At 39.1% G+C, this 71,208-nt stretch overlaps 4 protein-coding genes and 1 non-coding gene across 10 annotated transcripts; 1 reads left to right on the top strand and 4 right to left on the bottom strand.

The window, feature by feature from the left end:
- Positions 1 to 8,328: 8,328 nt before the first annotated feature.
- UBP25 (ubiquitin-specific protease 25) lies at positions 8,329 to 15,036 on the bottom strand. Of its 3 annotated transcripts, none has more exons than XM_078582033.1 (9): positions 14,444 to 15,036; positions 13,433 to 13,749; positions 13,278 to 13,357; positions 13,090 to 13,165; positions 12,863 to 12,955; positions 11,183 to 11,269; positions 9,837 to 10,237; positions 8,643 to 8,768; positions 8,329 to 8,570 (listed from the first exon to the last, which is right to left on the bottom strand). In XM_078582033.1, exons 1-9 carry the CDS (start codon positions 14,613 to 14,615, stop codon positions 8,447 to 8,449), a joined length of 1,476 nt encoding a protein of 491 aa, XP_078438159.1. In that variant the 5' UTR covers positions 14,616 to 15,036; the 3' UTR covers positions 8,329 to 8,446. The 3 variants fall into 3 exon arrangements, with proteins under 3 accessions (XP_078438159.1, XP_078438160.1, XP_078438158.1); XM_078582034.1 differs by having other exon boundaries at positions 13,278 to 13,412; positions 13,496 to 13,749; positions 14,444 to 14,582; XM_078582032.1 differs by having other exon boundaries at positions 13,278 to 13,749.
- A 9,292-nt stretch (positions 15,037 to 24,328) lies between these two features.
- Positions 24,329 to 24,426, top strand: LOC144708978 (small nucleolar RNA R30/Z108). Its single transcript, XR_013582925.1, has one exon. It is a non-coding gene; the product is annotated as a small nucleolar RNA R30/Z108 (small nucleolar RNA).
- A 6,731-nt stretch (positions 24,427 to 31,157) lies between these two features.
- On the bottom strand, positions 31,158 to 38,690 carry LOC144708796 (B3 domain-containing protein Os11g0197600-like). Of its 2 annotated transcripts, none has more exons than XM_078582231.1 (4): positions 38,583 to 38,690; positions 35,546 to 35,879; positions 35,290 to 35,450; positions 31,158 to 31,589 (listed from the first exon to the last, which is right to left on the bottom strand). In XM_078582231.1, the coding sequence occupies exons 1-4, from the start codon at positions 38,640 to 38,642 to the stop codon at positions 31,317 to 31,319; spliced, it is 828 nt and encodes a 275-aa protein (XP_078438357.1). In that variant the 5' UTR covers positions 38,643 to 38,690; the 3' UTR covers positions 31,158 to 31,316. The 2 variants fall into 2 exon arrangements, with proteins under 2 accessions (XP_078438357.1, XP_078438358.1); XM_078582232.1 differs by lacking the exon at positions 38,583 to 38,690 and adding an exon at positions 37,132 to 38,497.
- A 3,591-nt stretch (positions 38,691 to 42,281) lies between these two features.
- On the bottom strand, positions 42,282 to 44,237 carry LOC144708264 (putative transcriptional regulator tpeD). The gene is made up of 3 exons (XM_078581516.1): positions 44,001 to 44,237; positions 42,548 to 43,930; positions 42,282 to 42,465 (listed from the first exon to the last, which is right to left on the bottom strand). The coding sequence occupies exons 1-2, from the start codon at positions 44,235 to 44,237 to the stop codon at positions 43,142 to 43,144; spliced, it is 1,026 nt and encodes a 341-aa protein (XP_078437642.1). The 3' UTR covers positions 42,282 to 42,465; positions 42,548 to 43,141.
- A 9,703-nt stretch (positions 44,238 to 53,940) lies between these two features.
- Positions 53,941 to 65,913, bottom strand: LOC144708473 (thiosulfate/3-mercaptopyruvate sulfurtransferase 2-like). 3 transcript variants are annotated; one of them, XM_078581832.1, is made up of 13 exons: positions 65,715 to 65,913; positions 65,351 to 65,536; positions 64,331 to 64,390; positions 59,632 to 59,694; positions 59,157 to 59,281; positions 58,040 to 58,205; positions 57,552 to 57,611; positions 56,734 to 56,792; positions 56,253 to 56,334; positions 55,366 to 55,429; positions 55,219 to 55,286; positions 54,258 to 54,399; positions 53,941 to 54,192 (listed from the first exon to the last, which is right to left on the bottom strand). In XM_078581832.1, exons 1-12 carry the CDS (start codon positions 65,820 to 65,822, stop codon positions 54,304 to 54,306), a joined length of 1,137 nt encoding a protein of 378 aa, XP_078437958.1. In that variant the 5' UTR covers positions 65,823 to 65,913; the 3' UTR covers positions 53,941 to 54,192; positions 54,258 to 54,303. The 3 variants fall into 3 exon arrangements, with proteins under 3 accessions (XP_078437958.1, XP_078437957.1, XP_078437956.1); XM_078581831.1 differs by having other exon boundaries at positions 53,941 to 54,175; XM_078581830.1 differs by having other exon boundaries at positions 54,177 to 54,399.
- Positions 65,914 to 71,208: the final 5,295 nt, after the last annotated feature.

Genomic DNA, 71,208 nt, shown 5'->3' with positions numbered 1-71,208 from the left:
AGGACGACAACTATGTTTTGGAGGCACTTGCAGAAGAGTCATAACGAACTGCACGATCAGCTGAAAGGTAAACAAGTCCCAAGGACAGAGGATGAATCAAGTTCTGGTGGTCAACAATCTACTTTTGGAATGTTGGGTTCGCCAATAGGGCAGAATACCTTCTTACTAGTTATCACATTTGAGGGAACAAAGGAGATGCTCACTGGATTTATATGTATCACTAACCAAGCGTGGACGATCGTTGAGGACAAAAGTTTCAGAGAAGTATTATTTTATTGTGCAAAACATAAGATTAGAATACCATGCTCAACAACCATTCGTGAATACGCGAAGGTCTTCTTCCGACAAGAGAAGCAAAAGCTGGTACACTCTCTATCAAATGTTAGAGGTGTTTGCCTAACAACAGATGCATGAACAAGTGAAAATATAATTCCCTTATTGGGAATCACTGTACATTGGGTCACAGACGACTGGAAACTTGAAGAATGTGTCTTGGCGGTAAAGAAAATTGATGGACCACATAGTGGGAGTTACCTTGCACAACTTCTGCTAGAGGTGTTGGTCGACTTTGGCCTGGGGAGGAAAGTAATTGCTATTACGACAGATAACGCAAGTAACAATAGATCGATGATTACATCGTTGACAAATGTAGTAAGAAAAGTGAACCCCAACTTCGATCAAACTCGGCACATGCCTTGTATTACATGTGTCATAATATTGCAATGCAAGATGAGTTGAATGCATTGGGAATTCCACTGCCACTTACACTCAACGAGGCAGCGGTGCTAATGGATGGGGAGTTCGAAGAAGCACGAAGACGATGGGTTGGGCGATCTACCTCGTTGGGAGACTTGGTTACAAGAGTGAGTCAAATTGTTGCAGCAATTCGTTCATTGGATGACAGACGGAGGAGCTATGTCCAATGGTATACGCAATTAAAGATGTCTAAAAGTAAAAAATTAGTGTTGGATATGAAGACTATATGGGACTCCACACATGAAATGTTGCAGGTAGCATATCAGAAGAGAAAAATGTTGCACAAGATGGGTCTTTTTTAGCAGGAGAGCACGGCAGAGAAAAATTTTGTGATTGATGACCATGAGTGGCAAATGGTGGCACATTTTGCTCCAATTTTAAAGCCTTTCCACGAAGCACCAGATACTGTTTGCAGCTCTAAACATGTGACAGCGGCAACAGTTTTATCATCACTCTAAGTCCTTGATGAACACCTTCGTGAACAGATTGATGCCATAGACCACGGACGCCTTTTTCCCAAAAAGTGTTTTCCTCACAGTGGAACTACGAGCCACCATCCAAATCACATGTAGAACCATGAGACCAAAACTGTCTAAGTACGAGGCTCGCATTCGAGGAAATATTGTGTTCTCTGTTGCGTCACTTGTAGATCCACATATTAAATAAGACTCCATCACTCTAGAGGATCGTGACACCTTGGTGGCATGTATACAAAGACTACTGAATGACATCGGTGAGGAGGAAGTCCCAAATTTGAGGGATGACCACAACATAGGAGGTGACGGCAGGAGTCAACAACAATGTATGGGTGATGACGAGGAAGTCAAGATGGATAAGAGCTACATACCATCCATGAAGACAAGGCTTGCACAAGTGTTCCCACTATAAGATTATGTCACCCCATTAGTGAACGACGAATTATAGAGTTACCACAAATGTCCTATGTGTCGATTGATGCTCTCTTATAGTGGCAAGGCAACGGATGCAAGAGATTCCCATAGCTTTCTATTTTGGCACATCTTCATGTTTGTGCGTTCAAATGCACCAGTTGAATGCTTCTTCGTTGGTCGTGGAATTTGCACGTAGAAACATTCAAGGCTTTTAGTGGAGAACATGTCAATACTGATGACACTAAAATGTTGGTTGAGGCAACATCATCCAGAAAGAAACATAGCAGAGTCATTGCCTGAGATTGAAGAAGTTGAAGTAGTGGAAGGGGATTCTGACGAAGAAACTGCAGAGGAAGGATGGTAGCCTGAAATCTCTAGGTATATCTCATTTTTATTATGCATTTTTTATTTCTGCATTGTACAATAATGCACATATTGATTATTTACTTTCTATTGTCTTACCATGTACCGCAGGGGTTAGTAGTGGAATAAATACCATCAAAAGGTGCTTTAAATTTTTTTGGTATATATGACATTTGGATGTCTTCGGTTTAAACTAAAAATTTTTATTTTGAACTCCTTGGAACATTATTTCTCTCATACATTGTATGTAAATTTTGGAAAAACAGGTACCATGGATTATGTTGCACCCAGTTTTCGAGGCTCGCTCAATGTTGATGGCCTCATGGGGACAGAAGAGGAAGCAGGAGCCCAATCAAGGTGCATACCACAGCGTAGTGTACGACTTCTCCTATGGAGATGAGCAAAGAAACCCCAAGACTCTACTGTTCTCATCGTCAACTCAGAGTCCGAATCTGGCAGTGATGATAGCGCCAAAGCCATGAACGATTCCGCCAAAGGGGATGCAGAGCCATTCTGTGCAGTCCAAATTGCACTAATTGGGGTAAGTACCAAGTGCATCCTTACAGTGATCATTTCCCTCACTCCACCAGACTTCATATTTGATCCCCACACCTCCGCAAGGCGTGGCAGAGAAGTAGACAGCACTCAATGGAGTGACAACATATTTTGGGAGCATCACAACTTCACTCCAGCAATGGTTGCTTCTTTCCAATTTAATGTCAATCACGTTGCCTCTCCAGAACTTGTCGAACTAACCCGCAGGGGCGGCAACGGATGGCTCATCAAGTTCCACTTTTTTATGTTTGTGAGACTCCGTTGACAGAGCAATCTATTTACTTTTTGGATTGCACTGTCCTTTAAAATTTAGCCAGTGAATATATGTTTCATATTTTGTACTCAATGAATCTTTGTAATGATTGAATCATTAAGTATAGAGTAATGCTTGTAGAGTTTAGATTAAACTATATGTCTACATATTACATAAATACTGTTTATGTAAAAATTATTACATAAATATTACATAAACTATATGTCTACATATTAAAAAATTTCCCACCTATCGATTACTTCCAAGAAAGATAACTACAAGTCATTTAATGATTTCACATCTACTAATTATTTTCATGAAAAAATCATACAGTGACTAATGCCAACGAAAAATACCTACTGATAAAAATTATTAAACCATACACTAGCTATGAAGTATTTCAAACCTATTGATCATTTCCATAAAATAGATTACTGACACCAAAGTTCAATTACATTATTAATATTCAGTTAGACCACCAAATTTAAAGTAACAGTTTTATCTCAAATTTGGTGTCACCTTAAATTTGGCAATCTAATTTAAAATCTAATATTAAGATAGACCACCAAATTTAAAGTGATATTCAGTTAAACCAAATTAAATGTACGTTTAAATACCTAATTATTTCCATTTTCCTTAAAATATGTCTACAAAATTACATCTCGTTCGTGGTTGTTCGTGAACGAACACGAACTAACCGAACACAAACGCGAACACGATTTTTCACTTGTTTGTTCGTCAACGAACAGTGTTCGTTCAACGACGAACAGCGAACTTCCCATCCCTAAAGGCAGGAGAGAAGAGAGGGAGAGAGAGAGAATAAGACATGAGAGAAGAAAGGGAGAAAGAGAGAGAGAGAGAGAGAGAATAAGACAGGAGAGAAGAGAGGGAGAAAGCAAGAGAGAGAGAGAATAAGACAGGAGAGAAGAGAGGGAGAGAAAACTAAGACAGTAGAAAAGAGAGGGAGAGAGAACTAAGACAGATGAGAAGAGAGAGAGAGAGAGAGAGAGAGAACTAAGGCAGAAGTGAAGAGTGAAGAGAGAGAGAGAGATAGAATAAGAGAGGAGAGAAGAGAGGGAGAAAGAGAGAGAGAGAGAGAGAGAGAGAGAGAATAAGGCAGGAGAGAAGAGAGGGAAGAAAACTAAGACAGTAGCGAAGGGAGGGAGAGAGAACTAAGATGAGAAGAGAGAGAGAGAGAGAACTAAGGCAGAAGTGAAGAGTGAAGAGAGAGATAGAATAAGACAGGAGAGAAGAGAGGGAGAAAGAGAGAGAGAGAGAGAGAGAGAGAGAGAATAATACAGGAGAGAAGAGAGGGAGAAAGAGAGAGAGAGAGAGAGAGAGAGAGAGAGAGAATAGGACAGGAGAGAAGAGAGGGAGAAAGAGAGAGAGAGAATAAGACAGGAGAGAAGAGAGGGAGAAATAGAGAGAGAGAGAGAGAGAATAAGACAGGAGAGAAGAGAGGGAGAAATAGGGATCGGGGATTCGGACAGATCATTCGAATGTTCGATCAGATCGGGCATTCGAACAATTGAATCCGAACACCAATCTGTACAGTTCAGATCCAATCCGAACACGATCTGCGGGTCTGTTCGGATCAGATTGTTTGAACAAGATGGCTGTTCGGATCGATGTTCGAATACGATCTGATTCGAACACATTGTTTGAATCGGATCGAATTGAATGTTCGAATCTATCGGCGCCAGCGGTGCCCAGCAACGGCCAGCGCGACCCAGCGGCTGCCCAGCGCCGCCCAGCAACCGTCAGCGGCAGCCAGAGAGAAAGTCGCCAGCAGTCGCTGGCACCGCTGGCCATTTGTTCGAACTTGTTCGAACAAGTTCGAACAAATGGCAATCCAACACGAACGATCAAAATTGTTCGTTCGAAATTTTCGATTGAACACGACCAAAGGGTCTGTTCGATCAAAAGATTTGAACAGATTGTTCAAATAGGCATTTGTTCGTTCGAATCTTTCGATCAAGATTTGAACGATCCAATACAATCCGATCCTCGATGCCTAGGGAGAGAGAGAGAGAGAGAGAGAGAGAGAGAGAGAATAAGACAGGAGAGAAGACAGGGAAAGAGAACTAAGACAGAAGAGAAGAGAGACGAGAGAGAGAGAGAATAAGACAAGAGAGAAGAGAGGGAGAAAGAGAGAGAGAGAGAGAGGCAATAAGACAGGGAGAGAGAACTAAGACAGAAGAGGAGACGAGAGAGAGATAGGGAGAGAGAGAGAGAGAGAATAAGTCAGGAGAGAAAACAGGGAGAGAGAACTAAGACAGAAGAGAAAGAGAGACGAAAGAGAGGGAGAGAATAAGACAGGAGAGAAGAGAGGGAGAAAGAGAAAGAGAGACAATAAGACAGGAGAGAAGACAGGGAGAGAGAACTAAGACAGAAGAGGAGAGAGAGAGAGAGAGAGAGAGAGAGAGAAATAAGATAGAAAAGAAGAGAGGAGAGAAGAGAAAAGACAGGAGAGAAGAGAGAAGAGAGAGAAAGAGAGAGAAAGAGAGAAATATGGCAGAAGAGAAGAGAGGAGAGAAGAGAGAAGAGAGAGAAATAAGGCAGAAGAGGAGAGGACAAAAGAGAGAAAGAGAGCTAAGACAGAAGAGAAGAGAAGAGAGAAAAGAGAAAGAGAGAACTAAGACAGAAGAGAAGAGAAGAGAGAAAAGAGAAAGAGAGAACTAAGACAGAAGAGAAGAGAAAAGAGAGAGAGAGAGAGAAGAGAGAGGATTAAGACAGAAGAAAAGAGAGAAAAAAAGGAGAGAACTAAGACAGAAGAGAAGAGAGAGAGAGAGAGAACGAGAGAGCTAAGACAGAAGAGAAGAGAGAAGAGAGAGAGAGAGGACGAGAGAGCTAAGACGGAAGAGAAGAGAGAAGAGAGAGTGAGGGAACGAGAGAGCTAAGACAAAAGAGAAGAGAGAAGAGAGAGAAATAAGACAGAAGAGAAGAACGAGAGAGCTAAGACAAAAGAGAAGAGAGAAGAGAGAGAAATAAGACAGAAGAGAAGAACGAGAGAGCTAAGACAGAAGAGAAGAGGGAAGAGAGAGAATGAGAGAGCTAAGACAAAAGAGAAGAGGGGAGAGGAGAGAGAAAGAGCGAGCTAAGATAAAAGAGAAGAGAGAGAGAAAGAGAGAGCTAAGGCAGACGAGAAGAGAGAAAGAGAGAGCTAAGACAAAAGAGAAGAGAGAAAGAGAGAGCTAAGACAGAAGAGAAGAGAGAGGAGAGAGAGCAAAGAGGGAACGAGTACAGAGAGAGGGAAATAGGAGGGAAGAGAAAGCAAGCATGGAAGGAGCGAGAAGAGTCAGTCCATTCAACATAGAGGAGAGTGAGAGAGAGAGAGAAGGAGAATGAGAAAGGGAGGGGAGAGAGGGAGAGAGGGGGGAAGACCCAGAATGGGTGGAGAGAAAGAGAGAGAGAAGAAGAAGGAGAAAGGGAGGAGAGAGAGAGAGGGAAAGACTCAGAATGGGAGGAGAGAAAGAGAGAGAGAGAGAGAGAGAGAGAGAGAGGACAATGAGAATGGGAGGAGAGAGAGAGAGAGGGAAAGACTCAGAATGGGAGGAGAGAAAGAGAGAGAGAGAGAGAGAGAGAGAGAGAGAGAGAGGAGAATGAGAAAGGGAGGAGAGAGAGAGGGAAAGACTCAGAATGGGAGGAGAGAAAGAGAGAGAAAGAGAGAGAGGATAATGAGAATGGGAGGAGAGAGAGAGGATAATGAGAATGGGAGGAGAGAGAGAGAGGGAAAGACTCAGAATGGGAGGAGAGAAAGAGAGAGAGAGAGAGAGAGAGAGAGAGAGAGAGAGAGGAAAATGAGAGTGGGAGGAGAGAGAGAGAGAGGGAAAGACTCAGAAGGGGAGGAGAGAAAGAGAGAGAGAGAGAGAGAGAGAGAAGAGAAAGAGAGAGGGGGGAGAGAGAGAGGGAAAGACTCAGAATGGGAGGAGAGAAAGAGAGAGAAAGAGAGAGAGGATAATGAGAATGGGAGGAGAGAGAGAGGATAATGAGAATGGGAGGAGAGAGAGGGAGGGGAAGACGCAGGAGGGGGGGAGAGAGAGAGAGAGAGAGAGAGAGAGAGAGAGAGAGGGCAAGGAGAAAGGGGGGGGAGAGAGAGAGAGAGAGAGACACAGAGGGGGGGGGGAGAGAGAGAGAGAGAGAGAGAGAGAGAGAGAGGAGAATGAGAAAGGGAGAGAGAGAGGAAGACTCACTCAGAATGGGAGGAGAGAAAGAGAGGGAAAGGGAGAGCGGGAAAGGAGGATCGGTGGAGAGAGAGCGGGTGCTGAGCAGGGGAGGGGAGAGAGAGAGGGAAAGACTCAGAATGGGAGGAGAGAAAGAGAGAGAGAGAGAGAGAGAGAGAGAGAGGAGAATGAGAAAGGGAGGAGAGAGAGAGGGAAAGACTCAGAATGGGAGGAGAGAAAGAGAGAGAAAGAGAGAGAGGATAATGAGAATGGGAGGAGAGAGAGAGAGGGAAAGACTCAGAATGGGAGGAGAGAAAGAGAGAGAGAGAGAGAGAGGGGAAGAGGGAGAGGGGGAGGAGAGAGAGAGAGAGAGAGAGAGAGAGAGAGAGAGAGAGAGGGAAAGAGTCAGAATGGGAGGAGAGAAAGAGAGAGAGAGAGAGAGAGAGAGAGGAGAATGAGAAAGGGAAGAGAGAGAGGGAAAGACTCAGAATGGGAGGAGAGAAAGAGAGAGAGAGAGAGAGAGAGAGAGAGAGAGAAAAGAAGAGGGGAGCGATAGAGAAGAGAAGAGAGAGAGAGAGAGAAGAGGAGGGAGGAGTAAGCGAGAGAGAGAGGAGGAAGAACGAGAGAGAGACGGATGGAAGTGAGAGAGAGAGAGAGAGGAAGGGACAGAGGAGGGAGAACAGGAGAGAGACGGACGGAAATGAGAGAGAGAGAGGAAGAGAGAAGGGAGAGGGGCAATAGAGAGAGAGAAGGGAGGGAAGGAAGAGAGCAAAGGAAGTAAGAGAGAGAGAGAGAGAGAGTGAAAGGGAGGGAGAGAGAGAGGTAGAGACAGGAGTGAGAGAGAGAGAGAGAGGGAGAGGGAGCGAGTGTGCTATGCAGAGTGAGAGAGAGCTATGCAGAGAAAGAGAGATGTGCAGAGAGAGAAAGAACTATGCAGAGAAAGAGAGAGATGTGCAGAGAGAGAAAGAGCTATGCAGAGAAAGAGAGAGATGTGCAGAGAGAGAAAGAGCTATGCAGAGAAAGAGAGAGAAAGAGCTATGCAGGGGAGAGAAAGCCATGCAGAAAGAGAGAGAGAGAGAGAGAGAGCTATGCAGAGAGAGAGAGAGAGAGATGTGCAGAGAGAGATAGAGAGAGAGCTATGCAGAAAGAGTGAGAGTGAGAGAGAGTGCTGTGCAGATAAAGAGAGAGCTACGCAGATAATGAGAGCTTTGCAGAGAGAGAGAGCTATGCAGATAATGAGAGCTTTGCAGAGAGAGAGAGAGCTTTATGAGAGAGAGGGAGAGAGAGCTTCTAAGAGAGAGGAAGAGCTTAGAAGACAGAGAGAGAGAGAGAGCTTTGCAAGATTAAATGGCCGTTAAACAAAAATGAAAACAGCGCTCATCTATATCTCTCTAGACTTCCCACAAAAATTACCTCCTCTATTGCAGACGAAAGAGGACACAAGAGAGAAGCTCTCCGTCCCTCGCCTAGCGCTCTTCTAGCGTCACCTTCCCCAGCCTGAGCAGCTTCAGCTCCTCAATCAAACTCTGCCGCACGGATATCGGAATTCTCGCCGTGAACACCTTCCTCGCTTCCTCCACCAGCAATTTCCTGTGTCAATCAAATCTCGTTAGGAAGACGGCGATCTCGATCTTGATCTCAACGATGATCGTTTCCAATTACTTAAGCTCAATTCGGTCGCCTCGATCCGCCGACTCCATGCAGATCCGCTTCCGATCTCGCATGAATTCTTGCACTTCATCCGCCCACCCGCACGATCGCAGTTTCCTCGACACCTCGGCAGCGATCCTACACCAACATGAGATCGATCGATCGATCAATCAATTAATCTACCTTCAAGAACAGCAGGTGGGAAAAATGTCGAACACGTCCGGATGACGATGACTATGTCAACAGCAGCATCTTTGTCAAACGTCCAGTGATTTTTGCTTGAAACATAAACCTCCAGTTATTTAAATTTCCATCATCGTCAGCGAAGAACGATGATGTTGATAGCTGTCTATTTTAAACCAGAATCTAGCAAAAGAGACGTAGAAAAAAGATCGTTTCCAACTCTGGAGATTGTCATTTCCAACGTTGGTCAAAGACGTCGACGTTGTAGTGTCTGTTGACAGTGCCTAACTCTGCAGGAAGATTTTCAGCCTGTCACGATGATGATGACAAGGTCAACATCGGCGTTGTCCAGAGTTGAATTTTTCTGTCATCGTCGTTGTCAACCAGGATCAATGTTGATACAGTTGATAACTATGAACCAAAATTTACCAAAAATGTATCTTCACGTTGACGGAGATTTGACATCATCTGTCAGCGATTCAACATCCAAATTTGTTGACATCTTCGTCATATCCTCTACGGTTAGGTGATATTGGCATTGATAACGATAATTGACGATGTCACGGGCACCTCATCGTCACATATCCAGAAATTTGAAAGTTTTCCACCGTCATCATCGTCGTCGATCAGAATCAATGACATTGAAGCAGCTGAAATTATAAACTAAAATTTGCTGACTACTTTACTATGGTAGATGGTTGGCGTCTATCATAGACACCAACCATCAACTGACTGTCTGACAGCCAAATTCGTCAACACCGTCATTTTCTACTTGAGTCGTTGAGATTGACATTGATTCAGCGATTATGACGTTGACGATATCGTCATCATTGATTTGAATCAGCGGTGGCATTGAGGATATCATTTTAACCAAAATTCAACAAAAACGTCAAATTTATGATGACGATGGTTAACATCTACCATCAATCATGTCAACCTTTTGTCATTTTCGAAGTATCGATGACATTGACAACCGGAAATCAACATTGAGATGATCACAGAAGAAAGAAAGAAAGAACATACGCTTCCTTGTAGTTCTCCAGTCCGGCCTCTGCCTTCCTTTTGCAGCTATCCCCGACTGAAGAACTTGATTGAGGTCGATCATCTCTTTTTGCCTCTTCTTCGGAGTTGACAGCCCTCATTTGTGGCTTCAATGACAAATTATTGTCCTTAGTAGTCTTTGATGAAGCCTTTTCATGGCAATGGCCTCCGCCGTTCTCTGATGGTTTTGGGGTGATCTCAGGCTTTGGTTTATGATCCGATGGCACAGAAGTTCTTTTACGACGGTTTTCTTCGAGGCGGGTTTTCGGCTTTTGGTTGCTTCTCATGTAAAAGAGGATATAAACCTTCTCAGATAGAACAGTTTGTGCAGTGGAAAGGGAGACACAGGCATCGTTGCAGCAGTACCAGCGACCGGTGTGGTCCTGTCAAGGAAAATTCAATTCATGCAATATTTCTCAGAAGACAAGAAGACCAAGTAGAAGTTCTTTCATGAAGAAGGAAACGTTTCTTTTAAGAAGAGTAATAAAAAGAAGTCTAATAAGACGATGAAGAAGATATTTTCTGAAGAAGATTTTTTCAGAAGACGAAGCTTCATTTCTGAAGAATAAAGTTTTTCTCAAGAAGTCGGGAGTTTTCTTTAAATCTTCTTCAAAGGAGTTATCAATGCAACGAAATGATCAAACAAGGCAATGCGCGTGCGACTGGCGGTGCACGTGCAGATTGAAATGAATAAGGAGGAGGCATTTCCGGTATTAAGAAATCAGCAGGCTATTTGAAAAAGGGAGCGGAGCGCAAGAGATTCTTCCAGATTTTAACTTATGGGAGTGAGATCTGATCCGGCTTCACTCCGCATCTCAATTGAAGGCAGGCAGATGCAGCCAATCTCTTGGCGCCCATCGATTTCTGATTTTCTCTGGGCAGTAAAATTTCTGGTTTTCCTCATTCTCTACAGTAGAGTATTTTAACCAGAATTTATGATCAATATTCAATTACAGAGAATCTGAGTCTCTTCGACTGCATCCATTCTTGATGAAATGTTGTTTAGATCCACAACAGGTCGCAATCCGAAATTTTCTTCTGAATAAGATTTTTCTGAAAAGTTCTTTTCTGAAGAAGTTTTTCCCTGAAGATGAAGAAGAAGAAGAAGAATGCGACTTTATATAAATTTATTCTCAAAAGATTTCTTTCTGAAGAAGAAGGAGATGAAGAAGAAAATGTTTTTCATGAAGAAGATACTTTTTGAAAGATTCGAATTTTTCTAAAAGAAGAAGAGAAAATATCTTTTCTGCAGGGTAAAAAAATATTGGTAGTTTTTTTCTGAAGAAGAATATGTTTTTTTCCTGAAATGAGGAAAAAGAAGAACACACCTTTATGTAAGCATAGTAGTGACCCGAGTCTGAAGAGTACCCAGAGTGTACAATACTGCCAAATAGATCATATTCCGGATGCGGATCCTGGGTCATTAAAAGTAACATCAGAAAAACATCATTTTTTTAAAAGGAATCAGAAAAAACATTATCGAACCTCATGTACACAGACTAGTTACATTCATTTCTTTAATCATCACTATCTTGTATGAACACTCACAATCTAGCAACCACCTCTTCTCAAATGACTGATAAAAATCAAATAAAATACATCAATGTTTTCAATCATCATTATCATACATGAGAATATCGGAGACCACCAACCACTCCGTAAGTTCATTTGATTTAATCCACTTTCAGCATTCTCAAACAATTATAAATCTCCTACCGCTGCTTTGCATCAAAGTTAAATTCATCCCACTATGATACAATTGTATATTTGGTTATTTGAAGCCCGTCGGGGGAAGTTCATAATTCCGCTACAGGATGGATTGTTAGTCAACCCAAGGTATGTACAGGAAGAGTTCCCACGCCAATTCCAGCAGGTAAGGAACCCTCAAACATGGGTTAGAGAATGTTGGGATGTCACATGGAACCCAATTTTGGAGAGCCGTCTTTCAGACCAGAGGGTGGAAGACCTGCTGAACATGCAGCAGGCTTTTTTTTTTACTAAAACATGCAGCAGGCTTTGTTAGAACTACGGTCTTCGAGCAGGAGAAGGGATGGCTGGATGGGTAGAGGCACAGTCTTCTCAGTTCAGGATGCATAAAAGAAGATCCACGAGGCCTCAATGGGCGAGGAGTCTACCATCCTTACTGTCCAACTTCTTTGAAAGCAAAAGGTTCATTTAAAGATGAGATTTTTGGATGGCTACTCTTGAGGAGGAGAGTTAAGATCCGAGTTGTACGGAAGCATATGCTCCTGGATACATCGGCAGTGTGCCCATGTGCACCCAGGGAGAAGAGAATTTTTCTTACCTTTTTTTTTAGTGCTCATTCGCCCAGGTGATGTGGAGTCCACAGGAGCTCACGGGGTTGGGTTTGATGTCACTTCTGACAAGCCTGTTGGAGCTTGATCCTGGGCGGCACATAAAGGGGATGTATGGAGCGGAGAAGGCTCCACGCCGTATTATGAGAAATATGGCAGCACCACAATGAAGTTGTTTTTAAGGCAAGGGCTGTATCGACGCTCAGCGACCTACATGATGTGGAGATTCTTATCCCATACCGGTTTCTGACGGAGTGCAGGTTGGAGAGAGGATCATGTCAGTCTGCCATTTATTTCACAGAATATATATCATTTAAATTGGATCGATCACCATTCGCAGGTGATCTCCCCTCTTTCTTCAAATAAAATAATAATATTTTTGAACCGAGGACAGCATTTATCTCGGCCTTGGACATTTCCATGGAGCAGCATTCATTCTTTTAAGTTTTAAGACAAATGACACTTATTTCGAGCTACTCTCGCTTCTGTTTGGTTCATGCTACACTTATTTAATTTGGGTTGACACTTGTTTCAACTACATCCATCAGTCCATCTTTTCACCAGAGCAAGTTCGAGTTTTCATCAGCATACAAGAGAATAAACGAAACAAAATGATCAGGGGAAAACTAAGTGAACACCTTGAAAATCAACAAAATTTACGGGTAAATAGAGAATAAAAAATGCAGATCATACCTGGCTTGCTTTGCACATAAAGCTTGAAAGCACCAACCCTTCTTCAAACGTGATGTCCTTGTTTATCTTCGCCCCATAAATTCCTTCGAACCTCTGAGATGAAAATTCATATCAGAATTTAATGACATTCAATGTCACTTATTCTAAATTTAGGCCAAAAAGTACGAGCCATAATCCAAAATTTAATTTTTATAGGAAAAATTGTCAGAATATGCACGGATAAAAACCTTGAGCTGGATAACAAGCACGTTGGGAGCCTCAAGTACAGAAATCTGTTTTCTGGCTTCAGAGAGTTTCTTACAGCTGAAAAAGGATCAAGTAAACCAGAAATTGGGATCAATTAAGAACAAATTGTGGAGAAATTATAGCATTAGATGATAAAAAAACTGAGGACCGCAAGAACAATGGGGTTTACCTGCTACAGGAGTATTTGTTACTGCCGCTCAAAATTTCGGGCCGAAAGAAACGTTTGAGTGCATCAAGCAGCGTGTTACTCTGGTGGAGATCAAGACTAATATCCATGATCTCATCAATCTTGTTCGATTCTGCACTGCACGAGAGACATTTTACCTGACTCAGAAGAGATCCCCCAAATATTTGTTTCACAATCGTGTTAGCCTCTCTGCCACCAACCCTGTTCTTGTCTGAGGAAGCAACCTGGAGCAGCTTAAGGCAGGTGTTATGGCAAGCATCGATGACATAACGTAGGAATTCATGAGCATCCTCCTGTCTTCCCCACTGGAAATGCTCCGCAAACAGCCGAAGAGAGCTCTCGATCTTGGCCGGCGCATCGATCGTGCCGTCGATGCTGAGAGACCTTGAAATTCGCCTCTCTAAGATGCAGAAAGGGCATTCTTTCTTGCCATCTTCTCCATCCTTCTTCCTGCCTGCACAACAGTTGAACGTGTTGGAGACAAATATTGTATCTAATGTTAAGATTTCATTCGAGAGCACAACTGAAGTGGCTATTCATACAAATCCATTTACTGATCTACATGCTCCAATTAGAACTGGGAGTTCCAGAACTGGCAGCTGATGTACCACCATAATGGAACTGCATTTTATTCTTAGTATTCGGATAGGATTTCCATTAGCTTCATCTAGAGGCTCTCTTAGTTTGTTGCATCTCTCTTAAAAGATAAGTTGCATTAAATTTGATAAAGTTTATAGATCCCTAATAATTGCATAAAAGGAGTCTTAGCTTTTACTCTTAAAAAAAATATATTAGTCAATAGTTTTTAACCCGATTGTAAGTGCGCGAGTTCTAAAATGGTATCACAACCAGTTTCAATCTCCAACAAAAATAACTCATACAGAAATGTTAAGTAGTTTTTTTCTGGAGATAAACATCCTTCCTAAAGGATTGTTTTCAAGAAAATATTTCCTAAAGGTTAAGAATATTTTTCTTTCTGACTGCAAACGAAGAAATCGTCCATTTTCATTCATAAAAAATGATAGATTCAAAAATCAAGCACGAAATGAAATACATTCTTCGTTTTCCATCAATTGTTCATGCGCAAAATTCCAAAAGAGCTGAACTAGGTTTGAGAGAGGAGCTAATTGAGGGTTGAGAGGGCTTACAGAGACGAGTGTGCTGGCCGAGGAGGCAGAAGTTGGCGAGGGGCGGGGTGTAGGTAAGGCACTGCAGAACACTGTTGAGGTAGCAGGTGTTGCCGAGGTTCTTCAGACCGAGAGGCGGCGCTCCGTTCTTCCTTTTCTGCAGATTCGGCTGCCATGACATCTGCAAGGCCATCTACCGGCCGAGTTGGAGGTCCTCCTCCTCTCCGCCTCCTCCTCCGACATCCGATCGCATTTCAATATCTTCTTCTTCTTCTTCTCGTTTCCTCTCCCGAAGATCTCCCCAACGCCGAACCCTTCCTTCGCTTTCTCTCGCTTTTCCTCGAAGATTGAAGATCGAGGATTGAATATCGAAGATTGAAGAATGAAGATTAGAGATTGAATAATGGAGATTGAAGATTGAATATCGAAGATTAGAGATTGAATATCGAAGATTGAATAATGGAGATTGAAGATTGAATATCGAAGATTAGAGATTGAAGATCGAACATTGAAGATTGAAGATCGAAAACTGAAGATCGAAGATTGGAGATTGAAGATCGAGATCGAGAGAGAGAGAGAGAGAGTGAGAGAGAGAGAGAGAGAGAGAGAGAGAGAGAGAGACGACCGCGTTCGTTCAGTGAGAGTAATCTCTCTTTGGTCTGGAAGGGGGTGGGGTCCACCGGTGACGTCATTATGACGTCGACTAAAATCTGAAACTGGTTTAAAAGAATGTACAAAATTTTGGGGACACCCTCCACTAAGCTGATGAAACAAAAGAGAGTTTCTTAAAAAGGAAATAATACTTCCAGTTCCGAATAAAATAATAAACGACGTGTTTATGCATGAATAAAATAAATATACAAATTCAAAAATAATGTGCTGTATTTGAATGTCTTCAATGCATAAAATGATGATAATGTATGGAAATGAGTATTATGCATGCATGTTATCATCTTGATTTTCAGATAACGTAATTTGATTATCAATTAGTTTTTTTTTTTAAGATTCTCGTGTTTACTTTGCTATTATTATTATTCTGGTGTGACCATAAAAATTATCATTGTTATGGAAACAAATGGGAGTACCATGAAGCCACTAGTGGATAAAGAAATGGGAGTTTGCATGATGAGTTGGACAATGAAAGTGAGGATATGCGCCGATGTGCTTAAGAATCATCCTTAATACAGCACTTTAAGTTAAGAAACATCATATGTAAGTTTGTTGCCAACAAAACATGATGAGAACAAAGTAATAGGTGGCAAAAGGAAAACGTAAAAAATATTTTTTGGTGACTTCTTATGCAGGTCTATAGAAACGAGATAGTTGTGTAAAGAGCAATGCCGACACAAATCCATATCACCAATGTCATTAGTGGCGTAATGTCATTCATAGTTGATAGTAGATGACCCATGCAAGGCTTGGCTGATGAAGTGACAAAGGTTATAATATATTGGTTTTGTCACACAAGCTCCCCATGGGTCATTATGGACCATGAAGCCTTCAAGGAATTATGGCAGCATGTCACAGAAGTTCGAGAAGGGATCGGCATTGAAGGTGGCATGGGATAATGAAGGATGTGATTTGGGCGATGCTCGTAAATGTCTAGAGTTTTAAATTATTGCCAGGTGTGTGGACTATAGACAAATTATTTGGCATGATGGGCATAACTATCAATTGAGCTAACATGTTGTGGAAATATTGGGAACAAATGATGACTACCCAGAAGCTTTCTAGCAAGCACAATGGTGATAACATGGCAGAGTTTATGCTCAATATATATGACTTGTAGTAAACAATAAATGATGCAAATGGTTAACATATTAACATTCAGGAATGTATTCGATGTTATATTACACATTTTATGAATGTTCAAGACTGACATGATCATTAACTCATATTGATTCACTGCCTTTGATGAAGTCTTAGCCTTTTTAAAGAGCTTCATAATTCTATTCAATTGGCAGTATATTCCATGTTAATGCTTGGCCTTTCAGGTCAATTATACAAGGGATTAAAGGTGCTGGTATTAGCAGAATTATAAATGAAGATGAGCATGAAGAAATGAGATGTAATGACCAGGAGTCATGGTGTTGAAGCAACCATATCCACTAAAGTAGTCGGGGTTAGAACCCTTGGCCAGCAGCCTCAGCTAACAATGTACTAGGCCAGGACAACGTGCTTAGGGCCACGACGTAACATGGGCTAACAAGCCTTAAACTCTCGTTCTCTCCTCTCCCTTTCTCACTTTCTCACTCTCTCTCTTTCTCTTGTTTTGTCTCCTATCACTCTCTCACTCTAATGATCACACTCTTTATCACTCCTCTTCGCTCTCCTAGTATGACTCTCTTGCTTTTTTCTTCACTCTCTCGCGGTCCCTCTCACTATTATTTTTATTCAGGCCAAGAAACAAAACCTGCTTAGAATCAACAGACTTGGGTAAAGATGAGGTATTCTCATATTTTATGTAAATTTATGATATTTAATTGTGATTATGATTTACACTTCTTATCAGAGTTAAATGATTTATTGTATATAGGTGATTTGACTATGAAGGGCACCGAGCTTTGCAAAGGGAGAAAATCGACACCCATGTTGGAGTACTTTACAATAAATGCTAATGGTGATTATAAATGCAATATTTACAAAAGAATAAAGGTGATAGTGAAACGCAACAAAATTGGTAGCACAATGAAGTTATGGACCTCATTTTAAGCACATATATGCCATGGCCCAGAATTTTTGTAAATTCATGCCCCAAGAAAATGTAACTATTCAAACTGCGAAGACAATGCTGCATAGGAATAATTTAAAGAGGAAAAATTCAAGATGAAATAGTTGCTTCACCCTATTAAAAAAAGCATGTCACTTACAATGGACACTTGGACCACCATCAACTATGTTGCCATACTTGAGATTAGAGTGCATTAGATTGATAATTTTAGGCGGTGTGAACTATTCCTCTGTTCGACAAAAAAAATCAATTTCGTCAAGGTGTATACTAGGTAGAGCTATTACACCACGATGAAGGATTATAACCTCGCTCAAACGGTAACTAATTATTTATGAATTATTATGCGCAATTCCTTCCTAATTTATAATCTCTTTTTTTATAGGCATTTGCTACTACAACCGATAATGCTAGAAATAAAAAAATAATGTTTGACCCTTTGGAAGGATCTTTCAAGGATAGAGGCTCAAATTTCACCAACCAATGTCACTTCTGAAGAATGATGCATGTTCTTTACTTTGTTCCATGACGAGGCTTAAGGGAGCTAGGTAATCTAGTCTATCATAGATTTCATTTAATTGTTTTGTTAATAAATACTTGCTGCATAATTTTATGCATTTACAGGGTCTATTGATAACATGCATATTACGAGGTTATTTCTATGAAATTTATGTATTTTTGCATTGAACTAATTTGCACATGCATATTTTCAAGCTTAAAATGATTTAAATATTTTGAAATCATATTCTCAAAAAAATTAATATCTGATTCGAAATATATTTAATATGAATTTATTGACATGATATTCATGGAGATATAACTTTTTCTAAGTTGGATTATATATTTATTATATTTTCATGACTTAAGTTTTATTTTATAATGATTTATCTTAAAATTTCACCCTGCCAAGTGTTTCCATTCGATTTGATCAAATGATTAGGTGCTCTCATCATTGCAATAATGTATCATTATAGGATCGTGAATCACAATGGCATAATGCCCGATCATTCTTTCACAAGTTTTATTTTTGATTCAATTGGTTGATGTGGGCAATAGAAAAAGGAAGGATTTAAACCTCAATAATTGTGATTCAATGATTGAGAAAGAAGCGATAAAGAATCATATTGAAAAGTGAAAAGTTGTGGTGGTACACATGACGCACACGTGCACCATCGCATTTGGCTAAAAATGCAAACGATATTGATGCAACACGCATAAACATGTCGCCACATCATGCAACCATTGGATTCATTTGTCTTTTGTTACATAATGACACACGTCCATGTGTGATTTAATAAAATAAATGAGAAAAAAAATGCCACATGGATGCTAACGCACACTCGTAATAGATTAACACGACAATATTTACATGTTTACTTGTTTTAAATTGGTTATATGTGCGTGTTATCCAGCCTAAGATGATTGAATCCATTTTGAGAACAATATTTTGAATTTTGAGAATTTTCAGGGATTATTCTGATGTCAAATTCTGAAAGAAAGTTGTTTGAGTCATAATATGATTTTCCTGAATTTTAAACATTATATTCATGAATATACGGGTTTTCTAGGTCAATATACAAATACATAGTTATTTATATTTTTGCATTATGTTTAATTATATATAAATTATTAATGTGTTTACACGTTTTATTTCCGCTGCGCCATGTGTCGCCGTTCGATGAATAAAATGCGACAAATAGATCACTCTTATTAATGATTGGTGTCAACCATTCGATAAACCAAACCATTGTGGCATCGCATTTAGTCTCAGGCTTTTGATTAAAACTAATATGTCTTAGTCAATCATTCACAATTTTAGCATCATAAGTTATGATATCAGAGTGGCATTGCAATTTTAGTGATATTTAAAATTGAATAATATTAATTAATTATTATAAATGAATATAATTCCTAAAAAATATGAAATACATTGGTTCCTAGAAAAATAAAATATATTTGAATTTAAAGTCAGAAAATTCATAAAAATTCATAACAATTCGACTCAAAATTTTATTTTCTTTTCGAATATGATGTTGGAAAGATCTCTAAAAACACCATGAAATATTAAAAATTCAGAGTAACATTTCAAATATATTTAATCATGTAAGGCTCAATAACATGAATATACAATCCCTCTAGTGTGAATAAACATGTAATTTAAGTGATATTAACCTAATTAGTGTGTTGTACTTTGCAGTTGCAAGAGGTGTGAGTATTGGATTAAACATTTCATATACATGCATTATTGGTATGAGTGAATTGGATAATTTATGAAAGCTGGTGGTTATCGATTGTAGACCAGACATTTGTAAACATGTTATTGGATTAGTCGATGCAGTGAATTTTCTTTTTAGTATGACTTTATAACATCAAACACCTAAGCCAACACAAAATATAACTGATATATTTTTAGTTTAAATATGCATAATATAGATACAAGATAATTATGACATCAAATATGTCGCGATAAATGTGTTTTTATAATTTATATTAATATTTATATCAATAATAGGCACAAAAGTTATCAGTTATTCATTTTGAAAATGAAATTAACACTCAAGTTTTATAATTGGCCCTAAATACTGGGGTTTAACAATTTATGAACTAATCCCACTTGATTCCCTTGAATCAAGTGGTCTATTTTTCTCATGATTCTCTTGTAACTTTATTTATAACAAGACCCAGGTAATTGGAATATTAATGGTGGAGAAGAGAGGGACCTAAAGCACAATGAAACCCACCATGGAGCAGGCCCAATCTGTATCTTAAAAAGAGCTTAAACCCAGTCAAAGGAGAGGCCTATTTTTAAGGAGAATTTCAAGTGGGTGGTTGATTTTTCTACCCTAAAAAGGGGACACAAATTTGACTGGCCAAATCCCATGCTTACTTTCTAGGTTTCTCGCATTGAGAATCTAGGATACTTGTTTATAACCTTTTTCTCCCACATTGTAACTATCCATAAATTTCTTTCCCAAACTCTATTTTGGCGGCCTTTAGTGCATCAATATTTCATGGTTCCAATCTCTCCAAGTGTCAGGCTGAGTGAAGTAGGGAATCAGATCACAGATTTGGAGGAAACTGAAGATGAATACACCCTTGGCTCAAAAGGAAGTAACACCAAAGGCTCCTACCTTCCACGCCCAGGGCTTGTTTATTTCAATAAGTGGTAAAAATTCATCCTACACTCAAGTTATTGCATTTTACTAAAACAAAAAATTGAAGATCTCCCACGCATTTGTTGACAGTGCCACGAAGATGTGCTCATGTGGTCAAACCCTGATGCCATCTACCAAAAAAATTCTATTAGCTATTTTAAGTAGTTATTATTTGATTTCTTATTATTAAAATATTGAAACACAATTTCTCGAGAAATATCTTTGAAGTTGTTCTCCACATAATTAAGGTTTTCCTTCGCCACATTTGCTCAAAAAACAAGAAAACTATTGCTTGTCTTCGAGTTAGTTTTTGTTTTTATCTTAAATATATATATATATATAATCACATGGAAAAATATTTTCTAATTTTTTGTGGCTCTCTGTGCTTCTTAAGGAAACATAATAAATTTGTTGTTTAATCCAGGAAATAACGACGACATGTACTCTTTTATGGCGTATCAGATAAGAGGTGGATACATGTGTTTAATTATAGGATTGGGATGTCCCGAAGTTATTTAATATTTGAAACAAAATAAAAATTTGTGAGAATCTAAAGCATAATATCCCCCACAATTCCGAGCCACATAGTCTATGAAAAATAAACGTAACTAATATTTAAAGTACTAACCCATGGAAACCTCATATGTGGGTATTATCAATAAAAATATAGATACGAAGAAAAACATTTGTAAAGAATTCAAAAGATTTAACTTATTGTAAACTAATCTCATGTGCAAGTGAGTAAATCAACTTTAATGTCAGATTTCATGTTAATTCATCCTATTACCCGATGGGAACTGATAGTTATGTAATTTTATGTATTTAATTGATTTATAACGCTTATGCTAGACTAAATTTATTCTAGTTAAAGTAAGACAAAACTTGGAAAATATTACAATAGCTGCAGGAAGAATATTGGATGAGTCAACTCTGTTACAAGTCAATGAAATATAGCAATTAAACTGTAGCCATGCTACCATCTTATCATGTCCAGTAATATCACGATGAATTAAATATATTTTCCTTCGAAATCTGGTAAAGATATATTCTCATAGAAAGGTATATGCAATATGTAAGTTTATTTTTTCATGTCTATCACTTGACGCTGAACTAATGCGTAAAAAAATTAGCACTGCATTTTTCATATCCCGATCCTTTCCATCATGTGTGTTGAGATAACCTAGATTAGTATTTTATATTTTTGGACTTTGGTAAAGAATCCACTAAATACCAGTTGAATGAATCACTTGGGACTATTATGTCTCATTTTTTTTGAATCAGCTTGCTTCAGTTGTATGCTACTGTTTAGTATACATAATGTTAACTCAATAAATGATACTGGTGAGAGTTTGATTTTATTTGGGATACTTTTTTAGGTGTGGTGATCTCTTCCCCTATTGTTCCCATATACTATCAATTACTTGCTCGTTCACACGACACTCTAGACCTTGACGTGTACTCAAGCTCATAAATATTTCAGTTAGGACAGCCCAAAGAATACTTGTAACCTATAAAGATTCGTGATAAATTATACAAGTTTACCACTATCATTGGGTTTTCAAATATTACATGGAGTTTTGACCATGTAGCTCTTGAGCATAACTAATTGGATTTGAGTTATTTTTTAAAGTGTTATCTTTGGATTTATATGTATTTAAATTCATATATTCATATGTTTAAGTATATAATGTTATTATACTTTTAATTGATATAATGAAGACATTTTGGCTTTAAGAATGATTTTATTTGAGCTCTTATCCTTGGTTTAAAGCCTAGGTTTATTACAATCCTTGTTTTTTTAGACAAAAAATACAGTTGTCGTCTTATCCTAGCACCTGGTGACATTTGAAAGCGTGTGCAATACATTAGCTTTATGTCTCAGCATGAAGATTGATATCTAGATTTTCCCAAGTGATTTTCAGTTAAGAAGCAACGTTAGTTAAGTGCCAGGACTACTGAGATCTATGTTTTATGATATTATGTACAAGGAGACTGATACTGGCCCTTTTAAAAATATCCATAATTAGTTGGGTAGAAAGATATCTTGGACAAAAATGGAACTTTTAATTATTTTGACGAGTATAAGGCTAAAAGTTGTGTTATAAAATAAATAAGTGATAAATTAGATTCAGTTGCTTAAAATTTATTTAATACGTACATTCACACACTTTGAGATCCCAAACTAATACACAATATGTATGTTTATTATTTCGAGTTACAGAAACTTTTAGCTCTTCATATTGAGTTAAATGATCATTCTCAGTCTGGTGAATTGGTTTGACCAAAAGCAAAAAAGCAAGCGCTTATCTTACAGTAATCCAGTGGGGGTGTATCGACTTATTTTGTAATGTTATGAGTCTAGAAAAGGGCTTATCTGCATCATTAGCCAAGAGATAGGGTCCTTTCCATAATTAATCTAAGACACGATTCTATCAAAGGGAAAAAAGGGGAAAAAGCAAATCTATATTTCTTAGTTTTCATTGCATTTGAAAATATTTTCAAGTGTTATCAGTGATTGTATCTCCAACATGTTTATGCATTGTAAAAGAAACACTGGAATGTTGCCTTTTAACTTGATATTATTTTGAATCTTGCTATTGTGGTTATTTATTTCTTAAATACGGTTGTCTGCATCTAATTTCATTACTCATCCATTATATCACATTTTAGTATGGGAAAAAATTTAACTTTACTGTGACCTCATTTTCCTGCCCCTTTTGTACGTAAGAAACTAAAACATTAACCCAAAAATTTACCACATTCTTTCATTCTATTTGACCTGGCTCTCAGATAATTTGACTTTAATTTACAAAATGGTCAGCTTTCCATTTTTAATTCCCATGATTATTCTATTCAAGTCTGTTGAGGTATCATAGAGCATTCTAGAATTCACATCGTAAGTCTCCATGATTGAAATATCCATCTTGGATAATTCTTAGCATTATATTTCCATCACAACACATCATCCATCAGGAAAAAAAGTTGACATGAGTATAAGAATTCCAAGAAGGAAAAAAATGTTTTTTCTTGAATAGACATTGTTGAATGAACATACATTTGACTTGGCAAACAAGAATTGATTTCTGTACATTTAATCCTCACCATGCTCAGGCAACACCATTTAATCCTCTTCTCTATCCACATTAAATAAAAATAAAGTTCTTCCATGAAGGTTGTATTTTTACTAGTTCAATATAGTCAAGGTGACACAAATTAGAAACATATATGAGCATCAAAGCTCCTCTCTGCAGTGCTTCTATAAGATTTTTTTTCTACCATCAATTAAGAAGGTTTTGGATAAATTTCATTAGCCTTAGTTCAGCTGATCAATCATTAAATTATGCTACATGTGAAAAAAAAGGATACTTAATTACTCATCTATTACTCTCTCTCCTCCCATCTTGGCCTCTATAAATATGCCAAAGGTTTCGAACAAACCCTAACAATTGGCTTCGCCGCAGCTCTCGATTTCCTCTCTTGTCGGTGAACTCGACCTTGTTCATCTCTTCGATTGCGATTAAGTTGTAAAATTCAAGAGATTGAATCCCTTCCAAGTTTCTTCTAGGTTAATCTTCTTCGTTGACCTTCTTCTGTTATTGTTCTGCGTCGTCATTTTGTGAAATTCGGTCGAGAATGCAGTGAAGGTCTTGCTTTTGGGTGTTTCTTGTTCTGGGTTTGTTTGCATTGGATCGGATTGTTTTCCAAATTGCGACCTGTGATGATGAGTACGCGAAATGCTGAGATTCGATGATTATCTCTACGTCAATCACCATCTTTCGGCTGAGGTCTTCCACCTTTGAATACGCTTCCTGATCTCCTCTGTAGATGATGTTTTTTCGATTGAGTTTCTTCGGAGATTATGCAGTGAGGACTCCAAAAATATCAAGCTCAACAGACCGTATTGCAGGCTTCTTCGAAGTTTGCATGGCGATAATTCTTCGTTGCTGAGCATTTCTCCACATTTTTTTTTCTAATTTTCTGCCTTGATCTTTGTTCGTATCGATTCTTATCTATAATTTTTAATTGGATTGCGATGAGGATAATCAAGCTCCCTCTTCAGATTGCCTCTGAAGAAATCAGCCGGCAGAATCGAACCATAAACCAAAGCCACCACTGAGCAATCCCTAAGTTTCGATCATCATTTGTTTTTTTTTTCGGCAATGGAATCTGTGATAGTGCTAAACCATCTCTTTGTTCGAATTTATATCGAGTTTCTTCGATCCATGATAATACGGGTCTTGAGCAAGTCACTTGTTTATCATTTTTTATATTGTTTGTCACCGAAGAGTCAGCTGATTAATCTTCAACTAAGTTTGTTGTTTTGACTGGATGGAATAATCCTAAAGACAGCCGTGTCGAACAAAGACCAGAGAAATCGCCTAATTGAAGTAAATATGTGTGATTTAGATGAACTGATATAGGCTTATCGAATACAGTTAAATGAGGAAATAAAGAGATTCACTCTTGTAGAAAAAAATGGCAATGTGGAATATGAATGAAGAAATGATTTTATTGAAATTGTCAGTCTTGCTTTGCAAAAAATGGTTATTAGCTTTTCAAAAAATTATATCAGACACAAGCAACAGGGCATTTGATTATTAGCTTTTCAAAAAATGTCAAAATATTGAAAATACTGTGAATTTAGTGCTGCAACAGGGCATTCATTATTAGCTTTTCCAAAAATGTCAAAAAATTGAAAATAGAGTGATTTGTGTTTGCTCCTTTTTTGGTGCAGAGGAATTCTGTCCAAAATGGCGATCCCTAAAAGGAGATATGAGATATAAGGCGAAGAGGAACCCTAAGAAAATAGTCAATATACAAGATAGAGAGGGAGGACCAAGTAAGCAAAGCGGATAACCAATAGAAATAATCTTTTCCATATTAACAAATTGAGTGTGGGCTAATAGGTTTTATGATGTTGTAGACGTGTAATTGGAATGTGAATGCTATGGCCTATGGGTGAGGGAAACTAGACAGGGATATATTCCACTTTTCTTGTAAAATATATCAAATAAAAGCACACAAGAATAGTCCGATTTCACTGACTTTTTTAATGATTGCCATGGGAGAAAATAAGTTGGTTGCCGGAGAATATAATAGAAATGAAAAAGAAGGATTCATTCTTTGATTGGATTAGAACCTTTGAAATTTATGACAGCGGATTTTGGAAAATTAGAAGAATTGTATTCTTGTCATAGATGCTTCATCTCATACACGATGATTTATTAATTAAAAACACAAGTGCTCAGTTAAATCATTCCACACTTTAAATTAAAGAATAGTAAACTATGACCAAATTTTCTTAATGGTTTAATGTCCTCAAGAAGACTTAAAAATATACTTATATGACTGATTTCAGAGATAATGGAAGGAATGTATGAACCTGGAAAATGCGCTTTGGTTATGGTAAAAAATAATTACTAGCTAATGAATAAAATTTAACAATTTTAGTTACCATTCCCCAACTGATGTAATCATTTAAGGATCTCATCGTACCCAACTGGATCATTGTTATACTCCCCATTTATCCAGATCCTCATGCTCATGACCATCATGTTTATCTCTTCACTAATTGGGGAGAGAGAGAGAGAGAGAGAGAGAGAGAGAGAGAGAGAGAGAGGAAAGCGATAGCTTTCAATCCCGACACGTCGCGTAGTGGTTACGATGAATGAGGCGTGAGATAACAAGCTTTTAGGAGGGAAGAAAATGTTACCCAATTATTTCAGAACGCGAGGGGCAAATGAGCGGGTTAAGAAGTAAATGAAGATTCATCTAAATGTTATGAAGTAAACAAAGATGAAGATCAATGTAATTAAGTCAATGAAGGCGCGAGTTTACGAGCGAGGGTGGAGTCACGGATAAAGAAGATGAAGATCAATTCCTAAAAAAATAGGGATTGAAAGTACTTCTTGTGTATCCTCTCCAGATTTGGGAAGAGTAGTGTACCTGCCTTTTCTACCAAATCAAGGGTTTACCACTATAGACACTTGCTTTATGTCCCAATCAAGTTGTTACCCTGGTTGTATCCTTATCCTAACTCTAGAGGCAGGGATTTTTTCATTTTTTATATTTTGGAATGGAACATTGGAAATGTTTGGCCAAACAATGAATCCTGGTTCACTCGAGCATGGAGATACTGTCATGTTCCTCATTTGGAGCAGCCTCTTGTAGGAGTGCACAAATGTATGAGAAAACATCATCAAAATTTTTTTCCTAGACATACTTCTCTCCCTCTTGCACATACTAACATAATAAGGATATCATTGAGTGGTTAACAAAGTGCAGAGATTAACACTCACAGTCCGAGTAATGGTTCTGCAAGAAAGGTTGATGTTCAACGCTAAGAAACATTATTTTAAACTTTGCTTAAACTATATCACATTATCTGATTTTTTAAAATATAACATCATTAAATGGTTTAAAGGAAGTATTATAGTACCATAAATATAGACTTAGCCCTTACATCACACAATACCGTACAGTCTAAAATAATAAAGACCTTTAACTCGGGGGTTTCCCAAGTTAACATGTGGCTTCAACCCCAGAATTTTGAATTAAGGAGAAAATATCATGCATAATTGTGAAGTGGCTTCAATACCAGAATTGTTTGTTAGTAGTACCAATAACTTTTCTCAAATATTTTCTTATATTTGTGAGGATTTTGGATGCAAGGAATGACAACGAAAAAGGACATCCCTGTGAAGGATTTCAGAATATCAAACCATGCATTATCATGAAATGATATCCATAACTAGAGACCATAGATGATTCCTGATGGAAGGAATGTTGTTTTTTCTCTTGATGTCTTTCTTCATATACAACTCTTTATGTATATATTGGTCTACCTGTATATCTATATCTTTATATACCTATAATTTTATCCTTTTTATCTATCTATATCTAAAAATATAATTTATCCATTATTCTCTGTCTACATCTTTGATTGCACAATATGAGCTGACAGTTTAAATACCCTTGAAACTTTACTTATACCTTATGTGGGTCTGATGATAACATAGACAAAACGCTCAACACTGTGATGATCAGGTCTTTCATCATGAAAAATATCATTTAGATTAATTTTCAAAATAAAATATGATGTTTAAATCATCCAAAGAACACTTTAAATATTCATTGTTTAAATAGGTAGTACAGAGACTTGGAGATCAAATAGGTAAATAGATATATCTAAACATTTAAAACTTTGGTAATCGATCACTTTCATAATCAATTCACTTAGGAGAGACTGAAACAAAAGTTGTCTTGATTGAGACTCTTGAGAGCCTCTTCACTTTTAGAAGTTCCTTTCAGGATGCAATTTCGACTGTTCAACAAAATACTCCAGAATTCATCCATTGACACTTTTCTGTGTCCTTTTTGTAGATTATGGATCCAGTAGAATGCGTTTGACCAGACCTAAAGGGTCATTGTTTCTATTAAAAAATCATATATCTTTTCACATGATAGACCGGAGGACTTCTATGACCCAAGTAAGAAACATTAAGAATATATATTTTTATAAAAATGTATAAAACCAAATATTTTCATCCACTTTGATGGTGATCAATAATATCATGGAGAGTTTTTAGTTTTATGAGCTTATCATATTTATGTTTCCACTCAAGCATCACATCTCTTTGCAGATGATGGTGAAGAGGACTTCTATGACTCAAGTGTGGAAGAAACTAAATGTAGAAATCAAATGGTTTGTAAGAAGGATCTTAAAATTTTCATTCACTTTGAAGGTGATACATTATGTTATGGAAAATTTTAAAAGTTTTATGAACTTTTAATATCTATTCTTTGGAAAAGAAAATCTAGAGAACAAGGAAAAATACTTGGTTGGCCATCACATTTTTTAGGCGCACTAACAAGAAGTTTAATGACACTGTATTAAGATTTAACTGTTTACTAAAGATTTAAGTCACAATTCTTTGATTTTCATTATATTTATAATATTCAAAGTACTTATTGACTGTTTTTGACATTAAACCATTGTGCTTCTATGCCAGTTAGATTCCTTGCTTGTTGAGAGGATTCCATATGCCTTTAATATCTTCATTCAGATCTCCCATTTAAAGACTACCTCAGAAGTAACTTTTACCCATCCCATTTTACAAAAAAGTCGACCAATAAAGACGAAATAACTTCATAGAGAGAAAAATAACATTCACATCTACTCCTCCTAGTATTTCAATGTTGGAAGACAGTAATTAACTTATGCCATGTGTTTCGTGCTTCGAATCTGTTTCCATGTTGGGATTTCATTCATGTAACCTCCAAGAGTTCAAAAACATATATGTATATAAATGATGAAACAAATGATAAATGAGCAAGGAATTAAAAGAAATCTTGTTGAGCTTGTCAATGTTTCTTTGGCCAAGAAAAAAAAGCTACAAGATCAAGTCTATATCTCCGACTTGCATTTGTAAACTGAATAACTTTGTAAAAATCAGGTAGAAACCTCGTCGACTGATCACCTCAAGATGGGATTAGTGTCATTAAACTAAATATCCAAACATCTTCTGAATCATTCACAAGAAAAAGTTGAAGAGAGAGTAATAAACTTGAAGACCCTTATCAAATATCCTCGTTTTGATAACACACTATTTATTTTCCGAGTGCTGTGAATTGGATTGTTTATTTATATTTAATGATCACATATGCATGTTATACAATCTCAACATGGTCATATATAATTTCGGACTGGTATTATTAGTTCTATGATTTTTTGGTATTTTTATAAAATTTATGGCCTTCAACCCCCTAAAGAAATTAAATTTATGAATCATATTATATATAGGGGTCTATTTCAAAGTTTTTATGAACTAAAAAGGGGGTTTTATTGCAATTTAATGATGTCATACTAAGTGTCACAGCCCAGTCTATCAGATCACAGTTGATGATTGGCTGTGTCAGTCATTGCAAAAAGATACCATAATGGCATCACAATTCACGATTCCATAATGCGTAAATCATGGAATAATTTCCTTCTCTTAAGAGTAATCGGAGATGGACCTGAGGAGAAAAATTAGATTGAATCTTATTCTTCTAAAGAGATTAAAGTTAGATAAAATTGGAATCTTCTAACTACATTAAAATTATATTAAATTAGATCAAATGGAAGGGACTCCTATAATATGAATCAACTTGGGAGGATGCAACCTATAACGAGAAAACCTTCCCAGAATTTGAAGCATGAGGATTATTAATAAGCACTTATATAAGACTTATCAAAGGAAGTGTCTTAGGTGGTGGAGAAAGAGATAGAATATGGTGCTTAGAAGATGTAGGACATAAATAAATTGTGTGAGAGAAAGGTTTTACATGACTGCTGAAAAACTCAATCTAATATTAATCTACTAATAATTAAGATTAAGAAATTTTATTTCAGTAAATATTAATGAAACTCATCGATGAAATATATGACTAATCTATTAATAGATTAAATACTGATTTTTTTTTTCGTCACTAAAAGAAGGGGAAGCAGACTGCATAAATCATTTCTCGAATGCCAAAATAAATCTTTTAACATCTTGAATTATAAGTCCGTGCATAATCACTCTGGAATTTTGCAATTTTTACATCTAATTTGACCGTATAAAATATTATAAAAATAAAAATATCAAATCATTAATAGAAAGTATTTATCAAAGCAGAACTTCAGATAAGTCTAATGTGAATCAATGATGAATTAGATTTTTAACTAATATCAAAATTATGATTTGATAGCTACCTCTAGGATGTCAAACACAAATAAATTTAATTAAGTGAACTTTAATTGGAATATCTGATACTTGCATACCATCTTCCAATCAGACTGAAACGGCAGTTACATACTATGTTGGAGAACCTTGAGTGCCATATAGTCATAATCAGATGGACAATAATTAGTTGAGATGAGATGTCAACTAATGGGGATTAAAAATCAATATAATAGTAGGGCATAGAAAATTTCTTTTCTGTTCTATAAGCTGGGGCATAGAAAGTATTCACTTGGAGGGCTGGTCACTTGAAATTAAGACTAGGAAGATCCATGTTCTTACCTTAACGATGATCTATGAATTTTATCATGGAATAATATTAATATGATACATACATCTAGCTAATTAACTCCTTATCCAAACGTTCATCTCAGTTTTGTCATCATCTCATCTTAGTTGATTCCTGGATTTTTTTAAATTTCCTATTCTTCTAGGGCTATTAATTTGAATATTGATATCTGCATGAGTTTCATCTTTGAATAATTTTGATGGAATATGTGAACCATAGTCATTGAATTCAAAATATTTATGATATCACCAAGTTCTCAAGGTGCATTGCTACCTAGCCCTCACCTATCACTTAAAATCTTACCCCAAGATAATGCCATTCACTCGAAAAATATACCTAAAAATTAATCTAAATGTCTTGTTGGATCATAGTTCTACGATTTTTTTAATCAGCTTTTTAGTCTGAGATGATTGGACTCACATTTACCTAATGAACCAAACAAAATTAATATCCACTTACTTTTATTGCCAAAAAATGAAACATAGATTATAATTGATTGATGTCAAAGAAGTAACTAATATGAAGTGTAATCAATTACTCTACCCAGAAAACAGTCATCCTTTCTACAGTTTCATGGTGATTCAAGAGGCATTCCTCCCCAGATCACCATGTTTCCAAGCCATAATGGATACATAACTAGACTTCTTCAACTCAGGTTACATTTTTTTCCCGGATTTACTATGAATCACGAGATAAGAACCGTGTTGCATCACATTTGTGATCTTCATGAAATCATGTTAGTTGAGTTTACAATTGAATTTTCATCAAGAATTTCAATCACCTCACAGGGATGTAGTAGTTATTTACCATTCATAAACTTCATCTTTTTCCATAAACCATAAATCTACGCACAAGAATCCTTCGAAAGTATGATGGATTACTCCATGCCTATCATGGTATATACAGACTAACAAGGGGAAAAAATAAATCAGAGTAGTTTAAGGCAGACATAATTACCTTATGAGGATGATAATTCAAGGCACAGAAGAGGAGTTTCCTCAACCACTCTGTAGATATGCACTTTCACTTCAAGCTTGCCGACGAGTTCGAAGACGACAACGTCATCCTTCTCGAGGTTGTGTGCATCGGCAAAGAAACCCCAGCCAGCGCTGAACCCGCCGCCGCTCTTGCCGTAAACATACATGACATTCCATGACTTCCCAGTCGGATCGAGGAGCCGCATCTTTGATGTAGCCCTCGGCAGATGCTCCACCAGAGTGCTCGGTACAACCTGGAGAATGTTCTAGCCTCATGAGTTTCTCATTCAAGATTTTAAATCTCTGATAAAAATAAGAAAAAAAAAACCAGTGGATATTGTTAAGACTACAAGACTGTCACTCCTTACTTTAGTAAGAGTTTTTAAATAAAATTGTGATAGTTTATCTGCCTGTTTTTCAAAATCACCAACACAGGTGATGAGAAGAAATTCTCCTGCTGCCGGCAGCTGCTAAGAACGAACTATGGTTTAAAAAAAACAACATAATTCTTGGGTCAGGGTTGCCCAGTTTAAGTACTGGGTCTTCTTAGATTGGTTTGCCAACAACCAATCAGAAGTGAGTCACTCATTCTCCACGTGAGAGAATAAATGACCTACAAAATAACAAAACAACAAATAATGGGATGGGGTTCTCCAGGGGACAGGACGTAGCAGAATGAAACAGAGGTGAACCACTTATAGAACGTGGCTCACTTACAAATAAAAAATAAGAGAAAGTAAAGGTAAAGGGATCAAGATAACACTATTAAAGGCAGATAGATTGTTAATGAAAGTGAGCAATTCTGCTGATCTTCTAGGGTTTACTCCCTTGGTCCCGGGGCGATGGGTTCCTTTCGTCCCCCTTCCTCCACTCTCCATCGTTCACCAAAAGTTCACAGATATTGTTCTTGTGATCTCTTGCTACTTTGTACATGATTGAGACCTTGGGTGGGTCTTCAAAATATAGAGGGAGATGGAGAAATGAAAATGGTTTCAGGAGGATCTCTCAGCCAATTTAACGAACGATTAATTGATTGTCCTCGGGCAAGGGCTACAGATATTTAATGGGAACTACAGTACAGCAAATTATAAAAATTCACCCGGTAGGGGACGATATCACATTTTATTAGGTGAAGAGGGAATAACTATGACGGGTATTTATGAGTAAGGAACTGATAAATCTTCATGTTTTTCACGGGCCTAATTTGTGCGGAGTTGGGCCTGCAACACAGTTGGGCATTTTGTGATCTATTATTCTCTTTCTAAAGTAGCCATCTTCTCAAACAAAGACATAATACATGGATGATCTTAAGTGTATTTTTGAAATTAAAGGAGCCTAAGAATCTGAAATCCTTTTACTTGCACAATGCCAGAATTAAGGAAATAATAGGTGCAAGAGTTTTTTAGAACAAGAGAAAATAAACAAAGAAATGAACCTGCAACATTATTGTGCCATTTGTGACATCCTATTCTTTTTCTAAAGCAGATTTTTTTCAAATAAGGCACAACCAAAACATGGGTGATTGTGTGCAGAGAAAACTTACTTTTAAGTGTATTTCTGAAAATATAGGAATCAACCCGAGGCAATGTACAAGATTTTAAAGAAAAATAGAAAATAAACACAAAGAATGAACTCGCGGCACAATGGGGCTTCGGTAATCTTTTGTTCTCTCTACAAATTATCGTTTTCTAGGAAAAAGTCACCAAAGATATAGATAATTGCGTGCAGAGAAAGCCAATTATTAAGTGTATCTCTCAAATTTAAGGAACCGAAGAATCTGTCAGCTTCTCACTGGCACAATGACACAACTAAGGAAATAATTTGTGCAGATTCTTTGGAAAATAAGGCAAAACGAACATAACGTACCTCCTACCTATCTGGATCTTTTTGTGATATCCGATTATATTTATGATCAGAGATTTTGCGGAAAAGAAAGCTGAGATATTATTATAATAGTGTGCAAATCCATAATAAACGAATGTTCTAAACAAATTTATGAGTGCAAAGCAGATAAGTGATAAGATTCTCCCCAGAACCTATCATGAGAAGAAGAGAAGGAAGCATCGGTCATCATGTGTACCAGTCAAGGCACGTGCTGATTCAAACACTTTGATGGTGGGAGCATGAAGCCTATAAATAAAGGGGCAGCAGCTGGATCGAGGGGAGAGAAAAATCAGTTACAAGTAAAGGGGGAGATTCTCTCGATTCTAGTGGAGGGAGGAGTTACACATCCGTCTTGGAGAATAGCTAATCAAAGAAACTCTTGAGATAATTGATTCAAGATACTTGATCGGTATCACAAATCTAGAAACTACTACGAAGACGTATAAGAAAATGAACAGAGGAATCTGAGAATAAAACAATCCGAATCTTCATTTTCTCTTTATCTCTTTCAGACACACATGTTTTCAGAAAAAAGAAGAGAACAAATCGAGCAATTACCTTGCAGATTTCTAAGAAAATGTGCAGAGGAATCAGAGAGAAACTTATCTGGATACGTATTTTCTATCAATCTCTTTCTAAAGGACATAGTTTTAGGAAAAAAAAGGAATAGGTTGGACGATTTCTTTGGATATTTCTAAGAAAATAAATAGAGGGGCCACAGAATAAATCAATCAAGAACTTTCTTTTCCCTCAATTTTTTTTCGAAAGCACATCCTGATAAGGATCTTCAACTCCACCAATATCAGAGAATGAGGATGGCAGATCTGACGACAAAACCTTCAAGAAATATCCAACTAATACAAGGATAAAAAGAATTATAGAATGTCCGGGAAAAGATTATGAGTAGAGAAGAGAAATGTATAAGGAAGATGGGAGGAGCTAGGCTGAATCGGTTTCACTCATCCAGCAGGGAGCATCTCCCAATTGCTGGCCAATCACTCCGGCAACTCCAATTTCAAATGGAAGAAAATGCCAATCTTTTTTTCAACGCAAAGCCCGTTTTATTCATAATTTGTCATCCTGCCTTTTCTTTATTTGAAAACCCACATGTGCATCAGTGATGTGTGCATGCGGCATACTTCTTCTTCCCTCGCTGGTAAGTCCTTGGGAGGTTCTTATCACATAATGAACATAATGAACAGATACATAGGAGATTTCTGAGAAAATGAACGGAGACTAAACCAACCTGGATTTTTATGTTTTCCCAATCTCTTCCCAAGGCATATCTTCAAGAAATAAATGAAGGTATGGATGCTATTCATGTAAAATCCAGCTGATATGGCACCAGTATAGCAGAGCAAATTCAACAATTACTTGGTAATTTTCTAAGAAAATGAACAGAGGAATAAGAGGATTAATTACTATAGAAGATTTGTGAATCGATACGACTATTCCACACACTTACGTGCGACGGAAGAAATGGGCCAGGCCAACTCGCGCGCAGCCGCGCACGAGAAATGATTAGCAATGATGGTCGACATTATAAATATGAAGAGGGATCAACCAGGAAAGGGGGATGGATAACTGACTTTATTGGAGAGGAGCTCCTGGACATTCCTACGCTCCTGCTTGGCTGGCTTAGGGATTTCTCCCTTCCAGAGGATGACCGACTGATCTGGTTTGTCGTATTGAACTCTTCCGCATTTTACTCTTCATTCAAGAACTCCTTTCCTGACTACATTGATTCGAGTTGTTACCATTTGGAGTAATTTCTTGAACTCATAGTTCAAGATTTGCTCGATACCTTCTCACGTCCTTCATGAGCGTATCACTTACCAAGCTGGATCTTTGTTTTCTCTGAATCCTAATAAAGCACATACTCTCAGGAAAAACGAGAAGACAGTATTTTTTAAGGAAATTATAAATCATATATTTTTTCTAACAAAATCACCTGATTATAGATCTAAATTTATAAGCTTTTTGTAATATCTACAAGGATATGATGAAAAAAACAAGACAATTTGATCATCCTAGAATAAACCAAGGCGATTCAATGGAAGAGTACTCCACCATGTAGAAGCTGCAATACACGTTACACTCGGTCATCACAGCGATACCAAATGGATTATCCGAGCAAAAAGACAAAGCCAATTCCAAGGCTTGCGCCTTTTCCTCCTCTGTAGCCACCCTCCGAAGTGGGCTTCGAAATCCTAATCGCATCCTCGACGAGACTGTATAATGAACAACCAACAAAATCAAGAAAACTGAAGAAAATCAAAGAAAACAAAATCGTTTCTCCTTCCAATTGAGCAGTTCAAAACCTCACCATCATCGTCATCAGTTTTCAGAGGAGGTTCATCATCTGAAGGCTCTTCCTTGACTGTGCCGCATGAAGTTCTCCGAAATGCCTCATCTTTATCGCAGGTAGATTGATCGAAAACAAGAACAGTTAAGTCGGGGCTTCTGTCGAGACCAAAGACCAAGAAATCACCCGTCTTGAGGCCGGAATTGGCAACGAACCGTTCCCAACCTCCCTGGAAGAAGACACTGGTGCCTTCCTTCACTACCTCTACTCTCCACCTCTTCCCAGTCCGATCTTTCAGACAAACCCCGCCACGGATGCGGTACTTGATATGCTTGGAGAAGGCAGTAGGGATTTTCTACAAAATTTCATAAAAAATCAGTATCCAATAAAAAGGTTATACAAATAAATTTAGAGTGAAAATGATCGAGAGATTAAAATAAAGAGAGAAACTTAGAAAAAGCAAAATTCACTGTCCAGGAAGAACGAGATAGAGAGAGAGAGTATGATCGATAGATAGATTCATAGAGAGATAGATAGAGAAGGATCGATTGATGGAGAGAGGGATTAAGAGGGAGACAGAGATTAAAAAAAAGCAACTTCGCCATCCAGAGCGAACGATATAGAGCGAAAATTAGAGAAGATGCTAGATTAAGAAAATTCAGAAATCACGAATTTCACACAGAGAGAGATAATGAGAGATATAGAGAGATTATGATCGATAGATAGACTTATAGATTCATACAGAGATAGAGATTAACAGAGAGACAGATTATTAAAAAGCGAATTTTGTAAGAAAATCAGAGAGGATGCTAGATTGAGAAAATTCATAAATTACGAATTTCACCATAGAGGAAGAAAGATATAGAGAGAATATGACAATTATGTAGATAGATTGGGAGAGAGAGAGAATTTAAAAAAGCAAATTCACCATCCAAAGCGAACTATAGATTGAAATAGAGAGAGAATGATAGGTTGAGACAATTCAGAAATCTCGAAATCCATCATTCAGGAAGAACGATTAAGGTATGAACAAAGACACAGAGAGTATGTGACAGACAAAGAAATTCAGAAATCGCGAAATTCAGCATTCTGGTAGAACGCATGTAGAGTAAGTGAGATAGAGAGATAGACACATTACGAGTGAGAAAAATTCAAAAAAATCGAGAATTCACCATCCAGGGAGAACTACTTAGAGAGAGAGAGAATGTGATAGTAAAAAACAGGAAAAGATTAAAAAATAACGAAAATCATCATCCAGGAAGAAAGATTTCTATATATAAAGAGAACGACAGAGAGATAGATATGAAGAGAGAGAAACAAAAAACGCTAGTTCGCCATCCAAGAAGAACGATTTTGAGAGAGAAATAGATAGAGAGTGATAGAAAGAAAGGTAAAGATTAAAAAAATAGGGAAAATCACTGTTCCCTGAGAACGATGCATACAAAAGAGAGATTCAAAAATCTCAAATTCATCATCCAATAAAAATAATATTGACAGAGAAAGAGATCCATAGTGTGATTGAAAAGAGAGAGAGATTCAGAAATAAAGATTTGTAGAGAGGAATGAAGGAGAGAGATATAGAAATAGATTCAAAATTGAGAATTCACCATCCATGAAGAACGACTTCGCCTGAGATATGACAGAGATGGAGAGCATGGTAAAGAAATCGAGAGATATTCCGAAGTAGCGAATCCACTTCAGGTAGAAACCATATGAAAAGAGATATAGATAGAGCATGAGAGAGAGAGATTCAGAAATAGATAATCTACCCCAGGAAGAATGAGAGAGATATAATGAAAGATAAATAGTGAGATAGATACATTGTGTGAGAGAGAATGAGATAGAGATAGAGCGAGAGATATGAAATGAGAGAGATACATGGTGAGAGAGAGATAGAGCGAGAGATATGATATGAGAGAGATACATGGTGAGAGAGAGATAGAGAGAGTGAGAGAAATACATATAGAGATAGAGAGATAGAGAAAGAGAGAAATATTGATAGAGCGAGACAGAGAGAGAATGACAGATAGAGAGACAAAGAGAGAAATATAGATAGAGATAGAGAGAGAAAGATAGATAGATAGATAGATAGTGATAGAGAGAGATAGAGGAAGAGAGAGAGATAGAGGAAGAGAGAGAGAAATAGGGATAAAGATAGTGAAAAGACAGAATTTAGGATAGAGATAGAGAGAGGAAGAGAGAGAAACAGGGATAGACAGATAGAGAGAGAAATAGAGAAATAGGGATAGAGATAGAGAGAGAGACAGAGAAAGAGAGAAATAAGGATAGAGAGGGATAGAGATATAGAGAGACAGAAAGAGATATAGATAGTGAGATACAGATGGAAAGAGAGATAGAGAGAGAAAAGAGACAGAGATATAGGTCGTGAGGTACAGATGGAAAGAGAGATAGAGAGACAGAGAGATATAGATAGAGATAGAGGGAGAGATAGATAGATAGGGGCAGAGAAAGCGATAGAATGAGAGATATAGACAGAGAGGAGAGAAAGAGCGACAGAGACATAGAAAGAGAAAGAGAAAGATCGATAAAATGAGAAAGAGAGATCGATAGAAAGAGAAAGAGAGAGATCGATAGAAAGAGAAAGAGAGAGATCGATAGAAAGAGGAATAGAGAGATCGAGAGAGAAAGGAGAGAGAGAGATAAAAAGATAACGAGAGATAGAGAGAGAAAGAGAGATAGAGCAAGAAAGAGTGCGATATATATCGAGACTCGAGAGAGAGATAGAGCAAGAAAGAGTGAGAGATATATATAGAGAAAGAGATAGAGCGAGATACAGTGAAATATATATATATAGAGAGAGATAGGGTGAGAGCTAGAGAGAGATAGAGAGAGAGAGAACAGACCAGAGAGAGAGATAGGGTGAGAGCTAGAGAGAGATAAAGAGAGAGAACAGACCAGAGAGAGAGATAGATAGAGAGAGAGAGAACAGACCAGAGAGAGAGATAGGGTGAGAGATAGAGAGAGAGAGAGAACAGACCAGAGAGAGAGAGAGAGAGAGAGAGAGAGAGAGAGAGAGAGAGAGAGAGAGAGAACAGACCAGTCGCTTGGAGCTCCGAGAGGCGAAGAAAACCTTAAAGAAGTGGGGACGCCACCCCATTCCTGCCCTTCCCCCTACTGGAATGCTTCTCCAGCCAAGGTATTTATATATATGTGCATCCTGGTTCCTTGATCTACATTTAATGCAACTACTAACCTTTTTTTATTGGGTTAATAGCACGAAATTTCCCAAATTTTTTCAAAAATCTGAGATATAACTTAAACTTTTTTTTGGCACGGTGATGACGTGGAATCCCTCGTGGGTGCCAGGTGGATTTCCGGCCAGATTTTGACCTGGCGGAATCTACCTGGCAGCCACGATGGATTCCACGTCATAACGGGGATTCCACCTGCCAGGTGTTTTCCGATAAGAGAGAGAGGGAAGGCATTCTAGAGAGAGAGGAGAGAGGCATTCTAGAGAGAGAAAGAGAGGCATTCTATAGAGAGAGGCATTCTAGAGAGAGAGAAAGGGAGAGAGAGGCATTCTAGAGAGAGAAAGATAGGCATTCTAGAGAGAGAAAGAGAGGCGTTCTAGAGAGAGAGAAAGGGAGAGAGTGGCCTTGTTCCTTGACTACGACGGCACGTTCTCGCCCATCGTCGACGACGCCAACCGCGCCTTCATGTCCGATTCTGTGAGTTTTTTATCATTTCCCTGCTCGTTCCCTTCTTCTCTTCTCTCTCTCTCTATAATGCCTCTCTCTCCCTTTCTCTCTCTCTATAGAATGCCTCTCTCTCCCTTTCTCTCTCTCTCTAGAACGCCTCTCTCTCCCTTTCTCTCTCTTTCTAGAACATCTCTCTCTAGAACGCCTCTCTCTCCTTCTCTCTCTCTAGAATGCCTCTTTCTCTCTTATCGGAAAACACCTGGCAGGTGGAATCCCCATTATGACGTGGAATCCATCGTGGCTGCCGGGTGGATCCCCCCAGGTCAAAATCTGGCCGGAAATCCACCTGGCACCCACGATGGATTTCACGTCATCACCGGGATATGTCGGCGTCGACTTAGAGAGTTTGGGATGTGCCGTGCCAAAAAAAAAGTTTAGGTTATATCTCAGATTTTTGAAAAATTTTGGGATATTTCATGCTATTAACTAGTGTTTGCCCGTCCTGATACCGGTACCGGATGCCGGTATCGGGACGGATGCTGTACCGGATACCGGAAAGGAAATTTCCGGTATCCGGTCTTTTCGATATCCGGATATCGGTTGCTACAGTGCCGATATCCGATACCGATATCCGTCCCGATTCGGCATCCGTCTCCGTCTCAAGGGGATAGATGCCGGTATCAGATATCGGATGCGGATGTCGAAAACCGATATCCGCATCGAATTATAAATTAAAATAATATGCATAACAAGACATCCCGCATTACACGTACGTAGGCACGGGTGAACTGAAAGAGCTTTCTGTAAGATAGTAGATCTCAACTCTTATATACAGTTCTCAATTTTTAATTTTTTCCCTATGGGATAGAAGGATTCGGGTTTTGTGTTAAACTCGGAATCCCTTTATCCCATATGGAAAGATATAGAAAATTTTCTTTCTATTTATTGGACAGCGTAATGATTGATTAATATATTAATTTTCATTTAGAATGCTCTTAAAAGAAGCGATAATAGATATAGATATTATTTTAATACTAAATAATTTAGCGGCCTCATTCAATATAAACATGAAAATATTTTTAAAATCTCCCATGTGGGATAACGGGATTCACAGTTTACATTAACTTTGAATCCTCTATCCCATATGGAAGAAAAAAAAAATTGCACACTATATATTAATGGGCATTGAACATAAATCAAAACCAAACAATGCGATTGAAACGAACATGTATAATGTGAAAAGTGGTTTATTTTTATCGGTCGATACCGGATACCGGATATCGGAACCGAGATCCGGATATCGAAAACCGGTATCCTGCATCCGTCTCCGAAATCCGGATATTGGAAAACCGATATCCGGTATCCGATACCGTATTCGTCCTCACCCCCCCGATATTCGGTACTGATATCCGTCTAACCCCTGCTAGACGGATATCGCCCGATATCCGATATCCGGAACTGTCCCATTTTTTCCGGATATCAGATATCGGTTGTCCGCTACCGGATATCGGACGGATATCGGGACGGCTGAACCCTACTATTAACTAGTAAATGCCAAACCGATATCCGTCTGTCATCCAATATCGGACAACCGATATCCGGTATCCGGGTAAAAGTGGGACGGTTCTGGATATCGGATATCGGATATCGGATATTGGTCGATATCCGTCTATAGGCGGTTGGACGGATATGGGTACTGGATATCGAGGGGGGGGGGAGAACGAGGTGGATAACGGACGCTGGATATCGGAAACCGATATCCAGATATCGAAACCGATATCCGCATTTTTTTAAGGCATTCCACCGCAATCCCATATCGGAAATTTTAAATTTTTGGTCTAGTTTATAATTGTCTCCGCCTGTACACATGTAAGTGTGCTTACCCACTATGTTATGAAGTTAAATGTTGAGACTTGAGATATGCATAATTGAATTTCGCATTATTATTTTGTGTCTAAATTTGTGCCACAGATGTGGGCGTTAACTTAGAAATATTTTATTTTATTTTAAATAGAAATACTGAAGAAGCCGAATAATAAATATGACGGGTAATTATAAGGGGAGACTTATGATATCAGATATCAAGAGTTGGTTCACTATATTTGGGCATATTATGAAGTTTCTCCAAGCTTATCAATGCGTGTTAATTTCCCAAGCCAAAAATTGATGATATCAAGTACCCTAATATATTTCAGATATCTTTTCCCCAATCCTACTTCTCAATTATACTCATTTTATCAAATCAGGGTATAATAAACTCAAATCATCATTTATAAAAAAACAAGAAAATAATATTGATCAATGTAAGTCATCCATACATATCCAGATCTGGATGTAATGAAGGTCCAACGAAGTAATAGTACATGTTAACTATCCCAAGTTTATTGATTGATCTAAATTAAAGTAGTTTCCTCAATTTGATAACCAACTTTTTATTTTTCACTCTCTCTTAAGTAGATGGCAAACAGTTTCCTATGTTTATTTGTATCTATATTTATTCGTTTTATATTTTAAATGAAAATGTACTGCCACTATCTTAATATTAATTACATATTTTAGGTTCATCCCAAAATAGAATTTCGATTCAGAATTAAGTATTTCTCAAAGTTACTGGGTTTCTGGATGACTCTAGTGAATGGGTAGTAGTTCATATGTAAACGATAAGATGGGCCCTTGGTAAATTTGACTAATAAGTTCAATTATTTGGAAAATAACCCCAAAGATACCTATGACACTGTAAATTTCAGAAAGGAGATACTAGGATTTCCAACTCCATTTATAATGCACAATCTCTTAGTTTTATTTCAAATTATTTCCTTTTGTCATACTTAATTTGATATATGTTCATCTATTATTTTTCTCTAGCATTAGGAGAAGGAAATGGTGACCTATTTTTTTTTAAGTAGGAAATAGAAATAGCGAGGAAGCGGAGTAATAAATTATGACGGTGTAATTATAAGGGGGAGTGTAATTTTTTGGTGGGATAGATGTTGGCCTTAAGCTATGTTGGATGCAATATAAAGTAATATATTCTTAATAGAAGGAAATATCGGCAATTTTTAATTTCTTTATTGAAAAAAGAAATAGTGACGAGGACGAATAATAAATATGATGGTGTAACTATAATGGGAGAGTGTAATATGTGACATAAATGTGGGCCTCAAGCAATGTTTACAAATCGTTTCAGACATCGATGTGAATTCACGAACAGAGGATGCCAGACCAAAAAACTTGCCATGCCAGCGCTGTGATGTCAGAGGTTTGTACTCACCTGGTCGTAACCTGCGTAGTGAAAGCTGAAGTATAAGAAAATATTGAATTCGTTAAAAAATGGAAACATGTAGGTAATGAGTCTATTTTGTACCTCTAGCACATGCGAACACACCATCTTCGTCATTGTACCATCGTTTGTTATCTGCACGGAGCCAACACTTCACAGTGATAAGAGTTTCGATGCTTATCGGCGACAGACGCGATCTCTTGTACATGACGATAACGTTGCCCACGGAGAACATGCGCTCGGCAGGTGCGCTTGTCGCACAGACGGAGAGCAGCTCCCTCGTAACGGCAACAAGCAAGGGGAAGCGCTTCGCGCCTATGCTGGCCCACCACGATAGTGGCGTGAAGACTCCGTCATTAGGCACGACCTCCGTCGGTATTGGTTGAACTCAACCCACGCCGTCCTTGCTGCCGCATGCGCCGGTTGGGCTTTTCGCATAATGCTTTGGAGCCACATGTCCAACTCTTTGCCTTTGCCGTGTCCCTCTACATCGGCCTCTGCGGGCCCACTTGGTGACGTGTCGTACGGTAACAAGGACCGCATGTAGGCAATGGTTGCCTCTCGAACGCCTGGTTGCAGCATTGTCCCTTTGTGGAATGGATCCATCAATGCCGCAACAGTGATTGCTTCATTCGCCCACAAGATCTCGGCGTACTGCGCAAGCTTCCAATGCATTGCTTAACAGGTTTCCGCCATGGTGGCACGATCTGTCTCCTGCAATCGTCGTATGCCTGTGAAGAACTGGCCGTCTTCAATTTGCTGGATCACTTCCTCCATGTGCGCTTTGAGGCTGTCGATGAGGAACAACGCGTCACATATCGCTGGCGTCACTGTCTTGCACACATGGTCTGTGGATACGGCAAAGCGGCCAAGGATTCGACAGAACTCCTTCACCAACTCCCACTCGTCCTTGGACATCTTTGACGCCAACCCCTTCCGTCGAAAAGACTGCGACACTTTGTCGATTACATCCCGCTTCTTCACGGCGGCCGCTAGCATGGTGTAGGTGCTATTCCACTGGGTCGGGCCGTCCAAGACGATCATGTTGCAGTCCTCTACTTCGGGGTCATCTTCACATGCCTTCCTGTAAATTTCTCTTCTTTGTGTAGAGCTCCGAATATTGTGCACCAATGTGCGCACCTTTGCAATGGCGTCAGCCAAGCACAGCGGCCGGCGTCCTCCGTCATAGTCGTCTGACGCTGAGCAGATGTCTCCAAGGTCGTTGTTCTGGTCGCTATCATAGTGTTCTGCCGTCCTCGTCAGGTCGCCTTGGTCGGGCTCCACGGCTTGAGCAGAAGGAACGCCGAAGTTTTTTATCGCCGCTTGAACGACGGTGTTCAGTATGTGCGCGACACAGGGGACGTGCCTTCTGGCGGTGAAGTTCAGGTTACCGATCTTTATCTTCCTCGCCATAAGCGCCATCATCCTCTTGTTCGCCGCGGTGTTGTCAATAGTAACGGCGTAGACCTGTGTAAATAATAATCACTTGTGAATTGAAGGGGTTAGTTAAAGAAAAAAGTCGCCATTGAACGCTAACCTTCGACCGCAGGCCAAACTCATCTAGCGCTTGGATAACAATGGCCGCCATATTCTTCCCGTCGTACTTCCTGACGATCTCACGAATGGCAAGTACCCATTTTCGGTACGCCCATTTGTCGTCCACCCAGTGGATGGTGATGCCCAAGAGGCCGGTACCTTTCTCCGCAGTCCATGCGTCCACGGTGAGAGAGACGTGGTCCACGGTCTCCCAAAGCTTCCTCACATCATCTTTCATGCGACCGTGCATTTGGATGGTCTAGCGCTTGATGACCTTCGCGCTCGGCGGATCCAAGTCGAAGAGTGTTGCATATCGCCACATCTCTTTGAAAGCGACATTATTGACGATGTTCCATGATGAGTCGGTCATGCAAACGAAGCGTGCAATGAAATTCTTCGTTTCCTCCGATGTATGCGCCCTAATCGGCCCGCGTCTTCCTGGCTCGCCCTGCTGTCTGCTCTGAAATCTGTCTGATATTCGTGGCTGAGCGGGGTCCTCCGACACCTCCCCCTTTAGCTCCGTGTGACGCGCTGGATGGCAGGCTTTGAAATGGCGCCAAAATACATTCGTGCTCTTGTCAACCTGGCGCTTTATCGCTTTCCTCTTACTGTGCGGGTTTATCTGCCGGCACAGTAAGCATGCGTAGTATCCGTCCTCCATGCGTTCGAAGTAGTCGATGATGACTGAACGATTCGAACGAGGGTGACTCTGAACGATGCCAGAAGTTCCCGCGTCCATACGTTGAGGGCGTACAGCTCCTGACCCGGATCTGTCTTGGGTTGGGTCATTGCCTCCGGGTGGGTTCATGTTTCTGAAGGCATAATTTTGTAAGCTAAAATTCAATACAACGGCATCACATGATGCCAAACTACGGTTTAAACTCTGGTTTAAGTAACGGATGCAATGAATAAGACAAATAAATAAACAGTGAATTATAAGAGAGTGTGAGAGACTAAAAAGGGAGAGAATAAAAAAACTAAGCAGAAAGAGAAGACAAATAAGAAACCACTAATCAATAGTATAATAAAGATATGAGGGAATCATGAGAGGGAGAAGATGAAGACGAAACAGACGGGAGACAATAGATGAAGAAACAGTAGGAGGAGGAGAGAAGATGAAAAAAGAGGGGAGGAGAAAAAGGAAAAAAAGGATTAGAGGAGAAGAGAAAAAGGAGGAGGAGAAGAGAAGAAGAAAAAGGAGGAGAAGAGAAGAAGAGAATGCAGGAGAAGAACAGAAGAGGAAAAAGGGAGGACAAGAGAACAAAATAAAAGAGGAGAAGAGAAGAAGAAAAAGGAGGAGAAGACAAGAAGAGAAAAGAGGAGAAGAGAATAAGAAAAGGAGAAGAAGAGACGAGGAAAAAAAGAGGAGGCAAAGAGAAGAAGATAAAGGATAAGAGAATAGGAAAATGAAAGAGGAGAAGCGCAGAAGAAAAAGCAGGAGAAGACAAGAAGAAAAAGAAGGATAGGAGAATAAGAAAAAGAAGGAGAAGAGAATAGGAAAATGAAGGCAGAACAGAAGGGGAAAAAAGGAGGAGAAGAGGAGGAGGAAAAGGAGAACAGAAGGAGAAAATCGAGGAAAAAAGACGAAGATAAGAGTAAAAATTGAGGAGAAAAGAAGAAGAAAAAGGAGGAGGAGAAGAGAATCGGAAAATGGAGGAGAACATAAGAGAAAAAAGGGAGGAGACGAGAATAGTAAAATGAAGAAGGAGAACAGAAGAGGAAAAAGGGAGGAGACGAGAATAGGAAAATGAAGGAGGAGAATAGAAGAGGAAAAAGGGAGGAGAAGAGAATAGGAAAAACGGAGGATAAGAGAAGAACAAAAGGAGAAGGAGAAGAGAAGAAGAAAAAGGAAGGAGAGAAGAGAAGAACAAAAACGAGAAGAAGAGAAGAGGAAAAAGGAGGAGAAGAGAAGAGGAAGAAAGGAGAAGGTAAGAGGAAAAAGGGAGGAGAAGAGAAGAAGAAAAAGGAGGAGAAGAGAAGAGGAAAATAAAGGAGGAGAAGAGGAGAAGAAAATGAAGATGAAGAAGATAAGAGGAAAAAGGGAGGAGAAGAGATGAAGAAAAAGGAGAGAAGAGAAGAGGAAAATGGAGGAGAAGAGATGAAGAAAAAGGAGAGAAGAGAAGAGGAAAATGGAGGAGAAGAGATGAAGAAAAAGGAGGAGAAGAGAAGAAGAAAAAGGAGGAGAAGAGAAGAGGAGAAGAGGAGAAGAGGAGAAGAGGAGAAGAGGAGAAGAAAATGATGATGGAGAAGAGAAGAGGAAAAAGGGAGGAGAAGAGATGAAGAAAAAGGACAGAAGAGAAGAGGAAAATGGAGGAGGAGAAGAGATGAAGAAAAAGGAGGAGAAGAAGAGAAGAGGAAAATGGAGGAGGAGAAGAGTAGAAGAAAAAGGAGGATAAGAGAAGAAGAAAATGAAGAAGGAGAAGAAAAGTGGAAAAAGGGAGGAGAAGAGAAGAGAATTATATAATCAGAATGTATGAGAGGGAGAGAAGAGAGGGAAGAGGAAGAGAAGAGAGGGGAGAGGGAGAGGTGGAGGGTTTTAGAGCGTGGCAGAGAAAGAGGGGGGGGGGAGATAGAAGGAGAGTGGAAAAAAAACAGCAGAGGGTGAGATAGAATGAGAGAGAGAGAGAGATAGAATCAGACATTCAGAATGTAGAATTCGAGGGAGAGAATAGAGAATTATAGAATCAGAAGGTACGAGACAGGAGAGAAGAATAGAGAGGGAGAAGTGGAGAAGTAGACTGAAATTTTTTTAATCCGCAGATAGAGTGATAGAAAAGAGAGCATGATAAATTTTTTTTGGAAAAGAAGATAGAGAGACTTATAGAGATATATGCGAGAGAGAAATGAAGAAAAAGAAAGAGAGGTTGAAATGAGGAGAATTGATAGATTTTCTTCTCGCCCCGACTCAAATGACAGGATTTAGATATTTCGAATTGGACAGGATTTAGATTTCTTTCTTGAAACGAAATTAACGAGGGCACATAAAACTCTATATCAATTATCAAGCATAAACTTCCCGTTGAATTCATTTTTCCGATTTAGAACATGACCAAGCTTGGTGGGGGAATGGGAGAAAAGAGGTTAAGAATAAAAAATGTATTGAATCGCCCCCTCGTCCGCGGTCTGACCGTGTAATTTCGATTCAAAATATTGAATCGAAAATTACATGGCTGGCCTGATAAAAGGTAGGTCAAAATCAGATGTGGATATCGGTTTTCGATATCCACATCCGATATCCGGTACCGCCATCTGTCCCCCTGAGACGGAAATGGATGCCGATATCGGGACAGATACATGTATCGGATATCAGCACTGTAGCAATCGATATCCGATATCCGGTATCCGATATCCGGTGCAGCATCCGTCCCGATACCGGCATCCGATACCGGTATCGGGACGGGCAAAGCCTGAGTATTAACCCTTTTTATTCATTCTCCAATGTTTCAAAAGCAAATACTAAACTCATTTAATGCCAATGCAAACCATTTAGTCTCAAAAATTAATAATCAGACCCCCCCAAACTAGGGAATGGGAAAAAATTAAGTTTGTTCACTAACGTGCGAACGAACAGGAACACACACAAGTTGAAAATCTCTAACAAACAATCTTCGCAAATGATTCACAAACGGACAAACTGTTCGCAAAGGCTTGGCAGAAAAGGTAAATTTTGTTTTTTAATTACAACACATTGGCGCCAATGATTCGTTTCTGATACCGGATATCGGATATTGAACGGATATTGAAATTCCTATCTATAATGAATATCGGGATGGATATAGACTAGGCTAGGGACAAGACGGATCTCGGATACTGGGTACCGGAATCCAATATCCGAATATATAGATGTAATTTTAAACTCCAAACTTTATCCCATATAGATTTTTTTTGAAGAGTATATATGATATGAGGTAATAATATATTAAATATTTTATCTTTATCTCTCTACTCTTAACCCGTGGACTGACACTTTCTCTTGTTACCTGCCGACCAAAGGATTTTCTCTAAGTTTCTAACCTGTGGACTGACAATTTCCTCTTCGACCCATTGACCGATGACAGCTTCCATGTTCCAACTTCTAACTTACAAGTTTCAAGGAACAACCTATTTTTACAATGATTAATTTGTTGGATATCGAAATATCTGATATCCAACTCCGCGATCCGATATCCTCATCAGTTCCTAGAGACGGATGACGATATCGAAACGGATAACAATATTGGATATTATTATTTTAATGGCCTTCGGAAGTTGTGCATTAACCACTCACCTGTTTGTTCATTGTCGAACAACGAACTTCTGATGCCGGACGTCGTCAAGACGTCTTTCGGTCGACACCGAGGGTAGTGGCTCGGTATCGAGTCAGGATCTTGAACGGACAACGACGATCTGCGTCGTCCAAGAATGCAAATGGACAGGTATAAATGATGACGTGAATGCGAGAAATCCTACGTGTAGTACGTGCGAGTGCCGAGATGCAGTGCTGCCATTCCAGAGATTGATGGGATCGCTATTGGTGAGGTCAAACGGACCTCCCGAGCGTCGCCCGAGCGGGTCGAGGGCGAGTACGTCGCCGAACGGGAATATCCCCCTAGTATGCTCACACTCGTCGGGCTTGCCCGACTCGTACCAGCCAGGTAATACTCTCGTTGAAGTCGTCGTCGTTTTCACAACCTGTCTCACGCTCACCTACATCTAACCCGAGCGTGGAGGAGGCAAATCGAAAGTATACTGAAGAAACTAAGAGACGTAAAGAGCAGTAAGGAAGGGTACCTTCACGCGTTCTGCGACGGTTATATCGTAACACTTTGGAGCCAGAGATCAGCAACGTCGAGGGCGCGGCGCCTGGGCTGAAGGGGCAGTGGAGTGGCGGTGCAGGCAGATTGGAGGTGTGGGCGGAAGCGTGTTGACCGGGAGTGCCGGCTCGGTGCACAGCAGGCTGGGCGCAGCAGAGTGCAGTGCCAGGCGCAGGGCGAAGAACGGGCGAGCGTTGAGTGGGCGAGCGACGAGCGGGCGCGGCGCCGGCGCGACGCAAGGCGCGTGGTGTGGCGCGGAGCAGCGGGGCGGCACGACCCGTTGGGCACAGCGCGACGCGCCGAGCGTAAGGTGTGGCGCGGGGTGCAGGGCGTTGGGCGCTTGGTGCGGCGCGGAGCACTGGACGCGGCCCGACGCGCCGGACACGGTGTGGAGTGCCGAGGTGTTGTGGCGCAGCGCGGCTCGGCGTCACAGGGATGGCACCACGGCGCACAACAGCGCGAGGCGCGGCGTCGAGCTCGGGCGCGGTGGAGAAGCCGAAACGGCGGAGGCGGCGGCGAGGGAAGTGGCGGACGGCGGCGAGAGCAGCTGCTGGTGGCGGCGGGATCAGCTGCTGACGGCGCCGGCGCCGGCGGCGGACTACGGGCGGCGGCAATGGTGACAGCGGCGGACGGCGGCGCGCTCGGGCAACGAGCGGCGGTGCGGCGGCGCTCTGGCGGGGAAGAACAGTCTCGGCGGCCTGCTCTCTCCTCCTCTTTCCTTCTCTTCTCCTTCCCCTTCCTTCTTCTTCTTTTTTCTTCTTCTCCCTCTCATGAACATGACTCTTGGAATTCCAAAAACGTTATAATATTGCAATGAAAATCAAGAGTGTCTTTTGGGGGGGGGGCCCACCCCTCCCTTATATAGGAAGGATGAAATATGGGCCCCCTTAAACGACAAAGGGAGAAAGAAAAGGAAAGAAAATAAAAGGGCTTGTAAGGCCCACTAAGGTAGATGGGAGGGGAAGATATCCTTATATGGGTTCTTCCCCTCACTACAACGACGAAATGATAAAGACGAAAAGTGACGAAGGGAAAGTAAGAAACGAGTAAGTCAAATGCTCCGAAGGTGGCGTGTCTTCACGCCGAATATCTGAACCCGGGGTTGCGCGTCAATGCTGCGGCTCGTCGTGTCGGCTGGACACGTGTTGGTGGCGGGCTCGATGACGGTGCTGGCTCCTTGCGTGACGACCCTGCGGTGTCGGACGGTGCCACGCCATCAACTTCCCATCCCTACCCCAAACTCAAAAGTCCACTTCTCAGACTCTTCTTTGAAATGTACTTGACTTTATGCCGTCCAAATTCAAGTGACATAGAACAGTGATTTCAGAGCCATGGATCGGGAGGGCTGAAGGTTTCATGATTTAACATTAAGGGAAAGTTCTAGAAAGCATGACTTTAGGTGTGGAGCGAATAAGAAACGGAGCCATGGGGGTACAAAATTGCGCTTATTTTATTCAAAATAAAGATTTATTCTACAAGCTATGTCAAAGCCAGATTTACCTCTCATTCAACAACCTCAACACTCTAATCATTCACCTATTTGTTTCCTTCGAATACACATTAATTGAGGCTCCATGGATTGATACAAACACTGCTTCTAATTTTTATTTTACTTTTGCGTTTTGTCCATGTGTCGCCATTAATCGATTGTGATCGCCACACGCAAGTTCTGAGGGTAGGACGTATGACCGATGACGGTTAGGGATGGATCGGAGAATGAATCATCATATACTCCCTTGCTTTATATACATATTTTTCTGGCCCCACCTAAAGTTATGGAGAATATATTGCCTGGTTTTAAAGATAATTAATCTTTTGTGTATCTTTGGCTAGCTTGTTTTTAAATGATTGGTGATAAGTATAAATAGATACATGTAGAGAGAGATACATATATATTTAATAGATTTATGTGGAGAGAGATACATATATAGAAAGAGCAAGAGAGATATGTATACAGATACACATAGATAGGCATATAGAGATATAAAATAGAAATAGACAAAGAGAGAGACAGAGAGAGGGAGAAGAGAAAAGAGAGTAAAGAGAGAGAAGAGGGAGAGAATTGAGAGAGAAAAGGGAGAGAATAGAAAGATAATAGAGGGAGAAGAGAGAGAGAATGGCGAGAGTAGAAAGAGAATAAAGAGAAGAGAGAGAATAGAAAGAGAAGAGAGAGAAAGGAAAGAGAAGAAATAACAGAAAGAGAAGAGAGATAATGGAAAGAGAAGAGAGAGAACAGAAAGAGAAGAGAGATAATGGAAAGAGAAGAGAGAACAGAGAGAGAAGAGAGATAATAGAGAGAGAAAGAGAAAGAGACAATAGAAAGAGAAAGAGAGAGAATAGAGAGAGATAGAAGAGAGAGTATAGAAAGAGAGAAGAGAGAGAATAGAATGAGAAGAGAGAGAATAGATAGGGAATAGAAAGAGAAGAGAGATAATAAAGAGGGAATAGAAAGAGAAGGGAATAGAAAGAGAAAGAGAGAATAGAGAGAGTAGAAAGAGAGAGAATAGAGAGAGAAGAGAGAATAAAAAGAGGAGAGACAGAATAATAAAGAGAAGAGAGAGAGAGAGAGAGAGAGAGAGAGAGAGAGAGAGAGAGAGAGAGAGAGAGAGAGAGAGAGAGAGAGAGAGAGAGAGAGAGAGAGAGAAAAGGAAGAAAAAAAAAGAAAAGAGAGAGAGAGAGAGAGAGAGAGAGAGAGAGAGAGAGAGAGAGCGAGAGAGAGAGAGAGAGAGAGAGAGAGAGAGAGAGAGAGAGAGAGAGAGAGAGAGAGAGAGAGAGAGAGAGAGCTCTATAAACTGCAAAGCAACCCTCAACCACAGTTTTTCTCTCTTCATCCATGTCCAATGGCAGAGCAAGCGCCTGCGGATCGGCCGGCAGAAGCCATCATCGCCAGTGAAACCTCCAATAGTCCGGCAAAAGCCATAGCCTCCGTGCTCGGAGGAGCCCTCCAATGCTACGAGAACAAGGCTAAGGCCGTATCCGACGGCCAAGAATCGCTCGCTCAGTCCCTCGATCGCCTCGCCGGTGGTAAATCTTCCGATTTTCTTTATTCTCTCCAAGGAAATCAGGAAACCGAGAAACAGCTATCATATCGCCTATTTCTGTCAATTATTTTGATTATTCCTCATTTTTTTGCGCTTTAAGAATCAATCGCCGTTTTCATGGATAAACCGCTGCAAGATTATTGAATTACTTAGGATGTTCGTGAGTACATCTGAATTTTCAAGTCATGATTTCATCGCCTAAGTTAGTATTTAAGATTTATCGCCGCTAGCATGATTATCACTTCTAGACAATTGCTTTACTTTGAATTCTCATGCTGACATTTCATTTCATGAATCCTTGTTCTATATGGAGTGTATTTTCTACGGCGGGGAAAAAGTTGAAATGTCTAGAACAGTTCCTTATTTTTTTGCCATCTGAGAATCAATCGCCTTTATCACGGTTAGACCACTTGAAGATTACTGAATTACTTAGAAGACTCGAGTGCACGTTTCAAGTCATGATTTCAGCGCCAGAGTTAATATTTCAGATATACAATGGTTATTTTGCCCTTGTGTTTTGGGACCGGTCACTGTAATATTTCAGATATACAATGGTTACTTCTAGATTACTGCAATGATTTATATACTCAAGTTTAACTCTGAAGTTACGACTGTTCTTGGTGTGTAATATTTTCGGATAATGATTTGTTTCTCGAAGATTCACTCTTGCCTAAAAAATTACCTTCTATGTTTTGCTTTTAATAAATTTTTCGTGTGAATCAATCGTTATTCCGATGGGTAAATCAGATCAAGATAGTTACGGTATCTTTTAGATTCAAGCTGAAATGTGATATGTAAAAGATTTTTAACTTACATGAGATAAAAATGCAGTGTTTTTTCTCTTTTTTCTTCGGTTTGAGAACCGATTTCTGCCGTTATGCATCGCTCACATCAATATTATTTTATTATTTTAAAGAATCATGTTGAGATGAGATGGATTTATAACTAGTTGTTCCTGACATTCTGGTGCAGAACTTGACAAGCTCCTGGAAGATGCACCCGTGCCTTTTATTATGCAGCATGCTGCGAAAATTTCAGGGATTCGGAAGAGAGTTTTTGCACTGAATTCCATGTTAAAAACAATACAAGGGCAGATTGATAACATGGATTTTATTCTCTCTGCAGCCTCGGCCCAGGGTACTTTTCCCAGAAATTGATGTAAAGACTGTTAAAATTTTAAATTGCTTTAAAATTTACTTATTTCCCTATACTTACACTTTCAGCCTCAGAAATCCCATTATTTCCCTGTTTATTAAAACAAATTCATGATGATTCCATGCATGCAACTTTGCTGAATTATCTGTGGCGTAGCAATTATATGACATGGGGGAAATGAACAGAAGAATACGAAGCATCAAAATTCACGTACATTAGAAAATGAAGACGATTGCGGCATTTTTTTAGTTCTATTGTCATCAGATTCACTTTCGGCATTTTTTTAGTTCTATTGCAAATATTTTTCTTTCCGAGCCCCAAAAAAATTGGTAAGATTTTACTTTTATTTCGACTTCAGTCCATGGTTTCAGTACGTTTACACATCACAACCAAAGTTATTCAGCACCATTGAAAGGATGATCATGGCAGATGCATACATATGGTTGTGGCATTTTCTTTGATAGAACAGAGATGGTATTGATGTGGCAGCCTCAATATCTCATGCGAATAAAGAACTCTGGTGAAAGCTGAGCAATATAATATATTATCATAGAAGACGACTCCTTGTATCTTCCTCGTTTATCTGGGGCTAGAATGACAATGACAATCACGAATCATTGTCATCCTGGCCATGGACGAGTGACAATTGCGGGGACTGTGTAGATGACAATGATGATGACAATGACGACGAGTAAATTATCTCCAACCCTAACGCGATGTTATGTCAAGAACTGATGTGGTTCGTGTTTTGAACGAGGATGAGAGAGGTATGGTCCGGCGGGATGGATGTCGCTGAGAGGGAAACCCCAAAGCTAGAGAGTAAGTGAGCCGAATGGGTTTGAGTAAATTTTCATTGGTTTTTTTTTTTGAAAGAAGTAAATTTTCATTGTTATTGACGAAGACAAAGAAGGTTGGCAGAGTGGTTGTTAGCAAAGGGGACGGCAACCAACAGGGAAGGCATCGTAGGTGGGTCATCGTAACCTAAAGGAGATCCACATCTTTGAAAGGGCACCCGAGAGATGGGAATAAAAGATGGAAAAGACAGAAACGTCCTTAGTGGGGTTAAGATACAAGAGGGGTCGTATTATGTTGCTAGCAGCACAGGAGACTGGCTAATTTGCAGGGCTGCCTAAGTTCTTGAACGTCTGTCCAGGCGTATCTACTACTTCCAGACGTGAAGAAATGAACTGGAACAGAATGAAAGCTGACCGAATCATATAAACATAGCATAAGTTTACTTACATTCATCTTATCTCGCTGGCATCTTACCTGCCTTACTATTTATCACCAAAGATGCATGGAATTGCGACTGAGCTCAAGCAGTTGCGATAGGCGTGTCGGACTTTGAGCCCCACTCTGTCCATGATCCATCGTACACGGGAACGTCTACCTTGCCGAGTCGGTGAAGGCCCTGCAAAACCTCAAAAATAAATTAAAAGCATTTCCCCAGGATTATGTATGAATCCTGGAATTGTTCACCTGCCATGGTTTATTTTGTCCCTGGATTAAGTTTTTGTAAAAGTGATAGTTGGATAGATGTCCATGATCTTTTGTTTCTTTCCAGAGTGAAATTCCAGTTATTGACGTGTTTCTTAAACGAGAATGTAATGATGGCACTCGCATGGAATCATCTGATATTTATATTACATTGCAGGGAATTTTGCCATCCCTTGTCATGCTAATACTTAAAAGAATGCTAATAGCAGGGTTGGCAGACGATGATGAACTTGTCATGGTCACACCTACATTTTTTCATCATTATCATCCATGATGACGACGATGACAATGACAACATGATGAAATTCTCTATCTTAGCATGATAACAGATGGACAACAATCATGATGATGGCTCATGCAAACTGGATGATGATGACAATGATGATTCATCATCAACCGATGGTTGATGCTGATGATGATATCCCTTGGAAACTGGATGGCGATGATGATAATCTGTCATTAACATCATTGAGGCCGAACCCTGATGGGACGAAGCGCCGGAAACTGGAAGTCTCAAAATATTAGTTTAATTCATAAGAAGGATCTAGAAGGATCAAGAGATATATTAGGATATTTCTTGACATTCTCAAAACTCTCAGAAAATTCTCCAGGAATGACTAAACTGATTACCCACCTGAAAAAACTATATTAGGAGGATTCATGGTATTACTTACTGGAAGTACATCAGATTTGAGCAGGATAAAGTAGAAGGTACCCTTGATAGAAAACTCACCAAGGCCACGACACAGGCGGTTACCCCGGTACCACACGAGGTGACGATGGGCCGGTCCAGCGAGATCCCTGCAAAATCAAAATAGAGATAATGATTCTAAGTACGAGAAAGGCGATTCAGCTGCTCAAATCTCATGGTTTTACTCACCTTCCTGCTCAAATCTCTTCCGAAGCTCGCTTGCGGGCAGGAGGCATTGAGAGGCATCCAGAACCTGTGTTGCTGAAGCAGATTAGAGGCGACGATCACGGAGACGCAGACCTCCATACAATATTTGAAGTAAAGGCGGAGAGTTCAGTCCATCCAGATGACACTGACGCCTGACGATGATGTCAACAACGTCGATTGGTATCAACAGCATCATTTCGCCAACTGTGCCGGTTGACATTGACACTGACAACAATGCCGAGACGGTCAACTTTTTTTTAGTTGAATTTAACTAAGATTATGGCTGACAGATGGTGTCAACGGTCTGTGATACCCCGTCATTGTCAGTTTCAACTGTGCTGACTTAAATAAGGTTTCAGTAAATCCCATCATCATCATCATCATCATCATCATCATCATCATCAAGGCCAATGGATGTTGAAGGGGTTCATGAGTTTTAGGTAGAATTTTACCAAGTTGACGGCCAACTAACAACGTCAACCGTCTGAATGATGTTAATGACTTTTGGATGATCAGAGGAGATAGAGGAGGCAGGCTGATGGGAGGAGCCTGCTGCCCTGGAAGCTCAAAAATAATACTTGAAATTTTTACTAAAATAGCTTAGATTTTACTTGGTTCTCCCTTCTCTTTACATGGATACATGGATAGATGGAGATGCACTTTTACATTAGCGAAACCCTGCCGTCTAACAAAAGTAAGGAGTGCCATTTAAGGATGTAAACGTTTAAAATCCCTAATAAAGTAAGAATTGACATTTCAACCCTGTTGTCTGACAAACATAATTTGAACCCTAGGGACAATCCAAAAAATCTAGCTAAAGTTTTTTTCTTCTAACATTAAGGTTTATTTGGAAGAATTTCAATTGATACCTGGCCAAATGGAATGCATTTGCTTCCGGGGACATGTCCAGACCTCAATCCCTTGCGAGGTTCCGGAGCTTCACCGTCGAATCTGCGAGAAAAACAAAAAAGATGTGTGAAAATAACGATCCAGAAGTTACTGATAAGATACCGATACGAGTATATGAATGTAGGAGGCGAGGACATAAACAGAGGAAAGGGACACGGGTCCATATTGTCACTATCTATTTCTCGTCTTTGCATTTCCCTTTAAATATGTAACCCTCCTCGTTGGAGGACAGAACAGGAAGTTACAATTCAATTTTGGTTAGTTGGTTTTCTAATGTGACGACCAAAACTTGATATATCGGAAAGATGAGATATCTTGAGATTATAGAAGGTATTTTTAATATTTTTTTGCAGGTTATGAAGTAAAGAATAGACGATCATCTGCAAAGTACATTGTACAGGTAAACAAAAAAAAATAAAATTGATAGTTTGATTTACAAACCTTGATTTCGACCGAGCATCTATATGTTGGTACCGTTGCTCCTCGATATTTTTCCGAATCTTGTATGATTTAAAGGAAGCAGAGAGGGAAAACATCAATACATTTTAGTCTAGCCAACTGAAGTTTCTTTGGATCGTGTCATAACGAATTAAAATATAAAAATAAGATCAATGAAAATAAATCATGCCCACACTGAAATTCAGAAATATGATTAAGAGGCCAAGTTTTGGTCTCAAAATATTCCAGACTCAAAATGATGAAGATCATGCATCGTTCAATTGCCACATGAATTATTAAGCATATATGGCAAAAAAAAACGAGACGAAATGAATCAAGTGCTGCATTATAAGATTTTTACACCCCATAATCTAGACACATGAGATAGCCAAAGGGTTTCTCATTTGGCTAACTAGTGATAGATGCTGGACCAGGGAATAAATATTTATTCTTGAAAATTACAATCAATAATAAAAATTGAAGAAAAAAGGGTAAGAAAAACACATGTTTTTGGAAAAACAAATTAGTTTCAACTAGACAACTAGAACAGGCAATGGTCATGGCGGTTAATCACAGTAAAGAGATAGCCACCAACTTGAGTCTGCGACCAGTTTGAATATACAAAAACTTAATTCAGAGAAGATACGGTATATTGGTATTTGAGAAGGTAACTCCAACAATTAAGTTGTTAAACTCCCAATTAAGAAAAGTGATGACCATAAAAAACAGATGCTCCACCGAATTTTTGGTTCTTTCGTGAAGTAAATATCGTCACAAAATTGCAGACTATAAGTAAAACAAAGGAAACAGAGAATGCAAACCTGCTCCAGGGTCCAAATCAGATGAAGTTGTAGTCTTGCTTGGAAGGTTACAGGGCCAACCTGTAAAAAAACATAGTATAAACTGGTTAATGCACAACTTTCGAAGGCCATTTAAACTTTATTATGAACAATGATACTTAATATGGATTGGAAGGGTAATGGACAAATCAAGAAATTAAATTATGTAGAATCAAATCAACTCAATTGATAGACCACTAGTGCACCGCTCTCAAGGATGATTGGAAGGGTAGAGGAAGATACAAGAAACCAAATGACAACATGCAATTCCACTAAGACTTTTGTCTGCCCTTCGTAGGAAAGAGCTACACGAATTTAAAGGGAATTACAACAAAACCAAAATGACAGAAATACCATTGATAGGGATTGAGGATCCTGACAATATGTTTGTCAGTGAAAAATTTCTGCATAGTTGCTAACCGGTTCATGATTTTAGTGAAATGAAGACATTCAAATTTTGAGAGACTTACTGTTGGCAACCCTTGATATACTTTCTCAATGGCCTCGCTAGCATCACTAGCTTTCAAAATTGCATCTCCAGAGGCACTGGATTCAACATCATAGCCCAGAGCACGCCAGCGGGGCAGGCCGCCATCCAACACCCAGACTTTGTCATGTCCAAAAACCCGAAACATCCTTTTTATAGTACAAAAAGGAGCAGCATTAATGAAAAAAATAAAATATATAAAATAACTGCATCCAGAACACCCACATTCTATCCACGAATTTAGATGTTTGAAAAGTCAGAAGAAACCTAAAACTTGTATTTCAGCTTCTGAACTCCGCAAACCAGTTACCTTCAAGTCATGAAAGGCTAAGGCATACTGTCTAGGCAGGAAAACAGGTTTGCAGTTTGTAAATCTAACAAGAAAAATTGTGGGGTTTGATACTTTTTCTTTCCACTTCTTCACCAGGGATGGGGAATGGGATTTTGATCAGATCAATCTGCCTTGATCTATCAGAATGTCCTGGTCATGCCCCCCACATCGATAAAATACAATCAAGAGGGCAGATCAATGCCGGTGAGTCCAATTGGCATATCCGTCCAATTAGGCCTTGACATGTGGCGAGGAAAGAGACAGTCTTTCTTCTTATTCTAATTACTATTTTATTCTTCTGATAGTAACCGATCATGATATATATCCAACCCATTGATCTTAATTTATCTATCATTGATGGACGAAAAAATTGGATCAATCATGGATCAAGAACACTAAATCATGATCTGATCAAAATTTAGAGCATCGAACACCCCTGGAATAATTCTCTAAAAAACACCCCTAGAATGAGATCGGATCGAGATTTTTGATCTGATCCCGGCCCCTATTCTTGAATAAAAGAGAGCTAGAACGAGACACAGAGAGATGTAAGATTAGGGAAGTTTGGGTGAGATTACAGTGCACAGATAATGAAACCATGGAACTGCGTCTAGATTGCACAAACCAGTCCGCCCTACCCTCATCATCTCTATGTGAAACTCAAGGTACAAGGTCGTTTTAAAAAAAAATTAGGAAAAAAAAATTATGAATCTGGTTTATTTGTAACATACTTGAGCACGAAAATATTTTCTCGCCGAGATTATCTTACCACCAGACGCGAGCTGCGCTGAAGATACCCTTTCCATCATACACAACAACTCCATCACTGTTATTGATTCCAAGAGCAGATACAGCAGCAGCAAAAGCTTCCTCTGATGGCAGCATGTGTGGCAACTAATTCACAAACTTATTTTCAGTAATATTTTCACATATATAAAAAAAATACGACCTTACAACTTTATCCTTTAGCACACAGGAGACAACATATATAAATAAAATCCATTCACGCAAAAACTAACTTTTGGCATTAATGTCTTTTCAGGAAATCATGTTATTCGTCATCCCAGTGAGACAGAATCTCATTCAGGTATCTTCTTTAACTCAGGTAATTATTGAACTTTTTTATCTTTAAAAACTGTTATTACAAAGCAACTGGGATAAAAAGACACAAAAGAGGGCGGTAACTCTCTTACAAAAGCAAGACCTTAAGTACTGCATCAGAGTTAACGTCAAGTGCAGCTTACATTACTTTTCTTGTCTGATATTCCGTCAACATCAAAGAAAAGCGCACCAGGAATGTGAGCAACCTGCACGTGATATTCCCCGAAAAAGTGATTAAACCATCAAAATAACAAGAGACAATTGCATGTGAACATAATAAATCTTCCAAAATGTAAAGACACACAAACATCCAAAAGTCATATTTACTAAAATATTGCATCTAAAAGTCTATCTTCCAGGTGATACGAGAGTAGAACAACAAAAAGAAGAAAATTTTATCTGTGGAAATTTTATATTGTTCATGTATCTTTCCTGCTTCTACTGCCTCTTCTTCAATCATGAATTCTTCGAGGCTTTAGGCAATTTATACATTTATGGGCCCGCTATAACAGACGGTGGGCATAGCTTTAATGTCTCTTATGAAAAACTGGAATGTCAAGCCTCAATTTACCAGCTTGAAAGGGGGAATTGTCATATATTACCACATGTTCTTGTATCCTTTTACTCCCTCTCGTCTCTCACTGATCAAATACGGTTCTAGAAACTTTACTGTTGAACATTCTACAGTCTGGATTCTGCTCTCTAGAGCCTCTCCCAGTTGCTATAAATACTTGGAGAAACGTGAAACAAAACAACCTTATTTCCTCTCTGTTAAAAGGTAGGAATTGACTATTGTGTATTACACATTCCTCAAGATAACATCAGACCATTGCCCTCTCATCAGACTTGTCTTGACCTTTCCTGTCTCAAGGACTAAACTGTCATAAGACCGTAGATGAATAAAATACATTTTTTGCCCTACTCGTATCTCTCCCCAGTTCATGCCCGACGGGAATAACACTTTCAACTCCTTTCTTCTGCAACACCTGCCCTCTACGCATATCACTTCAACCATGGATTCTTCAGGTTTCTCCAACATCCGGCATGTGAGTTTCCTCCAGGACATCTCCATCTATTCCTACTCTCAGCCTGCGTCATTGATTTCACATGTTTCTTCCTTTTCGAAAATAAAAATTTTAAAAATTCTTTGTTAATCAAAGTCCTTTTCTCCTAATGTTGTAAAAGCACCACTGTGAGATGCTATTACCAACGGATCCAATAGGATCTACTTAATTTTTTACTCCCCCTATTGAATAGTGAGTTGATGTCATCTCTTAAAAACCTGTTTCATGGATGCAATTTTTGTCGACTTCTTGTTGCCATTTCTTGCCTACCGCGTATGTTGTGGCGACCCGCTCAGGCTTGTCTCTTGCCCATGGCCCCTGCCAGCGGTGCTTGCAGCAGCGATCCTCTCGGGCCTGTCTCCCACCTGCGTCCCCTGTCGCAGCCTGCTTCCAGATGCTGTTTTTCACCTGCAGTGCGTGGCCTGCTTTTCAGCACTATCTCCCCCAAGTGGAACTTGCTGTGGCAATATTTTCAATGCTGTCTGCATCACGGCACTTATTATGGCCCTCTGCACCATCTATTTTCTAGTGCCATTTTGATGTCTGAGGTGATCACCTCAGAGCCTTGGCTGTGTATACCACTTAGCTGTGCGACACCTCAGAAGTTTCCCTGGAGCAAAGTCTTCTTCCCCATGGCAGTTGACATGTGTTCCAACTACACCATAGTCACTTCCATCCTCGGCCTCTTCTGTGCACCTCTCATGTGTGGCCCAGGGAGGAATGACTTATCCGGGTCAGTGGCATCCAGTGGACCAGTTATACCCAGTTCCTATGTGCACCTGCTGCGTCCTCCCCTGATTGCTAGTATTATCCTCTTCCTCGAATACCAGCACACTTTCAGTTCATTAAGCAGAACCTCCTCCAGGATTGCAAGTATGCCCAGTTCACCTTGAAGGATAAGTAGATATAACATTTACAGAGAGATGAGCAACTGCCTGACAATGCGCAGTATAATGACCGGATGGACATGGAAACGACCCTACACAGATGGCTAATGAACAATATTGTACCCAGTGTATGTTTAGAGTTCTTATCTCTGGATTTTGCCAAAGAAATCTGGATGGCTGCCCATAAGAACTAAAAGAAGAACAATTTAACCCTGATTTATGACCTCGTGCCTAAGGCCGCCAATCTTGTCCAAGGGAAAAGATCAGTTTTGGAGTACTGCTGTGAACCAAATACACTGTGGAATTGAGCTTGACCATTTATCTGCCTCCGGATCCTTTTTTTGATGGGCTGCATACTGATATGTCCTATTCAAAGAACTACAGAAGTAGGCAGAGAGCCGGTCAACATCAGACCAAGCAGATAAATGATCCGGAGACAAAACCCCATGCAGACCAAGCAGGGGGACAAAACCACTATAAATAAGCGAAGCGGAGATTGGGTTAGTATTGGGTTTTTTCTTGAAAACAGGGGACTGACGGTTGCGCCCGTCGGAAAGGCTGAAGCAGCAGGAATTGGCCTGCTTATCTGGAGGGAGCTTCTCCAAGGAAGGAGGAACCACCTCTACATCTCATCGTTCTTACTTCTCAGCTATTTCTTCCTAGCAATCAAATCCAGACTACATTTGGTCATTTCTGGTGTTTTCTTGAATTCAAAGCTGAGAACTATTTCATTGATACTACCAAGGTGTATCAATCTTGGTATCAGAGCAGCATTAGGATCAGCAACGGGGCGAGTGAATGGACTGACTATCGGATTGCTATGGGATATAAAGAAGATCGTGGGAAGGTAAGGATGGAAGAAATTCCAGTTACAGCTATGAATTCCAAATTGTAAATTCCTCATGGGGTTTAACCCAGAGTATGAGTCCCTTTGGGGTCAGCTCATTTATCGGGATTAAAACTAGACCCTGAAGGAAGTTCTTGCTAGTTTCCATGCCAAGGAGTCTCATCTACAAATTCTATATAAGGTGTTCTCCACTGCTCTTGCCTGCAGCTATCTTGTGGAAATCATCCCTCTGCTAAGGGGACCATTAAATCTGGATTGAGAAGGCCAGGTCCTGGGGAAAGTGATAAAACTGGTGCAGCTCCTACATACACTGTTTGAAAGCACTGTGGTCACACCAAAGATACTTTTTATCTCCTGCACATTTGTCTGTCTCATCAGAGTTGACCAGAGAAGTAGATCACATGTCTACACAGACTCAAGAGATGTATGCTCAGGTACCACTGCATTTTTCCCTTCGAAGTGGTACAAAACAAATTGCTATGATAACCAAAAAGGAAAAGTGATGTGTCAGTGATAGTAATAGTAATTACATGGATCCGGAGAAGCAAGTATTTAAATGTGTAACCCAATAACATTACGATAGAGAACAAATACGATTTTACCAATCACAAATTTGATAGGCTTGAATGGTCTTCTTAATCAAGGACCAAAAGTAAGATAAATCATCCTTGTACAAAGAGAACTATTTTGGCTATCTAGAGGTCGATTAAAAAGTTTCTTTGCCAAGCATGTTGTACACTGCAGATTACAACTCTCATAGACCATCCAACTCTGGTCAACGAGTTGACTGGCCGCTACATGCCACTGTGAATGAGTATAAAGGTGCTTTGACATCTCTCTCCTTTCTCTCTAAATGAAAATTTCTTATGCTTTACACATTGACAGGCAATCAGTTGAGTCAATAATTAGAGCAACATACAAACCCATTCGGGGCATTTTAGTCGTTTGGTGTTTTGGGTTAGGTTGCTTCCTTTCTCCATTAATCCTTATAGCCCGCCCTTTAGGAGGGAAAATCAATAATCAAGGTAAGATCCGCCTCTTTGCTCACCTTCTTGATCCTCTCCGTCTTGGTCCTATCCCCTAGACCATCCAGCAATCCCCTACCCCCATCATTGCCTCTCCTGATTTTCATCCAGCTCCTCTCCAGTCCAACCCCTGCCCCCACCGAACAGTTCTCTTCTAGTCTATGAAGATCCCCATTCCGATGATCGTTAACCCTTCACTACATCTTCAGGCTGCTGGTCCCTGGTCAATCTGTGCCTCCTCTGTTCAACCCATTCTTTTCCCCCTTCCCATTATGAACTTAAATCAAGGTTTCCATCATGACCCAAATTATATAGAACTGCAGTCGCCCCCTTATATGGTGCAAGTATTACAGCCATACAGGGATACATATCTGGTTTTGAGAGAACATATGGGGTTAAATAAAAAAAGTCATATAGAGGAAATAAGAAAATATGGCGAGGCTGACACAAGTCACTGATAATGTCTGTTGCATCTTCTCTGGTGATTGTGTAAGGTGAACTAACCCTGTGGACATTGCTCTTCTTGGTATATTCAAGAGAGGAACCTTCATCATTTCTTCTGCTTATCCTAATTCTTACCAAGGAATTCTTAATATCAGATCTAGCTCGGCGTCAAGCGCTCAGATGACATTTCCATACTTGGTTACATTATTGAATTTTTTCCTACATCCGATATTGTTTTATCCTGATTTCTACTTAGGGTCGTAATAGTCACTACTGATGCCATCCGCCAACAAGACTCAGAAGCCTTTTTTCAATACAAAAAAAAATGAACAACTTTGCTAGTATTCATCAGAAAAGACACCTTCAAAAAAGAAAGACTAAAATTCAGGTCTAAGACCAAAAAATAAATAAGCAATTAGGTTTGGGAAGTACCTACAACGAGAACAGACAAAATTAATATGAAAGAGTTACAATAGAACAAAATTAATAGATGAACTTTGCACATAAAATAAGGTAACATAGACATGGTATCTAGCTCGACATAAATAAGAAATTACGAATGAAAATTTACTCGCCTGGAACTCTTGCAGTGGATTTCGTTGCTCATTAGGCATGTACCAAGATGAATCTAATACCTGGAAGGAGAAAATTGAGAAAGAAAAATTAGAAGAATCGTCCAGTTGAGATAATTGGAGCAAAGTTTGATTTTCACTGAATTTTAAGGAAAATGGAAAACCGTCAACTATCTATTAACATTGATTCAAGAAACACTTCATCCCGCATGTGATTTCTATCTCTCAGCATCAAGAGTAAAAATGACGACGATGCCAACAAGTAGTCATTGTCACCTTAATTACAAATAGAGGACAATGATGATGACGATCGGGTTGATGAATACAATTTAAGTAATTTTTTTCAATTATGTGGTATCTCTCTCTTGGCTCTCTCAGCACCCAACATGATGATAAAGGCAATGGTGAAAAGTTGTCATAGTTCTCATCATTTGAACGCTACCATGGATGACGATGATGACTTTTTATCATCATTGTCATCGTTATGCTGGCTGTAAACAAATGACAAGTTTGCCAACAATGATAACGATGGATGATGAACATAAATTATAATTTTTTCTCCAAATTAGATTTATCTCTCTCGGAGTCCAACATGATAGCATCAATGGGGTTGACCCGTCTCACTGTCCACATACTTCCTGGCCACGACGATTGATGAGGATGATGACAATGGATGACGAACATAATTTATATTTTTTAAATTTGATTAATCTCTCTTGGCGTCTGACAACTCGATGACAATCACCATGATGAGTCGTCATTGTTTTCATCTTTCATCGCCGCTAAGATGGTGGTAATGATGACTCACTATCATCATCCTAACGGCAGGAGAGTGATGATCCGTGAGGATGACGATGACAATTTCTCATCATTCTCCAACACCAACCTCTATTTCAACTAAAAAATCAATTATGGTCTTCTTCTTAAAAAAAAAACATTCAATTATGATTAAAACAGTAACATACACATTGTCCAGAGAACCTAAGAGCAAAACCAAACACCAACATGAGAAGCAGAGCTCACCTTAAGATCTGGTTTCCGGAGGAAACGATTGAGCCAATCAACCGAAACAACCGGCTCATTGGCCGTCGCAGGAAACAACCCGCTTCCAGTTGTTGCTCCAGCCGAAGAATCAACCGAAAAACTACGAAATAATCCACGATGCCATGATGATAAAGTGAACGAACTCGACCCACAACCGTGCTTTTCCTGAGGATGAGGAAAAACCGAGTTAAACGAAGCGCAGCAATTAAAGAAAACAAAAACCCGGCAGCCACACAGTTCATAACGCATTCCAAACCAAGAAATCTAGCGTTACAGAGGAGATGAACAACAGAAAAATTATAGAGTTAAGGAAGGAAAATTAAAACCCATGAACAAAAACTACCTTTGGGAAGAATTCCCGGGCCGGGGATGAAATCGAATGAAACAAATGAGATGATCCTGCAGCGTAAAGCCCTGAGAATGCTCTTCTACGCAGAGTTATAGCCGCCATGGTGCATCAAACAGCCACGGCACAGCTCTCCTGCCTCTCTCGCTGGAGACAAGAACCTACACTGCGCAAGTGAGCCCACCCAAATGAGAGATCTTTCCTAGTTATACTGCTAAAACATAATATTTTACAAATGATTGTGCTTGTTCTTCCTCTTAATCCCCTGATTATAAACTTTGTCATGGGGGAATGTAAAATACTAATATATTTTTTTTACACTCGTCAAGCCAGAGAACTTAAGCACATTATATTGTGTTTGTTCCTCCTCTTACTCCCCCTTATCATCAACTTTGTCATGGGGCAGTGTAAAAGAGTAATATACTTTTTTACATTCATCAAGCCAAAGAAGTAAGCATTTTGGATAGTGCTTTTTCCTCTTTCTCCCCTTTATCATAAACTTTGTCATGGGGGAATGCAAAAGAGTAATATACTTTTTACATTCATCAAGCCAGAGAACTAAGAACATCAGATTGTGTTTGTTCTTCCTCTTTCTCCCCTTATCATAAAATTTCTCATGAAGGAAAATAAAAGACTATTTTTTTTACATCCATCAAGCCAGAGAACAAAAGCACATTAGATTGTGTTTGTTCATCGTACTTTCCTTGTCAAAAACTTTTAACATTCATCAATCCAGATATCTAAGCACATCAGATAGTGCTTGTTCCCCCTCTTACTTCCCTTCTTACAAACTTTATAATGTAGGAGTGTAAAACAGTAATATATTTTTACATTCATCAAGTCAGAGAACTAAACACATAAGATTGTGTTTGTTCCCCCCTACTCACCCTTCTCATAACTTTGTTATGTATAATTGTAAAAGACTAACAGTCTTTTTTATGATCATTAATTAAGAGTTTTTATGGGTTAAAAGATCATTGTAAGTCAGAACTTCTAATCAAATATTTTTATTATTTCTATTTTATGACTATTTTATCTTCTTCTATGTGCGCTGCGTAGGATCATTTCCACGGCGAGTGGATTTTAGAGTAGATTGTATTGATTAAAGTATGATGACAAAGCTAGAGTAGTAGGAATAATAAAAGTGAAGTTAAGGATCACACAGAAATGTGGTTTTATTTTGATATGACCAAACCTTTAAAATATTGCAGAAGTGTGAAAAGAACAGAGAAGAACCACAAGGTAAAGACATAAATGTCAAGAGAGGAGAGCTATGAAGAAAAGAAAGATGAAAGAAGAAAAGACACAACATGACCTCAATGTAGGTCACTTGCATATTCTTTCTGTTGTTTTGGGAACTAGTCAAGTCACTTCTCAAAGTGAAGCGCATATTGACTGGCTCAGTTACTGTAGACAAGATGTTAATTGCATATTTTCAGCAAAAATATCAAATATTTGGAAAAAAGGGTAATTCAGATATTATTATGCATAAGATCTGGAACTAATAACTGATTATCACAAATGAACAAACGTATTGAACGCACTCAGTTTGTAGCTTTTTGGGGGTGTTCAATTCTGCATTCAAATTTCAGAATTGAAGGATTTTATTTTGAACAGAAGTAAATGGCAGTAAGATTTATTTTCTGTTTTTTTACTGATCATGGCAGATTCAAAATTGACTACACATTGGTAAGAATAGGTAAAATAAATAAACAATGAAAGAAAAAGAGTAAGGAATAGAACTAACTTTCACCAGAAATACCTCGACTTAAAAAGACCGCCTAAGCTTCAGACCATACTTGTGTCAGCTAACATTGTCACTTTCAGCCTAAAGAACAATCAAGGATTAAGAAGAATCAAGGGTGAAGATAAAAAACAAATGAATTCAAGATACATTCATTTGGACGGTTGTTCTCAAACTACAAACTATACATAAATTATGACTATTTGTTGGGAGAGGACTAAGCAAGAAGTCAACTGTTACTCATTGGCTGCTCCTCCCATTTCCTGATGCAGATTATTTCCATTTGATTTTCTCTGCCACCACTGGAACTCGCAGTCCACCCGAATGAAACAATCAGTAGGTCAAGGAGGTTGAAGAACCTTATTCAGTCATTTGATTTCCCTTCAATAGCGTTGATTGGATATGATTAAATCATAGCCGTAGACCCGCTGAAGTGATGATGATCCCCTATCACTGCCGGCATAACCCTTCAGTTGTTGTAGCCATGTTACTATTTGATTCATCCATTCTACCGACCAATTCAATGCTTGCGAGATGAGAAAATACACCATTAATTGTTTTAATCTCATCCAATCTTCACGAGGATGCTTGGAAGTTCAAGATTAAAACATCTCCTTTTAAGATTGACCCGTGGCCCATCGATCTCCTATTGTAAAGTGGTCCATGGCCTGATTTGCACTCCAGCTGAAAGTACTAATGAGTTAATTGTTGTGAAATCTTTGGGCTTCAATTGACATGATCCAAAATCGATTACGCTGTGGAATATCAATCAAATACATATATGAAAACCAAGAACATAGAAAAACCAGAAACATCATCATTGCACGGATCAAATCTGTGATTTCTTAGTTCTTTGAGTGAGCATCTTCAAGCCATTCAGATGTATGACCTCTAGATGTATCCACATAATCTTTAAATCACTAGATCTCGTCTTCTTTCTACAAAATCTGCTGCTGGAAATTTGATTTCCTCTCCATCCAATCCCCATTAGAAGCAACATTTAGGGAAGAGGAAGAGAAGAAATAGGGGGTACTCAAACTGACTCACAATGGTATCAAATGTGGGCGATCCCTCTATTTATACTGTATGGGAAAAATTGCATAAAAATCTGTCCTCCTAAATAGTTAATAAATTCCCTAACTTTGAGTATATCCACCAACATCCAAAACCTTGTGTGTGTGATCATGTAGGCCCATGTATGTCTAGTTAATAACTTCAATGGCCCAATAACCTTTATTAGGTTGACACTATTAATTAGTTATATCTCATATAGATTAATTAATCAAGGATCAATCTAACCCAATTGATTGATTAAGTTTCTGGGCCATGAGGTGCCTAGCTACATCTCGTGCCCTAAAAGATACAAAGGAGTATGTGAAAACTCTCATGGAAACTTTACCATCATTAACTAATGTGTATTTATAATCCCTCATCTGCAAGAGACTCCAAAATGAATTAGGGTATGGTTAATCATCAAACCTTAATCAGTCACTTTAGTTAGCATCGACGTGTGGCAAAATCATCGATGAATAACTTCTTTAATATTTCAACTAACTGAAAAGGGATTTGACTACATCATCTTCATTGAGTCAATCTCCTCTAATACTGAGGACATACGATCCTATCTTGACCACACCAGTCGCCTTTGTGGATTTGTTTCTGCATCTGAGCTTGGTTGGTTTTGAACCCACTGATTAGATACTCGTAGGTCATGGTCAAAACACAACTTTCCATCCATAAGGCATCTTTGGTGTCTTTGGGTCTTAGGACCACTTACACAATTGTGACATGAATAGACCTGATTGAAGATAGGTATAATACCATTCAAGGATCAATGATGATTCCCTATACAATGATAATTCCCTAGAGCAGAGATCAAGGATTTTATCTGATTGATCAAATGTTTTATTGATTGAATCCAAACCATGATCATTTGGGAAAGAAAATTGCTTTGGACTCAATCTAAACCATAAGGTCAGATTGTATTAAATGATCTGGCCTAATGCTCGGATCAGATAGCCCAAACAATGGCCGGTTCATATTGGAAATGATCAAACTGCCCAACCAAGATTAAAGGATATGCATAATAAATGAAATGAGAGAGAGAAAAGAGAGAATCAGTAAGAGAGAGAGGGAGTGAGAGAGATTCAGAGGGAGAGAGAATGAGAGAGAGAGGCTGAGAGATAGAACTAGAGAGAGAAAGAGGGAGGGACAGGGAAAGAGAGAATCAGAGAGAGATAGAGAGAAAGAGAGAATCAGAGGGAGAGAGAGAACGAGAGAGAGGGCGAGTGAGCAAGAGAAAATGTGAGAGAGAGCAAGAGAAAACAAAAGAAAGATAAAGCAAGCAAGACATAGAGAGATAGGGAGTAAGAGAGAGAGACTGAGAGAGAGAAAACAAACGAGTGATAGAGAGAGATCGAGAAAGAGAGCTAGAGAGAGAATGAACAAGAGAGAAAGAGAGAGATAGAGAAGGAGAAAGAGAGAACTATAGAGAGAGATGGAGAGTGAGAGAGTTATCTTACTTTTCAAACTGTTCAAATGAAATTGATCGATTTTTATTTCTGAAATTGATTCGATCAAAAGTACTGATCGAACTTGAAAAGATCCATGTTCATTCGAAAAATTAGATTTGTTCGGACCAAATTCCCTTCTGTTCAATCAAATCATTCGATCAAATTTGATCGATTAGACTCAATTCAAACCCCAATCCCTACCCAACAGTTTGTGGGCGATGTTGTCTATACAGTTTGTGCCAATCTTGCATTATACATCAAACTAGTTGGCCATATATGTCTCAATAAAATGGTGGGGGTACATAAAAACATCATCAACATTTTGATATGGCTTTCCCTCCTCTCATTGAGATGCAGTTCCCCTATTATGTTTAGACATATACCCTAATGAATACCACCAATGTTATATAAACTATGTTCCCTTTTTCCCACTTGGTAGTGGTCTTTCATTGCATCACTTATAATCAAGAGCCACCCCACCTTATGGGCCTATTTATGTCCATCAAATTATTGCGCTGTACATATCTTGAAGCCTTATATGTACCTAATTGTAAAGCTGCAACATACACAAAGTATATGGATTTATTAGTTTGTGTGACATAAGTGCTTATGATCTATAAATGAGTTTTAATGCTTAAGTGCAAAAATGATGAATCTATTTTTTATCACAATTCTTGCCTGGTCATAATTCTTCGCCCATGCTTTTAGAGTTGATTATGCAACGTCATTCTCCCAAGTTGTCTATCCAAACTCTATCTATATTCTCGTATCATTGACCATCAACCAAGGTTGGTCTATCCATCGAATCAACATCTTCAATGCACTATGGCCATTTCACCAAATATGAATTTACTCAGGAATTTCATTGGAATTTCTCAAGGAGAGTCATATGGGTTGTGTTTGCTTTATCGAGCATTATATGGACCTAAATGGAGTCTACTGCCTGGCTCGTAAAGTTTAGCCATGTTCTCAATGTGGCTTTAATCCATGCTTAGTTGATAGGATTATGATGTGAAGATGACATGTTGGAGAATTATTGTACTATACATTTATGTTGATGATATTCTTCTAATTACCAGTCATCAACGATCATGTAAGATTTGGGGAACCTCAATAATTTCCTAATTTTTTTTCTCAATTGGAAATGTTGGTTTTACCTAAAAGGAAATATGATTTTTTGTCGATAGATATTATGTGGCCATCAAACCAATCACATTTATATGTCATATTTAAG

Source organism: Wolffia australiana, chromosome 10 (genome assembly GCF_029677425.1).
Source record: "Wolffia australiana isolate 7733 chromosome 10, ASM2967742v1".
In the NCBI taxonomy this organism is placed as follows: Eukaryota; Viridiplantae; Streptophyta; class Magnoliopsida; order Alismatales; family Araceae; genus Wolffia; species Wolffia australiana.
This window is presented reverse-complemented; position numbering and strand designations above follow the sequence as displayed.

What these genes read in the sequence shown, in the direction of transcription:
- UBP25 (XM_078582032.1), bottom strand. Translation starts at nt 14,615, where the DNA reads ATGGCCTTGCAGATGTCATGGCAGCCGAATCTGCAGAAAAGGAAGAAC. An exon ending in AACAAATACTCCTGTAGCAG is followed by an intron (nt 13,166 to 13,277) that starts GTAAACCCCATT and finishes ATCCTTTTTCAG; the next exon opens with CTGTAAGAAACTCTCTGAAG. An exon ending in TGCTTGTTATCCAGCTCAAG is followed by an intron (nt 12,956 to 13,089) that starts GTTTTTATCCGT and finishes TTTTCATCTCAG; the next exon opens with AGGTTCGAAGGAATTTATGG.
- LOC144708796 (XM_078582231.1), bottom strand. Translation starts at nt 38,642, where the DNA reads ATGGGGTGGCGTCCCCACTTCTTTAAGGTTTTCTTCGCCTCTCGGAGC. An exon ending in CTCGGAGCTCCAAGCGACTG is followed by an intron (nt 35,880 to 38,582) that starts GTCTGTTCTCTC and finishes GAAATTTTGTAG; the next exon opens with AAAATCCCTACTGCCTTCTC. An exon ending in GAAAACTGATGACGATGATG is followed by an intron (nt 35,451 to 35,545) that starts GTGAGGTTTTGA and finishes TTCATTATACAG; the next exon opens with TCTCGTCGAGGATGCGATTA.
- LOC144708264 (XM_078581516.1), bottom strand. Translation starts at nt 44,237, where the DNA reads ATGAAAGATGATGTGAGGAAGCTTTGGGAGACCGTGGACCACGTCTCT. An exon ending in AGTTTGGCCTGCGGTCGAAG is followed by an intron (nt 43,931 to 44,000) that starts GTTAGCGTTCAA and finishes TTATTTACACAG; the next exon opens with GTCTACGCCGTTACTATTGA.
- LOC144708473 (XM_078581832.1), bottom strand. Translation starts at nt 65,822, where the DNA reads ATGGCGGCTATAACTCTGCGTAGAAGAGCATTCTCAGGGCTTTACGCT. An exon ending in TCCGGAAACCAGATCTTAAG is followed by an intron (nt 64,391 to 65,350) that starts GTGAGCTCTGCT and finishes TTCTCCTTCCAG; the next exon opens with GTATTAGATTCATCTTGGTA. An exon ending in ATCCACTGCAAGAGTTCCAG is followed by an intron (nt 59,695 to 64,330) that starts GCGAGTAAATTT and finishes TATCACGTGCAG; the next exon opens with GTTGCTCACATTCCTGGTGC.